The sequence below is a fragment of the Henckelia pumila genome, chromosome 4, assembly GCF_033568475.1.
Source record: "Henckelia pumila isolate YLH828 chromosome 4, ASM3356847v2, whole genome shotgun sequence".
Taxonomy (NCBI): domain Eukaryota; kingdom Viridiplantae; phylum Streptophyta; class Magnoliopsida; order Lamiales; family Gesneriaceae; genus Henckelia; species Henckelia pumila.
Genome location: NC_133123.1, coordinates 40,473,706 through 40,545,086, shown reverse-complemented (window position 1 = coordinate 40,545,086; position 71,381 = coordinate 40,473,706). Strand labels below are relative to the sequence as shown.

The window sequence follows — 71,381 nt, the reverse complement described above, 5'->3', positions numbered from 1 at the left end:
AAACTGTCGAGGGAAGATGTTGTCGAAGGTGTTGACAACACCCTCTACAGAAGCATAATTGGAAGTATCTTGTTTTTTTGTGCTACTGGGCTAGATATCATGCTTAGTTGTTTGTGTACTGTGATAATTCAAGCATCATTGATATATGCAAAAATCCAGTACAACACTCTCGAACCAAACACATAGACATTTGACATCACTTCATTAGAGATTTGGTCGAGAAAGGCATGATCTGTATTGAGTTTATTAGAATGGATAACCAATTAGCTGATATTTTCACCAAAGCATTGGATTTCGAGAGATTTTCCAATCTAAGGAAGTCTCTCAGTTTGTGTGCTTTATAGACATAACTAAGATGTTGTCTGGAGTGTTGCCAATACCCTGCGACAACACCTTTTCATGCATGTGCATCTTTAGGATCATTAGGCATGTTGCATTCATGCATACATTCTGTTTTGTGATGTGTTGGATACTTTGTAACCATTGACCAGTTTTCACTCAGGATTCTCTGCAAAAATATTTTTACAGTCGAATGAAGCTTAATGGATAAAGAGTTCTGACAAAATTACTGAGTAATGGAGGGATGTTCGTGTATTCCATGATCTTGTCCCAAGTGAAAAGTAATTTTTCAAAATTGCAAAGTAGTGGAGGGATGTTCATGTATTTCATGATCTTATCCCAAGTGAAAAGTGATTTTGCAAAGTCAGAAACTTTAAATAACAAAATGGTAAAAATGCAATCATCTCAATCATCAAATTTGATTGAAGATCAGAATGGAAAAAGCTACCTAAAGGAGTCCAATGAAGACCGTTCCTTTAGTGTGCAGGCTACCACTTCTGCAATAATGAATTTAATGGCTGTCTGGTAATAAAATTTTTGAGAATCTTAGGGTGTTGCTGGAAGATGTTGCCAACATCGTGGATAACACCTCATTTGTCAACATATTTGTTTTTGCATGTGATTGCATTTTATTGCATTGTTACACTCTGTTTTAAACATAATTAAGACATGCATATTTATTTTATGGTGAATATATCTTGCTGAGAAGTTTGAAGTTCAAAATAAGCAAAATTTAGTGATTTTCCCAATCCACAAATATTTCGAATTGTTTTGTGATTGAAAGTGTTTTTAGTGGAGTTTATTTCGATGTGGAGTTTCTTTATGGAAATTTTGTGAAAATCAATTGGCTTGATTTATTGCCTTAATTCGGAAATTTGTTGCCATAATGATTTCAAACTCTATTTTACCGTTGGCAATTGTTACTGTTAGGGAACATTAACTGTGATCGAGTGATCAAGAGGTGAAGGTTTTGTTGTTTAGATTTGATCTTATCATCAGAATATTTTGTGGTCTGTTTTCTCTTTGCTCACCCTCACCACATTATCACTTCTACATACTTTCGTCGGTCCTTGCATTATTGTCTAATTCTTCTCTTCTTATTATAACTGTTCAAAATTTTATGGCAGAGAAGAATTTTGATTCACTAATATTCAAACAGAGATGAGCTACAAAGCAGATGTTGAGCCAGATGTTGACAACACCTCTGACAACACCTTAGAGGATGATTTTTTTTTTTTTTAAATTGAGATATTTGATGGTCATTGTTACTACTGCTGATCCATCCCTTGCATTCTCTGATGAAGGATTTGAGGAATCTGCCTCAAAAGCAAATGTTGCATCAAATGCTGTTGACATTCCTGCTGACATCTTAGATGAGGAGTATTTGAATATGGTAGAATTTTTCAAAATTTGGAATTTACTGGCTACTGTTACTGTTGTTGCACCCTTTCTGTAGGAAGTCGGTGTTGCTGTTTCTGTGGAAGATGTTTTTGCAGGTGTTGCTGACACCCTGGACAACACCTTGGATGAAGACTACCGAGTAAGCCAATTCTATTCCTCTGTTTTTTTTTTTGAGAATGCTGCAAACGATTGGCAACACTATGCCAATTGTAACTTCTTTGAGGACCACATCATTGAAGCATATGGCGCACAAAATCTGGTAAGAATTTTCCTACTCAGAAATATGTTCGCTATTGTGACATATGCTACTCTTTACTGTAGACCTATGGTCTTGGAATTATACTGCAATTTGACTAAAGTTGTGCCGAACCCTCTTTCGCAAAATTTGGGAAAATTCATGTGAGGGTTCAGATTTTTGAGTTTAGTCCTACTGTGATTAATGGATTTTTTAACTCACCCGAGGTGGATGAAGATGTGCAGCTGCTCTGATAAGATAGCTTATGTTCTTCGCAAGACTGCAATAAAGACTTGGACTCCGTCCACAAATTCCATCTTTGTCACAAAACAACAAGCTGGTGTGTTGTTTACTATAGGAACTGGAGCAGCTTTGAACTTTGGAAAGCTTATGTTTTACTACAGTTATGCAATATGAAAATTGTGGGTTGGTATCTTACATGCTCATATTTCCTTCTTTGATATATGTTGTGCTAATATCTGCTGTTGTTGAGGTTCTAAAGCTTGCACCTGCATTACTTAAAGGTAACATGAAATTGGACCTACCTTGGTCAGAAACAGGTGCTGCTGCAGATGTTGTGGCAGATGTTGCCAACACCTCCCCTGCCACTGCCATATTTGTCCCTCCTACTTCAACAGCTGGATTTTATCTTTATTCAATCCAGATGTTTCATGTTGAATAGAAGATTTTACAACCATAGCAGACACTATTTACTATGAAGCTCTTATATCTTAATATCGAATTTTTCTTGGTGTAGGTACCTCTTCTGGACAAAAAAGGGGAGAAGATGTTGAATCTGGTGGCTCTAGCTCTGATGGAAAAGATAGTGACTCTGGTTCTGAAGGAGAAGAAGCTGGTTCTGGCGAAGCAAATGATATATCGTCACAGAGCATTAAGTTTAATTTTTTTGTGGTTTATTTTGCTCTGCTCTGATTTGTCTTATGTTTTTGCTCTGATATGGTTCTAATCAATTGTTAGCTTGTTTGATTATGACTCTCTGATTTGTTCTAAGTTTTTTTTGCTCTGACTTAAGTGTTGTGAGGAGGTGTTGGGAACATCCTCGACAATATCCATGCTTATACTAAGAGGGAGAATGTTTTTTCGTATTAAGGGAGAGAATTGATATTCAGAGGAGTTGTGAAGTGTGCTGAATTGATTAAATATGTTTTGTGATTCACTTCTGAACATGTATTAAGTATTTTCTGATCTCGCCAAGTGTTGTGTGCAGGTGTTGCCAACATTCTTGACAATACTCAGAATTGAAAGATCAAATTCAGGGGGAGAACTTATTTGAGAAGTTTGAACTCAGAGGGAGTTTTAAGAATTAATATTCAGGGGGAGTTGCTGAATTGTTTTTAGATTTCTTGTCCAGAAAGGCAAAAAGGGGGAGATTGAAAGGATAATTATTCCTTGATATATTTCCATGTTTTGAAAGATTGTATTAATGTGTTTTGTCTTTCTAGGATTGATAGTTAATATTGTGTTTCTTATTTATATGCTTGATATATTTTAAACTAAGAATAGTTTTGATTTGAATTGAGATAATATAATATTCCTAGATTTAAAATATGGTTTCTTGGATTGATAGTTTATTTTAAATTAGGAATTGTTTTGAATTGAAGTGATATAATATAATTTTCCTATATTTAAAATAAGATTGATGTGTTTAATTGTGATAGGAATTATCTTATATTAATTATCTAGATTTAGTCTTTTGATATTTTTGGTAGGAGATATATTTGGACTTAACATAATATATATCTATCTCCTAACTTATCTTTATTTCCTTATCATTGTAGATTCAAGTCTGAATTAAGGAAACAAGATCAAGACTATTTTTGGAGATAAGAATTGAAGATCGAGAGTGTTGCTCTCGAGTGTTCGGCATCAAGGATTCATCTCCGTGTTTCTGTTTATTTATTCTATTTCGTATAAAATTTTAGGAGATGCTTTTATTTGTTTATTTTCTCACTCGTTCTTGAGAAAATTGAGTTTTGAAATAATTCACTAGTTTTAGGGTTTGTAAAACTCTTTGATTATTTTCTAGTGAAAGTTTTGCCCTGAGGCGCTGCAAGAGTATTTTATACTCTTGCTTAAATATTTGAGTTGATTCATTTGGTTGCTTATCTATTTTATTCATGCTTTCAAAAATTCTGATGCATGTTAATCAAGGTGTTATTGAAGATGTTGTCAACACCTTGTGACAACATCTGAATCTGTTTTATGTGCAACCTTTTATTACTTTAGTACTTGTGCATATTTACTCTTGAGTATTTTTATTGTTGGTTTACTATTGGTTTGCTGTTACTATTCACGTTTTAATATTTCCGCTGCGTGTTGTGTAGTATGTTTTCAACACCTAGTGACAACATCTGATTCTGATAATTTTTATGAACCATGATATCCCTTACAACATTCAAGAAACATCATGTGATAATATAATCAGCACTATTACACTAGCAAGTATTACAATTAAGATTTGTATATATTATATAAGGAGGCACGATCATTTTCTTGCATGCCAATCTGTCATCTGTTCCAGCTATCATAATCTGATAAAAACGAGCATTATCCTGATGTCCGTTTCATGCTACTTTTGTGCAAAAGAACCCAAATGTAAGCGAAGAAATTTGAATCCGATTTTCAAAATTTTTTATATTTACATTACAGTTGAACAAAAATTTTCTTGCAAGTATGATAGTTGTGTTTCTTTCTCGATCTGATTCAAAAATCATGGGCAACAATTAAAGTGATATTTATTATTCAGGTATGTAAATACCTTTCGCTGACACTAAAGAAACCGAGCTTCCCTACGTAAAACTAATATTTTCACTTATTATTCAAAGAACAATTTCATTGAGGCAGAAATGCCACGACTCAAACATGTACATGGACACTACTAGCTATAATCTTTAGAGCAACACCAACAAAGTATCCCATCAAATGAATTCAAACTATTTCTTGGTAGAGTAACCCTTATTAAAGCAATCAACCCCGACTGCCAGAACTTTACTACAAATTCAGCTAAAATATCATTTGAGATATAGCAAAAATAACCTAAATAAAACACTACCATTTCAAGCATGATAAATCAATGAAGCACTTCGATAGACCTCTATTTAGTACATAAATGCAACTGTATGATTAAAAGTGTTAACAAGAAATTGCGGCTATTCATAGTTGTAGATGTTTACATAGATTTTTAGATTGTCACATAATATTCTTAACGAAACACACAAGTTTTTTTCAAAAAACTCATTCCATCGTCCACAATATATATATATAGAGGAATTTTTAGCTACCCAACCATGTTTTCCCACTTGATCAGCGACTACTAAAACCCGGTAAAACCCACTACCGGGTTTTAGTGGTCGTGGACCAAGTGGAAAAACATGGTTGGACAACTGAAAATTTCTCTCTATAATATATATATATATATATTTACATAATGATGATCCTTTGCACACCAGTGTGCAGGGATTTGTGTGCACCGCGTGATGTTCGCGCGAACATATGAGATGTTCACGCGAACATTTGGTTTTTATTTTTAGATGTTCGCGTGAACATTTCAGATGTTCGCGCGAACATCACGAGGTGCACACAAAGTCTCTGCACACTAGTGTGCAGTGGATTATTACTATATATATACATATATTAATTTCAATCATTTATGTTGTCTGTAGCACACAAGCATTAGGCGTTTTGGTTCATTATGCTTGTGTTTTAAAATTAAATTATATAATGTATGACTCAGTAAAATCATTGTCTTGTACACTATTTAAATAACAAGTAACAGTCCTATGAGACGATTTCATCCGTGAGATGAGTCAAGTCTACCTATATTTATAATAATAAGTAATACTTTTGATATACAATGTAATATTTTTTTAATGAAGAACTCATATAAGAAACCCGTCTCAAAAAAATTACAACTGAAACCGTCTCATAGAAATTTTTGTTTTAAATAACATAGGGTTTCACATTTAAATATTTAAAACAATGCACGTAATGTCTAGATAAGCGAAGATATATAAAATATAAGGAAATCAGTTACCATACTGATAATCTTGTATTTCCTAATTTTGATTTCCCATACTAAAACGATTTCAAAATTTCATTAGATAAATTATGAAACAAAGATAAATATATATATATTTTTTGAATCTTGGAAGGCAAGATAACAATTTCCCTTGGTGACATAAATATAATCTTCCATTTAATAATTTCTTTCCTAGCATCAAACGAACCCACAAACACATTTATAAATCGATACGAGAAGCAGAAAGAAACCAGCGTTGCAATTGTGTGAAGAATACCATGTTTCAGTATTCCTCCGCAAAAATCTTTTCGAGTTGCGAAACAATGATGAAGATGGAAAAGAAGCACTGGATCAGATGTTTCACACCATCAACTTTTGTAATCTCGTGTACATCTATATGTACCGAGATATGCGTACTGGCCATTCCGAGTTCTTGAACCACGACGTCGAGCCGACCGTCAAAATACCGATCTGTGTGGAGTTGCGAGATCTCAACAACTTTGGAAGAATCACGTGAAAAACTGGACGGGATGTTGGAAGATTTCCCCATGTCTTACGAGGTGCGCGACGAATTGACGAGCTTCGTGGTCGACACGCCAAGGATATCCTCCTGATCTCCTTCGACGGCCACCGTGCATGAGCATATTTTTCACGATAATGATGATGTGAGTTGTGTTAAGTTCTGTTAAAAGATTATTAGGTATCGTTTGAAGGAGAATATTTTGGAATGTTGTACATACATGTATTGAATAGAGTTACGATAATTGAATTGTTTTGAACCATATAATAATTTTTTCCAATATTGTATCGTATATGATTTTATACTTGATCGAATTCGGATTTTTCGCTTGAATCGTTTGCATATATATACCAGTCTAAAATTAAAATTGGATTTGCTCTCTGTGTTCTTAATTTATGAGAGCCAACACAGATTCCGTGACTGTACGGATATTAAAATTCTCGGAATTTAACAAACATTTTAATTAGTCTAAATTAATGACTTAGAAAACGATTCATGTATTTATTTTAATGTAACAAACATATTAATAGGACATAGGTTGTCATCGTCAATTAAATATGCTTCTAAATAAAATAAATATTTAAAATATACCATTGATATAACAGTTAATTGTTAAAAAATCCACTGATCACATGTTTTATTATAATTCACTTTCTGTCAGGTTTTTTCTTTTTCTGCACTCCCCGATCCATTAAAAATTTGTTTCTACTCCCTAGGCCCACAAATCAGTCACTGTGTCATGATTTTGTACTCAATTTGAGATAATTAAAGCCAAAAATATATAAATCAATACGTAAATTAAATTTTTTTGTACTCAAATATCTTAAATTAATACCAAAAAAAATTGTTAATTTTTGTGATTTTCAAAATACTAATATATGTCAAAAAAATGATGAACAAATATTTTAATATAAATATTTTGTACATAAACATGTATGTATAATAAGTTTTGGTAGTAATAAAGTAATTCAAATATTATACTCAAAATCTTGATTTTTGTACTAGATCTGAAACTATGAGTACTCAAATATTATATATTAGTACGGTATATTTAACTTTTTGTACCGTTATTTATCCATGAAAAAAAGTGAGATCGGGGAGTGCAGATCAACTCATGCCTTCTCGTTTAAAATTGAAAATCTCATGAAAATTTTCATAAATATTATACATGATAACATACCAATTTTTTATTCTATATATAAAATTAAAGCACGTAAATTCATTTTAAATTTTACTTTTTTAGATTGATTCACATTTTCAAGCGCGCGCACACATACACACACACATATATATATATATATATATCGTACAAAAATAATGGGTTCAAATTTACTTGCTTAAGAGAAATTTGAGTTGCCAAAAATTTAATAATAACAAATATATAATAATTAATATTGTAAATATAATATATAGAAATTTTTGATTAAAAATTTGTTGTGGAGTTGACATACATTTGTTTAAAAAATAATCATGTTATAAAAGGAAAAGAGATAAATATCAACTCTATACACATTTTTTAAGGAGCAATAAACGTCTGAAATTTTGTTTCTATTCAAATTTTATAGATTTACCATATATGCAAAATATATATTGTTAAGAATTCAAGATCTAAGTTTCGATGTTTGACAAATTATTTAAGTCATCAACTGAGCAGAACAAAAGAAGCAGATAGCAGATCAATTGAAGAAGCAGAAGAAGCAGATCTATGCACAAGCAAAACAGATCAATTAGCTAAAGCAGGTTAGTGACCAGAAGAGAACAAAGAAGAAAGCAGATCAGTTAGCGAGCAGATTAGTTAGCTAAAGCATATCAAAGAAAAGCAATAAAGTAAGAAGATCAACAGAAGACAATAGAAGTCAGAACAACATTACAGTGACATGTGATCAGATTAATTATGCAACAAATTGATCCGATCATGTTTCTAGATCAACTCACGATACAGATCAAAAGTCACCTTCAGACCGAATGCTTCCCAGATCAATCAAGCAAGATCAAATGACTACTGAAAATCTTGGAAGATCAGTTCGAATGTTAAATAGTCGTTGTGCTAAAAGACAAAGATAATAATTGAAGACTTTAACATTAGAGACAAAGAAACAGAAAGTCAAGATCTGATAGCAAATTAAGGAGACTTGTCGAACTCCTTAACGGCTACTTTCTGAAGACTATAAATACAAAAGACAAAAGAAAAGACACAGAGCTACAAAAAGAAAAGAGAAACACACGAAAGGAAAGAATAGATCGAAAAGCTCACTCACAATCAAGAAAGATAAGATCTTCAAGAACAGTTGAAGCAGATCGATCAAGCACACACTCAGTGTCATATCAGATCAAGTGTGTATCATTTGTGCTGAGTTTATCAAGTTGTATACTTGTACCAGATCAGTTGAGTGTTCTGTCAAAACACTATCTTTGTAACAAGAATCAGTCGAGGGCTGAGTTCTTGAAAGTCTAGAAGTTCTAAGAAAGGCAGCAGTGTAAGTCCAGTCTTGGATCGGGTCTGTGCAAATTGCTTGTATAGATCAAAACCTTCTAGAAGAGAGTGAATTCTTCCGAGGTGGAAGAAGAGGTGACGTAGGAAATTGAGCTCCGAACATCCAGAAACAAGTCACTGTGTTATTTCTTATCTGTCAAACATATTCACTCACCTCACGAATTCAACCAAGCCATTTGATCTGTGTTCGATCTATTAGTCAACCTCTTCCGCACTGATTTAAGTTGGTTGATTAACATAAACATACGAGAAAAATAAGAGTTCGTTTACTAACACATCCGAACTCACAGTTAAAAAGGTGAAGCGGACTGCATTCATCCAGATCAAAGTAAAACTACTCATCCAGATCAGTCCATATTTCGATCCTAACATATATATATACATACATATATATATATATGTATGTATGAGTTTTGATCACATGGGCAACCATCATGAGCAACTACGTGAGCAACATCTGACGTGACACCTTGTACATCCAATGAGTGATTGTCACGTCAGCTGTTGCTCACATGGTTTCCCATGTGATCGAAACTATATATATATATATATATATATATATATATATATATATATATATATATATATATATATATATATATATCAATCTACCAGCTCATATTTGATGTATTTACCATATGAAAAGTACTATTTTAACTTGAACACAATTAAAATATATAAACAATGCTTAAAATACAAAACTATAAAATAATAATTCAAACTATTTTAAAAAATTTCTTCGTTTAGAATTGGTTCACAATTCGAAATATGAATATATATATATATATATATATATATATATATCTATAATAATGTACAAAAACAAATGTTTCAAATTTAATTTTTTTTACATAAACTTAATTAGCCAAAAATTAATAATAAAATTTAGATAATGATGAATATTGTAAATAAATTAGTACATCTCTTGTGAGACGTTTTCACTGATCTTTATCCGTAAGATGGGTCAACCCTACCCATATTTACAATAAAAATTAATATTTTTGTCATAAAATGTAATATTTTTTCATGGTTAATCCAAATGAAAGACCCGTCTCACAAGTTTTTGTGTAAATAAATATTATAAAAAATTTCAATACAAAATTTGCTATTTTGTTTTCATAATTTAGAATGTTGAATTTGCTTCAAAATATACTTATGTTATAAAAAATAAAGAGATAAATATTAACACTAGACATTTTTTATGGAACAAAATACGTTTGAAAACTTTCTTTCATTCAAATTTTGATATATTTAGGCACCGTTTTGTTCACCATATTACTAATATATGTATAGCTTATCTCATCGCATCTCATGTTCTTCTTATTATATTATTTATCCATATATTAACTATTTATTTTGCATCAATCAAATAATTAATTATTTATTTTACATCAATCAAATCATTGAATTTAAATAAATATATTACCCCTTATAAATAATATAATTTTTATTTTATTTATTGTTAAAAGAACAAAATATTCATTTAACATTTTTATATAAAATTTAATCAGTCAAATCAAATAAATTACAATATATCAATCAAATCCAATACTATTTTAACTATCATTTCTTATTTATTTTTTATTACATTATATTACTTATTTACTATTACTTATATCATGCCTCAAACCAAACGGTGCCTAATATAATATAAAATATGCAAAATATTCCATAAATGAGGTATGTATATATATATACATATATATAATATAACAATCTAACGAATCAAATTTTGGTAGTTACCATATATATATGTGTTCAATAATTTTTATGTGTGTGTATCATATTACAATTTATCGTTTTTACTGATGAAAATTTGAAAGTCTACCATATATACAAGAAAATTACCATTTTTATTTGAACACGCACTTTGATTAACCTCTATTTAGTACATAAATGTAACTGTACGATCAAAAGTGTTAAGAAGAAATTGTGGCTTTTTATCATAATCATGATTAATCTAGTTGTATGCATAATGGATCTTCATAACAGAACAATAGAAACATAAGGCTATCTCCCCCATGAAGAATAATTACACCATAAAGATTACTAATGAGCTAACCATATCCTGCATCTAAAACCCACAAAAAACAAATACATGATCAAATTCACGTGTTAACATAACAACAATATTCACTAACAAAAAGCATAAAATCCAATATGTAAAGCACAACCTTCAAGTGAACGGTGGAAAACCCTATAAAATACTCTAAATGTCAAGCATTAATGATCACTAGAACATTATGAATGGTTAAGTGTTCATCTACTTCACTAAAATCGTATGTGCATGTGTATGAATGATGCCTTTTTATTTCAAGAAAACTCTGTCGCAGTTGCCGCCCATCCCTCAATTGCGTATGTTGCCACCACCTCGAAGACGTCGCAGCTGCTGCCCACCCCTACCCTTTCCCAAGCACCACTGCAGTCGCCAACGCCGTTGCCTCTTGCGGCAAAGTCCATCTCCAAACCTCAGATCTGCACTGCCTTGGTCAGAGGGTCGTCGATGAGTGAAGAGTGTGATGGTGTGTTGGATACGAGATATGGGGGTGGCGGTGATGGTTGGCCGGTGTAACACCCCGATTTTATCTTAATTGACTTTATTTGAGATAATCGGAGATTCCAGAGTTCAAGAGCCAACTTGATTTTGATCAGGGTCCTTTTTGCAAATTTTGGATTTTCAAGGACTAAAGTGCAAATATTGAGATTGTTAGATATTTAAGCTTGAGTTGACTTACCTTTTCACTTCATCCCCTTCCCCAACACGCCTCCTCCCTCTCTAGACGCCATGGACGTCTCCTTGATCTTCCAGATTTCCTCCCGAGCTCGATCCGTCCGTTAGAATTTATTTCTGAAGGCAGATTAGTGATCACGGCTGCGAGAGCTTCGTTCTATCGTAAGTTTTTCTACGATTAGATACATTCTAGTTTTGGGATGTTGTTAGAATCGATTGAGTTTGGAGTATGTTGATCTTGGCAGAGTTCTGATCGTTTATTCTCTATCGGTTTTGAAATAGAGCGTCGTTCGGATTTGTTATGATTTTTAGAAGCCTTTTTCGAAAATGAGGATTTTTAGATTTGTTGAGTTTGAGCTTTTGTTGTTTGTTTGGGCATTTTTTTGAGTTGATATCGTTGTTATGATGTTGTCTGCGTTTCCGGTTTATCAGATTATAGCCGTTATGCCGCCGGTTTGAATTTTAAGAATTTTGGAAGTTTTGTTGAGTCTTGGGATTAATTTGGTTTGGATGGATTGTTATTGGAATGTGTTTGTATCCGTACAGATTGATTGAAGATAGCGGAGTTCAGAATTGACAGCTTTCGAATCGTTGAAGAATTGATCGAGGTTTGGTATCGAGTTGATCTCATCCTCGAAAGTTGACTTGAATTATCTTCATTGTTGAACTTTGTTTGGAATGGAATTTTGATTTGGAATTCTTGTATTGTTGTTGTTTCCAGGTTTGGAGCATCGACGTTTGAGAAAAGGTAAAAGATGACTTAGAATGGAATGGAACGAATAACTCGAATCCGACTTGATTCGAGTGTTCCGAAGAATCACATACTTGCATGTTATTTGCTTTTACTTGAATTTAGTTGATTGAGTTATTGTTAGAACCTAATGGGGGGGGGGGGGGGGATTTAGGTTCTATTGGCAACTTTAGCAATTTAAAGTGATTATGCAAGTACGCAAGCGGAAGACTTAAGCAATCAAATAAATAAGTGCGGTAAATAAATACGTAATGTAAATAAAGCAGTAAAAGGGATTAGAGATGTTTATGGAAGTTTGACGATAAATCGTCTACGTCTCCCCTTCTTGGTTAAGTCGATTAACCAAGGATCCACTAGCACTTCGAACGTCTTGGCCTTGATGGCTCCAAGGATAGCCTTACAACTTGACACGATCACCGCGCCGATACAACTCAACACTCTTGGCCTTAAGGGCTCCAAGGATAGCCTCAACACAACACTTGGCTTCACACTCAAGTGCTTACAATGATAGCACAACACACTTGGCTTCACACTCAAGTGTTTACAACAATAGCACAACCAACTCACAAATTATTTTTTACAAACACTCTCAAATATATCACACAAACACTTTGATAGTGAGAAATTGCTTGCAAAGGAGAGAAGAGATGAGTTGGGATGTCTATAAATGGTCTTGGCAAGCCTCTATTTATAGTTGGCAAAGATTTGAATTTGAATTTGTGTGCTTGGAGCGTTTATTGGGAAGCCAAGGAGTAGAGACAAAGTGTAGGCGCCGCTGCCTTCTTTTTCCAGCACTAAGCAGCTTTTGTGGAAAAATCATATCTTCTAATCTAACCGTTGGATTGATCTGAAATTTAAACTAAAGCTTTAAAACATCTGGATCTTCAATCTGAACGGTGGAGATTTGATTCTAACGATTCAAACATTTCCAGTAAATCTCGGAAGTCGCAAAATCACGTTCTCGCTTTTGTTCTGAGCATTACTTTTCAAAAATTCGAATCTCACAATCCATCCGTTGGATTGGCCTGAAATTAACACACAATCTTTGTAACATCCTGATATTGATCGTGATTGGTGGAGATTGGATTTTGATGCCTTCATCGATTCCAGTAGTCTTCTGAATCCGATACTTCAGCAGTTAGCTCCTTGCAGAAATAGCTACTGTTCAACATATTTGCAAAAATCATAACTCCATATCCAGCCGTTGGATTGATTTGAAATTTGGATACAAACTTTAAAACATCATAGAAATCCATGTGATCGGTAGAGATCGGATTTTAATAACCGAAGCATTCCCAGTTATTTTCTGAAGTTGAGTCTTCATAGTTCATTCCTTGCAGAAGTAAGTACTGTGCAGCTTTGTTAAAAAACTCATATCTCCATATCCAGCCGTTGGATTGCTATGAAATTTGGAGAGAAGCTTGAGAACATCCTGATCTTGATTTTCATTGTTGGAGATCTGATTTGGATGACCGGAAAGTGCCCGGTGAATTTTGCAAGTTTCTGCTTTATAATATTGGCTTGTCCTTGTCCATTTCTTTTACAACTTCAAAGTAACTTCCAAGAATTTGATTGTTAATATGATCTAATCTGCAAAGTCTCACTTTAAATGGTTAGTAACAATTAACCGAGTTTTGTAATCATCAAAACATAATAATATGAGATTTGTTAATGCATTAAAAACATTAATCTCATAACACGAGATTTGTATGCGTTTAAGGCGTAACAATCTTCCCCTTTTTGATGATCACAAAACTTGGTTAAATAGGAGAAATAAATGTACAATATTAAATAAATAATTTAAATTTGCACAATATAATTGCATGAATAAAACTCCTCCTAATTTAAACAATTAGTTAAGAAGAGTTTGTTTATCAAATAACCAATTTTTTTATTCTCTATGCATTTAAGCAAACTAACTCTCCCCCTTAGTTAAAGTATTTAACCAAACTAATTCTCCCCCTTTTTGTGATAATCAAAAAGACTGGAAAAATAAATGCAAAACATGATAATTAAATATGATTTCTAAAAAGCAACACATAAATTTCACATAAAATGTGAGCTTTATAACTTTGAATAAATACAATTAATTTGTATTATCCAAAATTAAGTTGCTCAAATTTTATATTAAGCTCCTCCTTAATATGACATTAAATTTATTTATGTCCACAAGTGATTACAACTCAATCATGCCAAGTTCACCACGCAAACGAATAAAAGTATTTTCATCTAGTGGTTTTGTAAAAATATCGGCAATTTGATTTTTAGTGTCAACATATTGAAGTTCAACTTCATTTCGTTCGATGTGGTTACGAATAAAATGATGACAAATGTCAATATGTTTGGTGCGCGAATGTTGAATCGGATTCTTTGTAAGACATATGGCGCTAGTGTTGTCACAGAAAATAGGGATTTTTGTAAAAGAGACGCCATAGTCGAGCAATTGATGCTTCATCCAAAGAATTTGCGCACAACAACTACCGGCAGCCATATATTCGGCTTCGGTCGTTGATAACGCAACACAGTTTTGCTTTTTGGAAAACCAAGAAACCAAACAGTTTCCTAAAAAGAAACAGGTTCCACTAGTGCTTTTCCGGTCCACCTTATATCCACCAAAGTCGGCATCGCAATAAGCTTTTAAATCAAAGAAAGAATTTTTCGAATACCACAAGCCGAGATTTGGAGTATTTGAAAGATATTTGAAAATGCGTTTTAAGGCGAACAAATGTGATTCCTTTGGACATGATTGAAATCGTGCACACAAGCAAACACTAAACATAATGTCCGGTCTACTAGCAGTAGCATATAATAAGGAGCCAATCATACTACGAAAGGAAGATTGATCTACAGTTTTACCATTTTCATCCTTGTCGAGTCTGATTGCTGTGCTCATCGGTGTGGATGATGATTTTGTGTTCTCCATTCCAAACTTCTTTAGAATCTCCTTGATGTATTTGCTTTGGTTCACAAAGAACCCATCCTTGCACTGTTTGATTTGTAATCCGAGGAAATAGTTAAGTTCCCCCATCATACTCATCTCGAAGTGTTCCTGCATCAACTTAGAGAATTCTTGACAAAGAGTTTCATTAGTAGAACCAAAAATTATGTCATCAACATAAATTTGCACAATTAATAAATCATCTTTGTCATGTTTGGTAAACAAAGTAATATCAACAATTCCTCTAGTAAAGCCATTGGTAATAAGGAAAGAAGAGAGTTTTTCATACCAAGCTCGAGGAGCTTGTTTCAATCCATACAAAGCTTTGTTGAGTCTATATACGTGATCAGATAACAAATTATCAACAAAGCCATCAGGTTGTTCAATATAGACCTCTTCTTTCAAATCACCATTCAAGAAAGCACTTTTAACATCCATCTGAAATAATTTAAAATTTCTAGAGCATGCAAAAGCAAGTAACATACGAATGGATTCAAGACGGGCAACAGGAGCATAAGTCTCATCATAATCAATGTCTTCTTCTTGACTATATCCTTTAGCTACGAGCCTAGCCTTGTTTCTAGTGATGGTGCCATGCTCATCAAGTTTATTTTTAAACACCCATTTAGTACCTATCACAGGTCTATCATGCGGCCTAGAAACAAGATCCCAAACATTATTGCGTTTAAATTCATTTAACTCATCTTGCATAGCAATAATCCAGGAATCATCAAGTAAAGCATCATCAACACATTTTGGCTCAACATGAGAAACAAAAGCAAGATGATTACAAATATTATTGAGAGAAGAGCGAGTAGATACTCCCTTTGATGGACTTCCAATTATCAGATCTTTAGGATGATCTTTGTGATGTGTCCATTCCTTAGGAAGTGGTGTTTCCTCAACTGTAGCATCTATATCATTTAAGCTTGAGGAAACCATCTCTTCTTCAAGTATTTCTATATCATCATTGTTAGTGCGAGAAATATTTAACAAAGATTCATCAAATATAACATGCATTGATTCTTCAACAAGTAAGGTGCGCTTATTGAATACTCTATAAGCCTTACTTGTAGTAGAATACCCAAGAAAAATACCTTTATCGGATTTGGCATCAAATTTGCCAAGGTTGTCCTTACCATTGTTGTGAATGAAGCACTTAGAACCAAAAGCCCGAAAGAATGAAATGTTAGGCTTTCTCTCCCTCCATAACTCGTATGGAGTTTTCTTGAGAATTGGCCTTATTGATACGCGATTGATGATGTAACAGGCAGTGTTCATTGCTTCAGCCCAAAAATATTTTGGTAGAGAATGCTCACATAACATGGTCCTTGCAATCTCTACTAGTGTCCTATTTTTCCTCTCAACGACCCCGTTTTGTTGAGGAGTCCTAGGAAAAGAAAAATTGTGACCGATGCCTTTTTCTATACAAAAGTTTGAAAAATTCTCATTTTGAAATTCAGTTCCGTGGTCACTACGGATCTGTTTTATTGAAAGATTTTTCTCATTCTCAACTCGTTTAGCAAAAGTTTTAAAATACTCAAAGGCATCATTTTTGTGAGCTAAAAACAATGTCCACGTGTAACGTGAAAAATCATCTACAATGACAAACGCATAAAGCTTTCCTCCTAAATTAGCGTTCCTCGAGGGACCACATAGATCTAGGTGGAGAAGTTCAAGGGGCATAGAAGTGGATACAAAATTTTTGCTTTTAAAAGATTCCCTTGTATGTTTGCCAAATTGACACGCATCACAAACATAATCAAGTTTCAAATCAAGTTTTGGCATACCAACGACTAAGTCAAGTTTTAAAAGTTTTTCGATGGTACTAGGACCAACATGACCCAATCGTCTATGCCAAAGAATGTTGTCATCAACATTCACGGATACAAGGCTTTTTATATTTGATAAAGATAAATTATTTAAAGAGACCTTGTAAACGTTCTCACTTCTATATCCTTTGAAATTTATGGATTTGTCACTAATAAATGATACATTGCAGTGTTGGGGAGTGAATTTGACTTCATAACCTCTATCGCACAATTGACTTATGCTTAGTAGATTATGCTTAAGTCCTTTCACTAGGAGTACATCATCAATTAGACAAGAATTAGATATACATATTGAGCTGATGCCTTCAATTACTCCTTTGCTGTTGTCTCCAAAGGTGACAGTCCCCTTCTCCTTTGGTTTGATTGATTGAAGAAGATCCTTGTTCCCCGTCATATGTCTAGAACATCCACTGTCTAGATACCATATGCTAGGGAGAGCATTTTTCTTGTTTTCCTGAAAATAATTGATTTTGGTACCCTTTAGTTCTTTTGGGTCCACAATGTTAGAAAAGAGAGATACAAAATAGACTTCTAAGAGTTCAGTCTCTCATAGCAACATCATCGCCACTTTTCAAGAGTGCTCCCAGTAGTAGGTAGGGCATATGGCCACTTTAAAAACCTATTTCCTTGGACAGAGCAACGTTCAACAGGGAGACCAGCCGCAAGTCAAGGCATTTTTAAGCCGGTCTATATTGAAATCCCTTAGATTTTGATCTCATAATGCCGACTAATGAGTTGTTAAGTACTCTTAGGCCTCCATTTCATATAGCTCTTTTGAACATATTGATATTTCAATGATCTGCATTTATGTCTAACATGACCAGATTTGCAACAATAAGAACAAGTAGGGGTTGATCTCATTTTAGCTTTAGCTATTAGACTAGCAAAGTCTATAGACTTTTTACCATAGCCTATTCCTCCCTTATCAAAGCTACATTTCTGCATGCTAAGTAGGTTGTTCAATTTATTGCTACTCACATTGAATTTATCGAAAGATTTTTCTAAGTGATCTAAGTCATCCTTAAGTCTAAGGTTATCATGCTCCTTAGTTTCTAATTCCTTTTTAAGATTTCTATTCTCTTTTCTAAGAACCTTAACCATATCAAACATATCTTTATAAGCATGTAAGAGTTCATCGTAAGTAGGTACCTCGTCATCGTCGTCAGAGACGATGTCATCACTTTTAGCCATTAAGCAGAAGTTTGCTTCCTCGTCGTCGTCGTCGCTATCACTCCAGGTAGCTAGTAGGGCTTTCTTCTTTCCTTTGTCCACTTTCTTCTTGAGTGGGCATTCATTGGCGTAGTGACCTTGTTGTTGACAGTTGTAGCAGGTCACTTCTTTCTCAGGTTTCTTGTCCTTTTTGAATTTGTTTCCTCGCATGAATTTCTTGAATTTTCTTGCGAAGAGAGCCATGTCATCATCGTCATCTTCTTCGACTTGTGTAGTCAAGGCTATCCCTTTGTGCTTGACATCTTCTTTCTTTGATTCTTTTCTTGTGGACACTTCTAACTCATGGGTTTTTAGGGTCCCATGTAGTTGATCAAGATCATAGGCGGCAGTGTCCCTTTGTTGGATTCGATGATGGCGGTTCTCTTTGCATCCCATTCTTTTGGTAGGGCACGAAGAGCTCTCCTCCAAACTTGCTTGGTAGGATATTGTTCTCCCAATTGTGCTAACTCATTGATGATTTGAGTAAGCCTTCGGAACATGGTGTCAACATCTTCGTTGGATTCCATCTCAAATGTTTCGTATTTGAGTTGGAGTAAGTCGATCTTTGTTTCTTTCACTTGGTTGGTGCCTTCGTGACATATCTCTAGCTTGTCCCATATCTCTTTAGCAGATGAGCACATCGATATCCGGTTGTACTCGTTCATATCTAAGGAACAATGCAAGATATTCATAGCTTTAGCATTTTGCGAAATTAATTTCATGTCCTCTTTTGAAAAGTCATCCATTTCCTTAGGAATTTCAACCCCATCAACTATTTTCATAGGTGTATAGGGACCTTTCACCGTCACTTTCCATAGGTCATAGTCTACGGATTGGATATATAGGGACATACGATTTTTCCAATACCCGTAGTTTATGCCATTAAAAAGAGGAGGACGATTAGTAGATTGCCCTTGAGCATAATCACTTGCTAGGTTTGCCATAAAAAGGATTTGAAAAGTATTTTCAAATGGCTCTGATACCACTTGTTAGAACCTAATGGGGGGGGATTTAGGTTCTATTGGCAACTTTAGCAATTTAAAGTGATTATGCAAGTACGCAAGCGGAAGACTTAAGCAATCAAATAAATAAGTGCGGTAAATAAATACGTAATGTAAATAAAGCAGTAAAAGGGATTAGAGATGTTTATGGAAGTTCGACGATAAATCGTCTACGTCTCCCCTTCTTGGTTAAGTCGATTAACCAAGGATCCACTAGCACTTCGAACGTCTTGGCCTTGATGGCTCCAAGGATAGCCTTACAACTTGACACGATCACCGCGCCGATACAACTCAACACTCTTGGCCTTAAGGGCTCCAAGGATAGCCTCAACACAACACTTGGCTTCACACTCAAGTGCTTACAACGATAGCACAACACACTTGGCTTCACACTCAAGTGTTTACAACAATAGCACAACCAACTCACAAACTATTTTTTACAAACACTCTCAAATATATCACACAAACACTTTGATAGTGAGAAATTGCTTGCAAAGGAGAGAAGAGATGAGTTGGGATGTCTCTAAATGGTCTTGGCAAGCCTCTATTTATAGTTGGCAAAGATTTGAATTTGAATTTGTGTGCTTGGAGCGTTTATTGGGAAGCCAAGGAGTAGAGACAAAGTGTAGGCGCCGCTGCCTTCTTTTTCCAGCACTAAGCAGCTTTTGTGGAAAAATCATATCTTCTAATCTAACCGTTGGATTGATCTGAAATTTAAACTGAAGCTTTACAACATCTGGATCTTCAATCTGAACGGTGGAGATTTGATTCTAACGATTCAAACATTTCCAGTAAATCTCGGAAGTCGCAAAATCACGTTCTCGCTTTTGTTCTGAGCATTACTTTTCAAAAATTCGAATCTCACAATCCATCCGTTGGATTGGCCTGAAATTAACACACAATATTTGTAACATCCTGATATTGATCGTGATTGGTGGAGATTGGATTTTGATGCCTTCATCGATTCCAGTAGTCTTCTGAATCCGATACTTCAGCAGTTAGCTCCTTGCAGAAATAGCTACTGTTCAACATATTTGCAAAAATCATAACTCCATATCCAGCCGTTGGATTGATTTGAAATTTGGATACAAACTTTAAAACATCATAGAAATCCATGTGATCGGTAGAGATCGGATTTTAATAACCGAAGCATTCCCAGTTATTTTCTGAAGTTGAGTCTTCATAGTTCATTCCTTGCAGAAGTAAGTACTGTGCAGCTTTGTTAAAAAACTCATATCTCCATATCCAGCCGTTGGATTGCTATGAAATTTGGAGAGAAGCTTGAGAACATCCTGATCTTGATTTTCATTGTTGGAGATCTGATTTGGATGACCGGAAAGTGCCCGGTGAATTTTGCAAGTTTCTGCTTTATAATATTGGCTTGTCCTTGTCCATTTCTTTTACAACTTCAAAGTAACTTCCAAGAATTTGATTGTTAATATGATCTAATCTGCAAAGTCTCACTTTAAATGGTTAGTAACAATTAACCGAGTTTTGTAATCATCAAAACATAATAATATGAGATTTGTTAATGCATTAAAAACATTAATCTCATAACACGAGATTTGTATGCGTTTAAGGCGTAACAGTTATGTTTGCACTGCATTCATCTTGAGCTAAGAATCCTTGATTTCAGTGGGCAGGATGGCCCTTTTATGATAGACTTTTTGGGGATTATATTGTGAGTGGCCTGGGTATAGCCGTTTCACCTAGTGCTAGCATACTCCTTATAGTCGCACCAAAGTCTAGAGGATGGAGATACGTAGCACCACCTCGATCGGGAGAGTCGGTGAGTCGTTTACGTGATCTCGTTCTCGGGATCCCAAAAGCAAAAGCAGCAACTCTTTTGATTATCCAACTTGATAATCCCAGATTTTAAAGACATGCATTGCATTTATGCATATGAATTGAGTTTTAGAAATGTTTGTGAAATTGCATGGTGGTTATTTGAATATCTGGAAGTTGATGTATTTCGATTTGAAATGCTTATTTGATATTGCATGCTAGTCTCTTTTACTGAGAATAGTATTCTCACCGGATTATCCGGCTGTTGTCTTGTCTTGGTATGTGTGCTTGGCAACAGGTGGGGCAGGACCGAGTCAGAGATCGCATGGCTAGGTGGATGAGTTGATAGAGTGAGACCTTGTTATTGTAGAAGTCGAATTTGTAATCGAACTTAGATTGTATTCGAACTCGATTTGTATTTTGGATTTTGGAACTTAGAATTGATGCATGTTCTACTCTTTCTTCTAATTGAATACTTTGTTGTTGGAAAAGTGTTAGTTGGATCATGTCGGAGCCTTTCCGGGTGTTGGATTGCACTTTTGGAGCCTTTTTTGAGCTGAATCAGCAGGCCATGCGCGCCCGCGCCTGGTGTGGCACGCCCGCGCGTCCTGCTCTGTATTTCGAAGGCCCGGACAGGGCGTCATGCGCGCCCGCGCCTCAGGTGGTGCGCCCGCGCCTCACCTTTTTTAAAAAAAATAAAAAATTTCCTTTGCTTTTAATCTTAGATCTTGTATGCTTAATTATTGTTTATTCCGAGATTAGATGATTAGAATCGAGATCTCACATTAAGTGGTATCAGAGAGATAAGATTCTTGGACTGAATTAGAGTGAGCGGGGTAGATCGAGTCCGCATGAATTGAATTCTTGCATGTGTTTGAATTATTTAATTGAGTTATTAAAAACCATGCGAGCATGATTTATTGATTGAGAATTAATTGAATTCCATGATTATGTGATTAAATTCTAAAGCATGATTTACTTGAGATATGAATTGCTTGGATTTCTGGTTCGAATTCGAATTTTCTCGGGATGGTTGAATTATTCGAGAAAGAGGTTTTGGACACTGAATGTTGGAAGATCGAGGCAATTGTGTTCTAACTCGCTTGAGTATGAGATATATGTTCTTGATGTATATTGAACAGGAATCGAACTGCATAGAATCCAGACAGGATAGAGTTATACTGCGTCTGATCAGATGGATATCTATTCGGCATTGATTGAAGAGTTATTGATGAGATTTCTGTCGTTTTAATCACCGACTCTGAAGAGTAATGAGAATACCGCGGGATGTGAAAGCTGGTTAGTAGAGATCGATCAGATATGAGATTCTCTAGACTACACTTATGACTGATGGATTTTGGGTGAGTTCCCTTATTTCTTTTGAGGAATCTAGATGATGAATCCCCTTCTTTTTGAGCTTTTGGGTTCTTTAGTCGCAACTCTGGATTTTGATTGGGAATAAGATTGAACTAGGCATTATAGTACTTAGGCTTTTGGATTTGGATTTTTATTATCCGTTGAATTGTTCCTCTGGTAAGAATTTTTATTCAAGGATTTCTGTGATATTATTCTATAGATGAACCGTTTATTTCAGAATTGTGCAGAGGAATTCTCTTTGTTTGTAGTTGATGTTATAATCTAGCCCGAATTGGCTGATTAACCAGTGGTTAGAGAGTTTGCTGACGTATTCCAGATGAGATTTCTGGATTTCCTTCGAGTCACGAGGTTAGATTCAGCATCAACTTAAGATCAGACATCATCAGCTGAGAGTTAGTAAGAAAGAGGTTTGGAAAACTGGATTTGGAACAAGATTCTTTGAGGAATTCTTATCGTTTGTGAAGCCGATTACTCTGCAGATTATGTTCTTCTGTTTGGACTTCATTTTATGAGACCAGTTCTTATTGATTGAAGAAGAGTTTGATCAGCGCTTCTTTGTTCTTTATTTCTTCTGTATTGATGACCTTACGGTGCATTGAACTTCTTCTTATTGAGACTGGAGGTATATTATTGTTCAGAAGAATCACTTATTAGCTTGATGCATCGAGACAGCTGAAGACGCTCGAGACTCAATGTCTGAATCTGGACTTTGAGCTCGCAGCGATCTTATTGATTTGAAGATCTGTTTTCTATTGTCTTATGAGGAAATTCACGCGATCTGTTCTAATCTTTGGAGTTGGAGTAATTGTTTTCACAGATGGAACTGATTTGGAGGCAGAAAAGAGGATTAGATTGTTTGAGATTCTGACTGCGAATTTTGATATTAGGAATTGTATGCAACAACTGATGTTTTGAGCTGTTCTTATTTTATCTACTATCTGACTTCGATTGACCGATTGTTGGAATCTGCTACCGTTCTCTGTACAGAATGACTTTCAGTCAAGATTAGAGGATTGATATCTTGTCAGAGGTCGTCAGATGTCTTGTTTTTGCCGAAGTCCGTCAGTTTAGACAGAGATCTTTGATGCACTCGTTCTTTCGGCATAGATTTCGATGAGGTTTTGTTGTCTGATTTCAATTTTTTTTTTCAGTTCGATACCCTCAGAACGATGGACAGCCAGAGCAGATGAGTTGAACTTTTGAATTTATGCCATGAGTTGTAGTGCTCGATTTAGCACTAGTTGGTAGAACTTCGAATTCTTGTGGAGACTTCGTACAACGACAGTTTTTTTGGTAAATTCTTGAATGCACTTTTCAAGAGTTGTACGAAAAGAAAAGAAGATTCCCGTTGATTGGAGGTGATTTTCTGTGTCACTTGTTTTGGAACCAGAGATAAGTCGAATTGTGACTGAGCATAGAAGGATTTTCCAACGAATAGGAGTCGACTTTTGATTGACGGACTTGAAGGAGTAGTTTTGAGAGACACAGTTCGCGTTGGAACCATGTTTGATTTCGAGAACGAAATCTTTTCTTAGAGGGGGAGAATTGTAACGCCCCGATTTTATCTTAATTGACTTTATTTGAGATAATCGGAGATTCCAGAGTTCAAGAGCCGACTTGATTTTGATCAGGGTCCTTTTTGCAAATTTTGGATTTTCAGGGACTAAAGTGCAAATATTGAGATTGTTAGATATTTAAGCTTGAGTTGACTTACATTTTCACTTCATCCCCTTCCCCAACCCGCCTCCTCCCTCTCTAGATGCCATGGACGTCTCCTTGAGCTTCCAGATTTCCTCCCGAGCTCGATCCGTCCGTTAGAATTTATTTCTGAAGGCAGATTAGTGATCACGGCTGTGAGAGTTTCGTTCTATCGTAAGTTTTTCTACGATCAGATACATTCTAGTTTTGGGATGTTGTTAGAATCGATTGAGTTTGGAGTATGTTGATCTTGGCAGAGTTCTGATCGTTTATTCTCTGTCGGTTTTGAAATAGAGCGTCGTTCGGATTTGTTATGATTTTTGGAAGCCTTTTTCGAAAATGAGGATTTTTAGATTTGTTGAGTTTGAGCTTTTGTTGTTTGTTTGGGCATTGTTTTGAGTTGATATCGTTGTTATGATGCTGTATGCGTTTCTGGTTTATCATATTATAGCCGTTATGCCGCCGGTTTGAATTTTAAGAATTTTGGAAGTTTTGTTGAGTCTTGGGATTAATTTGGTTTGGATGGATTGTTATTGGACTGTGTTTGTATCCGTACAGATTGATTGAAGATAGCGGAGTTCAGAATTGACAGCTTTCGAATCGTTGAAGAGTTGATCGAGGTTTGGTATCGAGTTGATCTCATCCTCGAAAGTTGACTTGAATTATCTTCATTGTTGAACTTTGTTTGGAATGGAATTTTGATTTGGAATTCTTGTATTGTTGTTGTTTCCAGGTTTGGAGCATCGACGTTTGAGAAAAGGTAAAAGATGACTTAAAATGGAATGGAACGAATAACTCGAATCCGACTTGATTCGAGTGTTCCGAAGAATCACATACTTGCATGTTATTTGCTTTTACTTGAATTTAGTTGATTGAGTTATGCTTGCACTGCATTCATCTTGAGCTAAGAATCCTTGATTTCAGCGGGCAGGATGGCCCTTTTATGATAGACGTTTTGGGGATTATATTGTAAGTGGCCTGGGTGGAGCCGTTTCACCTAGTGCTAGCATACTCCTTATAGTCGCACCAAAGTCTAGATGATGGAGATATGTAGCACCACCTCGATCGGAATAGTCGGTGAGTCGTTTACGTGATCTCGTCCTCGGGATCCCAAAAGCAAAAGCAGCAACTCTTTTGATTATCCGACTTGATAATCCCAGATTTTAAAGACATGCATTGCATTTATGCATATGAATTGAGTTTTAGAAATGTTTGTGAAATTGCATGGTGGTTATTTGAATATCTGGAAGTTGATGTATTTCGATTTGAAATGCTTATTTGATATTGCATGCTAGTCTCTTTTACTGGGAATATTATTCTCATCGGATTATCCGGCTGTTGTCTTGTCTTTGTATGTGTGCTTGGCAACAGGTGGGGCAGGACCGAGTCCGAGATCGCATGGCTAGGTGGATGAGTTGATAGAGTGAGACCTTGTTATTGTAGAAGTCGAATTTGTAATCGAACTTAGATTGTATTCGAACTCAATTTGTATTTTGGATTTTGGAATTTAGAATTGATGCATGTTCTACTCTTTCTTCTAATTGAATACTTCGTTGTTGGAAAAGTGTTAGTTGGATCATGTCGGAGCCTTTCCGGGTGTTGGATTGCACTTTTGGAGCCTTTTTTGAGCTGAATCAGCAGGCCATGCGCGCCCGCGCCTGGTGTGGCACGCCCGCGCGTCCTGCTCTGTATTTCGGAGGCCCGGACAGGGCGTCATGTGCGCCCGCGCCTCAGGTGGTGCGCCCGCGCGTCACCTTTTAAAAAAAAAAATTCCTTTGCTTTTAATCTTAGATTTTGTATGCTTAATTATTATTTATTCCGAGATTAGATGATTAGAATCGAGGTCTCACATTATGTAATGGACTGGGCCTCTGCGCTCTGCAAACCCTCTCTGGGCCGGCCCAGCCATACTCATGGCCTCTTCCCCTCCTGGTGGGGAATTTCATGCCCTTCCCAAGACTTGAACCTTGCACTCCAGGATAAGTACAAAGTCCACTCAGTCTTGGTACCATTGAGCTAGTGTAGTAGCCCGTACCCGAAATCAGTGATTGAGTGTTAATCAATTCATTAATCCTTTTAGTTAAGAGTAAACGTGATTAAGGGAACTCTTAATGGGTTAACGGAGTCCGGAATTGGATTCAGAACAATTGAAAATGGTACGAGGGTCGTCGGGTTCGGACGCTCCGAACGTGCTGCCGACAGTCGTCATGGATGACGTCATTATGCTGACGTAAGCAATGACGTAATATTGGGTTCGGATGATCCAAAGTCCAGTTCGGACGATCCGAACGTGTTCGGAGGCTCCGAAGTCAGTTCGGAGGGCCCGAACTTGGTCTATAAATAGGGGGTGACGAGCTCATTTTTTAGTGCACCGATCCCTCTCTTCTCTCTCGATTCCTTAGCCTTCCAGCTCAGATCTAGGGAATTCTAGGCGTCCCGTTGGGAATCCGGAAGTGGCATAACAGTCCAGGCGTCGTAGCGGAGCTTTGGCCTAGTTTTGAGGCACTCGACAGCAAAGGGCTAACGACGGACGAAGGTATAGCTTTTGCTTCCTATAAATATTTAGGAGTATGCAATAGCTTAGTTAAGGCTTTTAGAGCACTTTAATGATAGTAGTATCATTTGGCAGTGTAGAGCAGACTATAGGCATGGACCTAGAGTTGGTAGAGCTTGCACTGATTTGAGGTACGAAAGTACTGTTCGAGATATCCTGACTGAGTATGCATGTATTATGTGACTGCATGGTTTATATATCATTGATTTATGCTGCATTCATTTGCATACTGAGCTATCTCCTTCGAGATGTCTGTTAGTAGGGATTTTCCCTATCCTGTTAGTGGTTGGACTTCCATCGATTTGGGTCCGGCATATCCACTGGTATTATGGTATGGGAGCCACCTCCTGAAGCGACGGCACAGCGTGCTACATACCAGGGCCCGGTCTGTCTCTGTTATCTGATCCTTGACCTTGAGTTTATAGGGAGTTCACTTTGCATGCATGTATACTCATACTCTCGTGCTGAGAGTTTTATGCTCACGTCTCGTACTCTGTGTTTCTGGACACCCTATTCCATGGGACAGGTTTGCGATTGGATGAGGCGGGTGGTTCCAAGAGGGGCTAGGCAGTGGTTGGCCAGCTGGAGCTTCGTCTAGGTTTATTTTCTGCTGTTTTGGGTTGATATAGCTTATCGATTTGGTTGTATAAACTATTTTGGATATTTACAAATTCCTTGCCTTGGGATTGTAATTTTTAGTAATGTTTCCGCAGTTTATTCTGATATCTGTTTATTAAGTTAATTGCATGCCTAAGTTCTGTTTAGTAGGTGATTCGGGTAAGGGTCACTACATTTATGGTATCAGAGCATGCAAAGTATTCTTGGGATTTAGTTTCTACATTAATTTTGTAGATGGCAGATCATGACGACCAGAGTTCTCATGGCAGTATTGGTGGGCGTTGGGGTGATGCCGACCGGGAGACTCGTCGGGAACGCCGTCATCGTCATCGAGATAAGGACCGTTTCAGTATAGATCGATTCTTGCAGACAGGGCCTAAGCCCTTGGTTGGAGGTGAGTCTCCGGAGGATGCGGAGAACTGGTTAGACCACATGGAGATGACTTTTCAGACTTTCCAGTGCACCGAGGAGCAGAAGATGGAGACACTGGGTTATCTTCTGGATGGACGTGTGCGCAGGTGGTGGAGGTTTACTTCTGCACCTTTTGTTGCGGCGAGAGGAGTGGCCACCTGGGCCGAGTTCCGCACAGCTTTTCAGAAGCTGTATTTTCCTCCTGCACTCCGTCAGTCAAAGGCATGCGAGCTACTGAGTCTGCGACAGGGAGCCATGTCTATTGGTGAGTATCAGCAGAAGTTCTTTGATCTGCTATCCTATTGCCCCGAGATTGCTGACAGCTCTGGGATGAAGTATAATCTGTTCCTTCAGGGCCTTAACCCTGAGATCCATGACCGTGTGGCGGTTGGCGACGACATGTTCTACGAGGGTTTGGTGAGCCATTGTCACCAGGTGGAGGACAGCATTCGACGGAACAGGTCTTTCTCTCAGTCGAGACCTGCTAGTTCTTTGGGTCCCCTTGCCCAATCTTTCAAGAAGTCTGGATCTACTTCTTCTTCCTCTGGCTCTACTGGTGTTGTCCGTTTCGGTAAGAAGGACAAGTGTGATCACTGTGGGAAGAACCATCCATCCGACAAGTGCCGTAGAGCTTCTGGAGCTTGTTTCCGTTGTGGAGAGACTTTTCATATCCGGAGGGATTGTCCACTATCTGAGGGAGACGGTTCTGGTTCTGGTTCAGGATCTGATTCTCAGGCCACCGTTCAGCAGAGGTCGCAGGGACAGCCTGCTGGGAGTTCTCATTTGAGGCCACGAGCTTCTGTCCAGGTGTTTGTCCTGAGACATGATCAGGCAGTGGAGGAGAATGAGAAAGTCATCGCAGGTACATTTCTGCTTTATGGTATACCAGATCTTATACTTATTGACACTGGTGCATCTCATTCCTTCATTTCTGCACGTTTTGTTAAGAGGCATAAGTTACCATGCATTGCACTAGACGTAGTGATGTCTGTTTCTACTCCGACGGGCCAATCTGCTTTGGCTAAGCGTCTAGTGATAGGTTGCCCTTTAGAGTTCGAGGGTAACATTCTGTTAGCGAATCTCATGGTCCTGGCGATGGACGACTTTGATTGCATTTTGGGAATAGATATGTTGACTACCTATCGAGCTTCAGTGGACTGTTATCAGAGATTAGTACGCTTTCATCCGGAAGGGAGTGAGAGCTGGTTTTTCTATGGAGAGGGAGCGCGACCCCCGATGCCCTTAGTATCAGCTTTGAGAGCCTGTCGAGCTCTAGAGTCTGGCGGGAAAGGCTACCTTATCTATGCAGTTGATTTTTCCGCTGAGAGTATTGGGATAGAGAGTATTCCTGTTGTGGATGAATTTCCAGATATATTTCCTGATGAGATTCCGGGTTTTCCTCCTGTTAGGGAAGTCGAGTTTGGCATAGAGTTGATGCCGGGTACTTCATCTATTTATCGAGCACCGTATCGTCTGGCTCTGCCAGAGATGTGTGAGTTGAAGAATCAGCTACAGGATCTTTTGGACAAGGGGTACATTCGTCCTAGTGTATCTCCTTGGGGAGCTCCTGTTCTCTTCGTGAAGAAGAAGGATGGGTCTATGCGGACTATCGGCAGCTGAATCGAGTCACTGTGAAGAACAAGTATCCGTTGCCTCGTATTGATGACTTGTTTGATCAACTGCAGGGCACTTCAGTTTACTCCAAGATTGACTTGAGATCTGGGTATCATCAGTTGAGAGTCTGTGATCAGGACGTAGCCAAGACTGCATTCCGTACTCGCTATGGGCATTACGAGTTTCTAGTGATGCCTTTTGGTTTGACTAATGCGCCGGCTATATTCATGGATCTGATGAACCGTGTCTTCAGGGAGTATTTGGACAAGTTTGTCGTGGTCTTCATTGACGACATCTTGGTGTATTCGCGTAATACGGAAGAGCATGTTTCTCACTTGCGGTTGGTACTGCAGACTCTTCAGGATGAGCAGTTGCACGCCAAGCTGAGCAAGTGTGAGTTCTGAATGGATCGAGTGGTCTTTCTTGGCCATATCATATCCAGGGAGGGGATTTCTGTTGATCCAAGCAAGATTGAGGTGGTGCTTAATTGGTCGCGTCCGACGACGGTTGCTGAGATCCGTAGCTTTCTGGGTCTAGCAGGATATTATCTCGCTTTATTTTGAATTTCTCTCAACTAGCTCGACCTTTGACACAGCTTACCCGCAAGGGTGTGGATTTCGAATGGTCCTTCGAGTGTGAGGAGAATTTCTGTGAGCTTCGACGGCGGTTGACTTCTGCGCCAGTGTTGGCATTACCGTCAGGATCTAGAGGGTATGTGGTGTACACTGATGCTTCTATTCAAGGGTTAGGTTGTGTCCTGACTCAGAATGGGCATGTGATCGCATACGCTTCTAGACAGCTGAAGCTTCACGAGGACAACTACCCAGTCCATGATTTGGAGTTAGCAGCCATTGTGTTGGCTTTGAAGATCTGGCGTCATTATCTGTATGACGAGAAATTTGAGATCTTCACCGACCATAAGAGTCTCAAGTATTTGTTCACTCAGGCGGAGTTGAACATGAGGCAGAGACGTTGGATGGACTTGCTTAAGGACTATGATTGCGAGATTAAGTACCATCCGGGAGCCGCTAATCTCACCGCTGATGCCTTGAGTCGCAAGGTGCGACTATCCGCACTTCAGACTTGTTCGATGTCTAGTGCGATCAGTGACTGTTGTACTTTGGGATATACCTTCAAGCATAAGAAAGATATGCAGAGTATCCAGATGTTTGCGATATTATCTGAGCCAGCTTTGTATTCGCGGATTCGAGATGCTCAGATGTCTGATTCAAAGACCCAGCGTTTAGCTCGTCTAGCTAACGAGGGTAGCTCGTCTGGATTTCATTATCAGTCAGATGGCTTTCTGTGTTTGTCTGGTAGGCTTGTGATTCCGCAGGATGTAGAGTTGCGAGAGGAAATTTTGTCTCAAGCGCATCGCACTAAGTTGAGTATTCATCCTGGGAGCAACAAGATGTACAAAGATCTACGTACTCGTTTCTGGTGGAAGGGAATGAAACGCAGTGTTTATCAGTTTGTTTCGAGATGTTTGGTGTGTCAACAGGTCAAGACAGAGCACCGACGACCTGGAAGATTTCTTCACAGTCTGCCTATTCCTGAATGGAAATGGGAGTTTATCACAATGGACTTTGTGACCCATTTGCCGGTATCCCCGAGGAACTGTGATGCTATCTGGGTTGTGGTGGACCGACTCACCAAGTCAGCGCATTTCATTTCCTATAGCCAGGAGTACAATGTGGATCGTATGGCTCGGTTGTACATTCAGGAGATCGTTCGACTTCATGGAGTGCCTGTGAGCATTGTCAGCGATCGAGACCCCAGGTTTACTTCTAGATTTTGGGGGAGTGTTTAGCGTGTGATGGGTACTACTCTCAGTTTGAGTACTGCCTATCATCCGGAGACTGATGGTCAGTCAGAGCGCACTATCTGTACTTTGGAGGATATGCTTAGAGCGTGCGTCATGGATTTTGGTTCAGCCTGGCAGGATCATTTGCCATTGATCGAGTTCGCGTACAACAACAGCTATCATACTAGTATTGGGATGGCACCTTTTGAGGCGTTGTACGGGCGACGTTGTCGTACTCCACTCTTCTGGGAAGAAGTGGGGGAGAGACAGGCTGAGGGACCAGAGTTTATCCAGCAGGCAATAGACATTGTTGATCAGATCAAGAAATGGATTAAGACTGTACAGGATCGTCAGGCCAGCTATGCTAATACCAAGCGTAGGCCTTTGCAGTTCGATGTCGGGAAGAAAGTGTTTCTGAGAGTGTCACCTTTCCGCAAAATTTTCAGATTTGGACTTAAGGGCAAGTTGTCTCTCAGGTTTATCGGTCCGTTTGAGATCTTGGAGAGCATTGACGATTTGGCTTATCGACTAGCTTTGCCACCGCATCTTTCCAGTATTCACAACGTGTTCCACGTATCACTGTTGCGACGGTATGTGGCGGATGAGTCACATATTCTGCAGTGGTCTGAGGTTCAAATGAGCAAGGATTTGACCTATGTTGAGAAACCTATTCGTATCCTGGATTATAAGGATAAGGTTTTGCAGAACAAAGTCATTCCTCTGGTTTTAGTTCAGTGGCAGCGCCGAGGCACTGAGGAAGCTACTTGGGAACTTGAGGACAGGATGCGTGAAGACCATCCTGAGTTGTTTTGATTTCATTCTTGAGTTGTATTCAGTTGCAAACTCTGTAAACGTTTGATTTGAATAAAGAATGTTTCTGATTTCTATTTTACATTCAGTACTTAAGATCTGTTTTCGAGGACGAAATATCTTAAGTGGGGGAGAATGTAGTAGCCCGTACCCGAAATCAGTGATTGAGTGTTAATCAATTCATTAATCCTTCTAGTTAAGAGTAAACGTGATTAAGGGAACTCTTAATGGGTTAACGGAGTCCGAAATTGAATTCAGAACACTTGAAAATGGTACGAGGATCGTCGGGTTCGGACGATCCGAAGAGTGGTTCGGACGCTCCGAACGTGCTGCCGACAGTCGTCATGGATGACGTCATTATGCTGACGTAAGCAATGACGTAATATTGGGTTCGGATGATCCGAAGTCCAGTTCGGACGATCCGAACGTGTTCGGAGGCTCCGAAGTCAGTTCGGAGGGCCCGAACTCCGTCTATAAATAAGGGGTGCCGAGCTCATTTTTTAGTGCACCGATCCCTCTCTTCTCTCTCGATTCCTTAGCCTTCCAGCTCAGATCTAGGGAATTCTAGGCGTCCCGTTGGGAATCCGGAAGTGGCATAACAGTCCAGGCGTCGTAGCGGAGCTGTGGCCTAGTTTTGAGGCACTCGACAGCAAAGGGCTAACGACAGACGAAGGTATAGCTTTTGCTTCCTATAAATATTTAGGAGTATGCAATAGCTTAGTTAAGGCTTTTAGAGCACTTTAATGATAGTAGTATCATTTGGCAGTGTAGAGCAGACTATAGGCGTGGACCTAGAGTTGGTAGAGCTTGCACTGATTTGAGGTACGAAAGTACTGTTCGAGATATCCTGACTGAGTATGCATGTATTATGTGACTGCATGGTTTATATGTCATTGATTTATGCTGCATTCATTTGCATACTGAGCTATCTCCTTCGAGATGTCTGTTAATAGGGATTTTCCCTATCCTGTTAGTGGTTGGATTTCCATCGATTTGGGTCCGGCATATCCACTGGTATTATGGTATGGGAGCCACCTCCTGAAGCGACGGCACATCGTGCTACATACCAGGGCCTGGTCTGTCTCTGTTATCTGATCCTTGACCTCGAGTTTATAGGGAGTTCACTTTGCATGCATGTATACTCATACTCTCGTGCTGAGCGTTTTATGCTCATGTCTCGTACTCTGTGTTTCTGGACACCCTATTCCATGGGGTAGGTTTGCGATTAGATGAGGCGGGTGGTTCCAAGAGGGGCTAGGCAGTGGTTGGCCAGCTGGAGCTTCGTCTAGGTTTATTTTCTGTTGTTTTGGGTTGATATAGCTTATCGATTTGGTTGTATAAACTATTTTGGATATTTACAGATTTTTTGCCTTGGGATTGTAATTTTTAGTAATGTTTCCGCAGTTTATTCTGATATCTGTTTATTAAGTTAATTGCATTTCTAAGTTCTATTTAGTAGGTGATCCGGGTAAGGGTCACTACAGCTAGTCTAGCTCAATGGTACCAAGACTGAGTGGACTTTGTACTTATCCTGGAGTGCAAGGTTCAAGTCTTGGGGAGGGCATGAAATTTCCCACCAGGAGGGGAAGAGGCCATGAGTATGGCTGGGCCGGCCCAGAGAGGGTTTGCAGAGCGCAGAGGCCCAGTCCATTACAGCCGGGGTGACAGTGGGCTGAGGTGATGGTTGCCCGGGTGGGGTGGTGCTTGGGGGAGGAAGATGATGGGTAAGTATTGGGTGATGGGTGGTGGGCCCTAATTTCACTTAAAAAAATTAAAAGCCTAGGTTTTCTCTTTTTGCTACTAGCTACAAAGGCATGAAATCTCCATTATTCCGGGGCGAAGCATAGGCGGGAGGAATTCTTTCGGCGACGAAGCATAGGGGGATTCCTCCCCCTACTCGAGTCTAGCATCGGCTAGGATCGTCACAACGAATGTTCTTTCACAAGGCGGGAGGAATTTTTCCTGCGCATGCAAGCCCGATGTTTCTGAGAAGTATCCGGCAGAAGCTTCTCCCTGAGCCGGCTGAGAATAGGCGACCCCGAGGCTCTACTCTCACCGGAGAGGCTGAGCAGATGGTGAGGATGGGGGACACGTGGACGGTTGGAGATAAAGGATGGCAACCCGATGTTCATGAGATCCTCTGGCCGAGCCTTCTCCCGGATCCGGCTGAGGAGCGATGATCTCGAGGTGCTGCTCTCACCAAAGTGGCTGAGCTCGAAGAAGGGTGAATAATTATGGTGACGATCGTGAATGGAAGCTCGCAGGAAGAATATGCTTCATAAATTGGGCCCAATTTTTTTAAAGATAATTTTTTTAAAAAATAAAAGAAAGTCACACGAGGCGCCAGCCCAGTTGGCGCCCCAAGTTCCTCTGCACCATAGGATACAAGGGAACAAACCTATATATATATAAATATATATATGTATATATATATATGTATATATATATATATGTATGTATGAATGATGCCCTTTTATTTCGAGGCAACTCTATATGCTAAAACTTCTTATAATAATGGGAAGATGCTTTCACTTAATCTAAAATTCAAAACCACACAATATCTTAGTTGAATTACAATGTTTTAAACCTCGAATGTCGGCTCAACTATCAAGCTTCAATCAACAAATATCGAAACATTTCTTTTGTTAGGATGATATGGATGGGGAGTGCCATATTCATCCTACAAAAGAAATTATGCATTGCTCAAGAGTCGAATTATAACAGAGAAAATGACTGAAGGATAAGATCTTACTTTCCCAAACCATGAGAAATTCAATACCTTAAGACTTGCAATAACAATTGTTGTACCTATCATCACTCTTGCTGAGCCACTGACCTTTTCATGTCCATGAGAAGAAATAAGCAAACATGACAATATATTCCGACATACAAAAAGATTTCAAATCTGGATAACTGAGGAATCACACCAGTTTCCACATGGATGGTTGGTAAGCTAATATTTTCCTTCCATTTGTCCGTAGGTCCTGAGCTATCCCGCCCTTTATGAAATTTTTCTCTCAAAGATGAAGACCCACCCACCATAGTTGTGAAGATATCAATGGAAATACATGAATTCACTTTTCATGCAATCACCATAAAATTGTTTTAAAAAAATATATTCACAATAAATACATATCATAAAGCAAAGGTAAGAAGACAGTTGAGCGATTGAGTGAACCGAGAAGGTCGATTGAGCAATCGAGAGAAGTGAGTGAAGGTGAGAAGATCGATTGAGTGATTGGGAGAAGAATTGAGAAAACTGAGCGACTGAGAGAACGGAGCGGAGAATAGATAATGAGTCAATTACCAATTGAGCCGGATAATTTTTTTTTAGGTTGACTTGTCTCACGAATCTTGCCCATAAGACGGTTTCACAGGAGTCTTACGTACTCGCTCACAAATTAAGTTAGAAACGGTTTATTTTGGTCATGGACACGGAGACGATCACAGACACATCCGTTTCACGATCTCATAAAAGTTTGTTTTTTTTAATATGCCAATAATGTCTTAATTAATTATTTTCCCCATACTTTGATTTATTTTTTTTACTTTGTTTACAAATCTTATTTATTTTATAATTTAGTTACAAACATTTAGGAAACAAAAATAAATAAAAAACAAAATCATGATTGTACGAACACGCAACGCGTGTTCCGAGGCGCTAATATAAAATAATATTCGAGTTGGTCTCTACGACGTCAAAATATTATCTGAAAAAGAATTAGAATGTAAATTTGAGCTCGAATTAAAAAGTTTTGACATGATAAACTGTACTATCTTTTTGAAGTCAGGAACTCTGGATGATTTTGAAGTGTTAGACGAAATAACAAAGCAGTGCTACTTTTATTGTGAAGACACTGTTTGGTTTGAGTGATGAGATAAGTAATACATAGATAAGTAATATAATGTAATAAAAATCAAATAATAAATGATAGTTAATATATTATTTGATTTGATTTATAGATTATAGTTTATTTGATTTGATTGATTAAATTCTATATAAAAATGATAAATTACCATTTTGTCTTTTTAATAATAGATAAAATATGAATAATATTATCTATAAGGGATAATATAGTAATTTATATTAAATGATTTGATTGATGCAAGATAAATTATTAATGATTTGATTAATGTAAAATTAATAATTAATAGATAAATAAATAATACGACGAAAAAAATAAGATTGAATAAGATAAATTATACATAGATTTATAATACACCAAACCAAACGGTGACTCAATCTATAGTTACAAAGAAAAAAAGGGGCTAATTGCATTCACACCCCCTGTGAAAAGTCTAAAAGACATAAAACCCTATGAGAAATATTAATAGACTAATGCATCCCTCAGTTTTTTAAAATGTAGCACATTTTACCCCTATGTTATACAAACTCGGGCACATTTATACCCTCTCATAGGGGTTTTTATACTAATTTTTTTAAAAATATAGGGTCTAACATGCTATTAATTTTATACAAGGAGTTTTATGTCTTTTAGACTTTTCACAGGGGGTGTGAATGCAATTAACCCGAAAAAAGACGAGAAATGAATATTTTCATTGTATAGCGCCAATTGGTACCAGAGCACAAAAGTTCAGGGGCTAAATTGTAGTTTCCTCAAACATCAGCCTCCCAAGAAATTATTAAATTAATTCATTCAAACAACCAAACCCTAACAGGCTAATCCACGGTCCACCTCTGTTGAAGTAGTTCTGGGCGAGTGAAATTAGGTCAAAGGAGAAGCCATGGATGCGCTGAGGAAACAGCTGGACGTGCTGATGGGAGCGAATCGGAATGGCGACTCGAAAGAGGTGACGCGAAAATACTACGATCGAGATGTTTGCCGCCTCTTCCTCGCCGGAATCTGCCCTCACGAGCTTTTCCAGCTTACGGTGATGTTGCTATTGATTTATACCCCTTTTGTGTTATGAATAATGTGCGTGACCTTATTTTGCTTCTGAAAGTAGCGAAGTTAGTTTGTTTAGCGTTGCTGCTACTGCCTTTTATTTGTGTTTTTTTTTTGGCGGCTATATATTTGTAGTTCTGCGCCTGAAAATCGATCCAAGATTCGAAGAAAATTAAGTAAATGACTTGTCTGATATTTGAACTTCCTACTTTTACTTTTTTGTTTGAATTATTTGAATTCGATGCAGAAAATGGACAAAGGACCATGCCCCAAGATACATTCTTTACCTCTGAGAAAAGAGTATCCTTTTTCTTCCCCGGTACTTGTAATCTGTTGTGCATCAGTTAGAATGCTGTTATTGTCTTGTGCTACCTATAGTTTGGATGCCATTTTGTTACTTTGACTCGTGTTCAGATACGAGGAAGCTAAAGCAAAAGGTCTTGACAATTATGACAAGGACTTGGAGGATACCATAGACAGACTTATTGTTGAGTGCGATCGTAAAATTTCCAGGGCTTTGAGGAGACTTGATGAAGAGGATGCTAAAGCAGCTATTGCAATCTCTGTAACAGAGGTCACCCAGGTATGTATTTTTTTGCAATGTTTTTCTATATCCGGCCCAGTCCTCTCGTACCTTGTAATTGTTGAATCTTTTGTCATCTCAGACACCAGAGAATATTGAGTTGTCAAAGCAAATCAAAGCGAAACTAAAGGAGGCAGATCAATTTGGTAAGTCTAATTGTGTTCTCAATTGGTTTTCAGTGTTATTCGCTGACCTTAGTGGGGGCAGTGATTCCCAGTCTTCATCTTGTCATCTGCATTTAAGTGGGAAGACCTTGAAGGATTTCCCAGTAACTCAGTAACGCCTGTATGGAATCTTTTGCATTTGAGTGACTTTCATAGGCATGAAATATTGATGTGTATTTGTTTCTTGCTCCCCCTTGGCCTTGTGAAACAAGTCTTATGTCTCCCTTTAGAATTTAGTGTGTTCACCTTGTCTGTTTAACGGAAACTGACGGAAGCTACTTTCTCATGTACATGTGAAAGATCTGTTCATATCTTTTCTTCATGAATCATGACCTCTAAAAGTCTTAGTCTGCATCAATTTTTGAAAGATTATTTGATAATTTGAACCAGAACATCTAGGAAACTTCAGATCCGTGCCAAAATTGGTGCTGCTTGGATAGGGCAGTATCTTTATGATTATTTGCTAAATGCTTCCTAGTGGTTTCATTAATTGTAGTTTTGACTGTAGAAACTTACAATGTTTATTTATCTGGGTTGAGAGATATATGGATGCTTTTATTCTTGGGAATTGGATAAGACTATGATTTCATAATGTCTTTTGTTGTGTATTTTAGTCTATTTCTGCAAGGCTCTGTTTTGTAGTAATTGATTTTCTGCAAGATTATGTGCAGTCCAACTCAACATTATAAAGATGCTTTTTATATTTGCGATTAGACTTGGTTTGAGTTCTTTTAGTATGGCCCACTTGCAAAATATGGAGATGTTGTCAAAATATATTTTCAGGCATTTGATTCGTGACTTTAGAGTGGATTATTGATCTTTTATTTTTACATTTGAGTCCTGCCTATGTTCTGATGCCTTATAGGATGTCTGACAAAAAAGAAATGACAAATTTTGTGGAGTCTAATCGTGAAGAAACAGCTATGTATGTAACTTTGTACTACTTCTAATCTTTTTCCTTTTGAAACTAGTAATATGATCTTTTATTACTTGTGATTGTAACCATGGGGTAGAAGTATAGTTATTTAGCTGAATTTAATCTTGTTACTTAATCGTGTAAAAAAGAGTGCGGATAATTCCACCATGGTTTTTTTCCTGGTCTAAATTATTTCTTACTAACTTTATCGGTTGGATAAGTGACTCAAAAAATTTCAAAGAATCCTATGAAGAATATCTGAATCACAAGGAAGCTCCCATTTTTTGTCTGTTTAAGTTGGTAGTCCATACAATATTTATCTGATGATATTGACCCGATTTTATAGATCTTGAAGGCAAGACAGACATGAAGATTCGAGCTCTAGAAGAGGTTGAAGAATTAAGAATTAAAAGAGCGGACAACCAGGTTTGTATGATTTTAATATAATCCTTTTTTCATGTTTACTAGTAACGGTAAAAATGGTTAGGGTAAAGTATATGTATTCTATGATGACAGTCGATGCTTCTTTTGGATGCATTCAACAAAGATCGTGCATCCCTTCCTCAGCCCCCCACGAACACTGCAGCTTCCTTGCCTGCAGCTGTCTCAGATCCCCGCATACAAGAAATGATTAATGAGAAGCTAAAGAAAGCTGAAGATCTTGGTAAGATTTTTTTGTCAATCAAAACGTAAGTACATTGTAGGTTGGCTTTGGAGAATGGGCAAGCTATAAAAAATGAGGAAATATATTTGATGCTTATACTTCTAGGATTTTTCGAGCATTTCCGAATTCAGTATTCTTATAGTTAACTATACTTCAAAGAGCAGAAGCCTTTTTCTCATTTAGAATAAAGATATGACAGATTTCCTTGGCACTATTGATTTCTGTTTTTTTTCCTTGATGTTAGGTGGAATTTTACTTATCTTTGTGGGGATACAAAATCTATACTTTATTCTTTTCTTGAATGGACTTGTGTAGACTTAACAGATCCTTTAAGTTATACACATTGTAAAGAATTATGCAAAATGATAGTCATGCTGAGAAATGCCACCTTTTTTTTGGTCCTATTTTCGCTATAGGTTGTCTGCACGCATTATAGACTATATTGAATACCAATTTATTTGGTGCATTGCTCAGGTGAACAAGGAATGGTAGATGAAGCACAGAAAGCTCTGGAAGAGGCTGAAGCACTCAAAAAGGTTTACTTGTACTTCATTGAATATTTTGTGGCATGTAGCTCCCATATGAAGATATGTTTGTGCTGTCACGTTTTCTATTACTCTATTATGTTTTTACATGCCTCTAATGTTTGCCTTTCTATTTTCATTTCCATTTCCCCAGATACAATTTTTCTATTTTTATGTGTACTCGAATTTGATCATTATTAATTTTTAATTGCTGTTCGACTAGCTTCCAGCACGTCAGGAACCTGTGACAGATCCTTCAAAGTACACAGCTGCAGATGTGAGAATTGTAAGTTTGTTGTGTCCCTGCTCTTAATAATTTGTTTCCTTAGTATGTTGATGGCCTCCTAATTCTTCTTTGCTTTTCTTCAACTTTATTTGAACCAGATGTTAACTGATATTACTTAGGAGAAAGTTAATGGAACATTCTGGACAAAAGATTCCTCCCATGATTACAAGCTTGTTTGTTTGTTAAAACCTGCAAAAGTTTTCAGTTGTGTTTTCACTTTCTAACGAAGCAGTTCAAACTTTTTGCATGTTTTCATGTTAGGGTTGCTGTTTCGATTTTGGAAATAAAAAACAGAATTGATCCTTAAAAAAAACTGTGATTCTTATGAATTATTCTTGTTTTACAGACTGATCAGAAGCTTCGTGTCTGTGACATTTGCGGAGCATTCTTGAGTGTTTATGACAGGTATGTTTGTTTGTCAAACTTCTTTGCTGTAGAATGCGTTTTGTAGCTTTTAGGAGGAATAAGTAGTTATAAGACTTTTGGGTGCTTCAGTGTTTGACCTGGAAATTATAACTCCTTGTCACCAGCAGGCTTATGGGCCCAGTTTTACGCGGATAAACTTTTGCAGCTACAGAATGTGCGTTATTTTCTGTTTCATGTTTGTTGATCATGCTATTGTAGATAAAGATTGACCGGCTTCTGTTTGCAATTCTCCATGATATTGTTGCTTAATATTGTGACAACAAATGGTGGCTCTTCCTTGTCTTTCAGTGATCGCCGTTTAGCAGATCATTTTGGTGGAAAGCTTCACTTAGGTTACATGCAAATTCGGGAAAAGTTGGCAGAACTCCAGGTATTACTTCACAAGTTCCTACTTGAATTAATGTGATTTGGTGTATAATAAACAAAATTCGACGTCTTAAAGTAAAAGCGAGGGGTAAATAAAATAGTTATGAATGAAATGAATGCTGGAAAAAGCAAAGAAGTTGTCATTGATTGAGCAAGCCCGGTCTTGTTTTTTTTTCTTCTTTAGCTATGTGCCACTTGTGAACTTGTTTATTGTTTGTCAAGTTTACTTGAAGGCCTGTTGAAGAGCAAGTCCTACTTGAGAAAAGAACATGATTTATGATGGAAATTGGCTTATGTTGAGGAAGGTGGAAGGAACTATGCAAGGACCGAGGTTATGGAAAAGTGTCCCAATTTTCTGATACCAACATCAGAACATCTACAATTTTCAATTTTCTGACTCTCTGCCATCAAGTCATACACACTATTGCAGTGTTGCTACTTATGGTCTCAGTTTTGGTCATGTATTGCATCATAGTTGCATGTTAATCAAATCATTCTAGTCCCCCTTTTGGTATGTATGCATTAGTCGCCGATGTCCTTTATCTTCTGCTTGGGAGTTTGTATGGTTCCTTATTATCGCTCGTGAGTCAAGACTCGTGATTATAACTTTTTGCTATTTGGTACAATTCAAACCGTTTACAAAAGAAAAATACTTGTGATATGTGTTAGTTTGTGATTTTATCACACGTGTGGAATTTAAATTTTATGAAATTGTTTTCCTTGTGATCAATTACCAGGAAGAGAGAGACAAGAAACAAAAAGCATATGAAGAAGAGAGAAGGTTGACTTCAATATGATCTCAGGTGTTTCAATACTTTGCACATGTTTCTTGGCTCTCTGGTTGAGTAATATTTTTCTTACTGATTCAGATCCAGAGATCGGAGAAGCAAGGATCGTGAAAGAGAATCTAGCAGGGATCTTGATAGAGCTGATAGCCGTGATCGTGGAAGGGATTATGACCGCAGAGATCGTGATAGGCACCAAGATCGTGACCGTGAGCGCGAGCGCGAGCGTGAAAGGGATAGAAATGCTTCTCGCAGCTATGATTCCAGGAGTCGCCGAAGGTCTCGTTCTCGATCAAAAGAACGATCAAGGGATTATGACCGCAGCAGGTTCTCTATTTGTGCCTTATCTTCCCTTGTTGCTTCTATTTGCTTCATTACCAAATATGCCTCTTCTGTGGATTAGCCTGTCGTTACATTCTCCATTCCTATTATGCTTATGAACTGTCTGGAGGTAGCTTAGCTTGTTTATTTATGAATCTACGGTTTACATCAATGAAGCATTTTTTACAAATGCTACTATATCTTGGAGGCTGCGAAGTTAAATTTTCTCGTGGAAATTTGCTTTTTGGCCAGCGAGGCAGTGAGTTTGCTAGCATATTAATTATATATGGTGCTCGGTTTTCCTACTAATTTTTTTTCTCTAAGTCAGTTTCAACCCAGTGTATTAGCATTAGCATAACAAGGTAGCTTCTAGAAAATGGTATTCTTGTGAAAAAATCTCCCTGCGATCTCGAGGAAATGGCTACAACATTAAACTTCAGGTCCCGAGAAGCACTGATTTGAGCTGGCCATCGTAGTTTTTTTTTGTATTTGTTAATTTTTGCATCTAAAGCAAGACAGTAGCTTGTACAAAAACCTAGGTGTCTGTAAGGCTCCCTCAACTTTTTGATTCCTCTGTAGTGATTTAGGTAGTGTTTGCAACCTCTAAAAATAAGTGATTATGGAGATGCTAGGTTGCTAACACTAGCTTATTTCCCTTATGTGACTTGCATGATTTTGCCCAAGAAAGGTAATTTTTGCTATATGTTGCTTTATTTTTGGTTTAATCTTATTTACCTTCACTCTGTTTCACATCCCTTCCGTATGTATGCCTCGTCACCCTAGCTAGATCTATATCAATTGCTCCTCTTCCGTGTCTATTGATATTTTTTTGGGGTTTTATTTTTTCATTTTGTTTTATTTATTTATTTATTTTTGCCTACATGTGCCATTTTCGGTTTGCTTTGCAGGCGTCATGACCGGTACTAGATACTAGGCAGACAAGCGAACCTGGATTTCGTGTAGGGAAGGGATGTGTAGTTTAAAGTTTTAGGTTACTGGACAAGATGGTTATTATGCGAAGATAGTGTTCTATTTTTCCCGTTTGAGGTGTATAACGCACTGAGATTTGGTTTCGTGCGTATTGTTGGATTGACTTGCATTGTGATTACTATGATGATTGTAATTTATTCTTACCTGGGAATTTTCATGTTTGGAAAATTGCTTCATCGGTATATGGAGATCGCACGTAATGGACATGTTGAGGAGTTTCAAAAATTTAGGATTAGGACACGGCACTAGATAAATGAGGATAACTTATTTTGGCACACGACATTACAATTGTGAAATTATTACATATTGAGAATAACATAATTGGTAAACGGCATTACAACTGTGAAATTGGTAACAAATTATTGAAAATAATATAATTGGTGCATGACAATAATATAAGATAATTTTGCTTTTACTTGAATTGTTTTTAAATTCATATTGTTATTATCCAATCGGATCCACATTTTACCTTTTAATATTATTTTATCAACTAAAATTGTACAAATAAATTTGTATTTAGGCACCGTTTGGTTTGAGTTATGGTATAAGTAATATATAGATAAGTAATATAATGTAATAAAAAATAAATAAGAAATAATAATTAAAATAGTATTGGATTTGATTGATAGATTATGGTTTATTTGATTTGATTGATTAAGTTTTATATAAAAATATTAAATGACTATTTTGTCCTTTTAACAATAAATAAAATAAAAATTATATTATTTATAAGGGGTAATATAATAATTTGAATTCAATGATTTAATTGATGTGAGATAAATAATTAATGATGGCAAACACTTGTATGCAACCGTTGCACGGGTCATATTCGTGTGACGGGTCTCTTATATGGGTTATCCATTAAAAAGTATTACATTTTATGTCAAAAGTATTACTTATTATTATAAATATGGATAGGGTTGACCCGTCTCACGAATGAGACCGTTGCACAGGAGTGTTACTCATTAATGATTTGATTGATGTAAAATAAATAGTTAATATATGGATAAATAATATGATGAGAAGAATGTGAGATGTGATGTGATAAATTATATGTATATTAGTAATATGGTAAACAGAACGATGACTTAGTATATTATAATAAATAAATAAATTATATATCATGAATACGAAAAATGTCAAACACGAAAGTTGTATATTATGAATGAAAAAAGTGGTAGCGCATGCATGGATGTCGGAACACTGACACGACGTCACGTGATTCCACTTATTATTTCGATTCATATGATTTTGATTTTTGAAAATTTTTATGTTTGGTTTGGATATTTCTGATTCATTTCATTGACATTTTTTATTGTATTTGCATTAAATATATATTTTTATCTATATATTAACAAATATTTTATTGTGCATATTTTGATTTATTTATGAGTTGTAATTTTATTGAAATATAATTATTTTATTAATATATATAAATATATTACTATAATATAGATAGAGAAAACTACCATGTTTTATATATTATTATTATTAATACTTTTTAATATATATATATATATATATATATATTTATATTTATATTTAGTATATATAATTATGAATTTATCAGTTGTTATATAAATATACTAATTAATGTTTTTAACATTTTTATATAATGAGCATGATTTTTTTTTTGACAAGTATAATGAGCGGATTTTAATCGATAAAGTAATTTCAAAAAGTAAATTATGTATCTAGTTGAATTGATAATAATATTAAATTTAAAAATAGTTTTAAATAGAATATAATTAATTTAATTATGTATCTTAACAATTTTGAATAGTTCATCTATCAGTTTCGTATAGATAAATAAAATTTACTCCTAAATAAATATGTATTATTTCAAAAATTCTTTAAAAATCAGTAATATCATGAAGTAAATTTGTCAAAATGAAAGAAACTGTTGAATGAATTTCAATTTATTTATTTCAAATAATTTGTCAACATTGTGCATTTACAAAATAATCTTACATCTAAAATAGTCTGAATAAATAAAAGAAACCAATTTTAATTTTTTAATAACATTTTATTTTTTTAACAAAAAATATCACCAAAAAATTTTCCCCAACCGTTTTAAAACTGTTTCCGGAGAAAGGGAACCTCTAATTTGTCTCGCCATTTGTGGAGTCTAAACCCTAGCCTCAAATCGAATCCTCTTCCCCCAATGCCTAAATTTCCCCCCTTTTCCACGAACAATTCAAAAATGTCTACGCTTCATCACCCGTTTTTCATCGCATTGTCGATGATCCTCGCGTTAACTCCAGCCATGGCTGGTGAAATGCTTTCTCCCGGCGATCCCCACTCCTCGCCGGCGAGATCTTTCTACGACGTTCTTAAGTCGAACGGCTTGCCGATGGGCATCTTCCCAAAGGGTATCTCTGATTTTTCTCTGGACCCCGATTCCGGCCGGTTCGAGCTACATTTGCTGCCTCCGTCACCCTGCGACGCCAAATTCGAGACGCGTGTTAGGTACACGTTCAACATTAGCGGCTTCGTCAATTACGGGAAGATCGCTAATTTGTCAGGGGTTGCAGCTCAGGAGCTGTTTTTATGGTTGCCTGTGAAGGGTATCCAGGTTGATGTTCCGAGCTCTGGTTTGATTTACTTTGACGTTGGGGTGGTATTTAAGCAATTTTCGCTGTCGTTTTTTGAGGAGCCTAAGGATTGTAATGCTGTTGAGGAGGGGGACGCACACGGAAATGATGTCTTTTTCTTTAATGATCATGGGAGGATTGCTGAGGTTTGTTGCTCTGTAGATCAGATGTTCTCGACGTCTGCAAATTATCCTTTCATATTTTTAACTTTCTGGATTAGGATTTTCAGGTTTTATGCAAATTGTGTCATTCAATTTAATTGCTTAGTTGTTAGTGGTTTATTTATTAATCAGCACATGCAATTAATTTGGTCAATCAAAAAGAAAATGCAGTGTTTTGTTGGAGTTAATGAATTGCGCAACCCCTGAAAGTTGCTCTCAACTTTCCATTTTTGCTGAGGAGATCATAGATTGAGGAATAATATTTCGGGCTCATCATCAATTTCTAAGCTTGATAGTCTAGTGGAATCCCATTTCATTGTCAATCTAGAATAGTGGGATTTTGATGACCATTTGTGGCATTTAACAGGAAAGGGTTGGCTGTTTTGCGGGTGAATGCACTAGTTTTGAATAATTTTTTTTGTAAGAAGCTGGTTTCTTGAAATAGGTTCATAATCTCTATGGCGTAGACAAATCCTTTCAAAAAAATGGAGTAAAAGAATCTACAAGCCCCCAAATCCTTGGAAAGGAGTCTCTTTCAGAGGCTTGCGATTTATTTCTTGGAGGTGTCAGTTAGCCAGCTAGTGAATTTCCATAGAAATATCTTCATTTTGATTGCCCTTGGGTAGGGTGTATAAGCTATAGTTATTAGTATTATGTTTCTAAAGTAATTTATTTCTTACCGCAGCATGAATCTGGGAATTCGTGGAGAAAACGTTTTGCAGATGAGGAGCGGATAGCTGATTCATAAGGCAAACGTTTTCGACCGTAATTGAATTTTAACTTGATCTTTATGCTATACTTGAAGAGTTCTGGTGATTCGCAGTTGCATCATAACATATGAGATTGAAGGACATGGAGTTGATGCTGATGACATGGTTTGTGTGGTTTTGATGGCTTGAGTTGTATAGTAGCACAAGATAAATGTTTGTTGTTGCCCTTTTCTTTTTCTTACTTTCTTGTGTATAGGTGTGTGCCCTTATGTCCAAGTTGATGCGCTATGAAAAGGTGGATTATGCTTTTGAACTGCAAGCTAGTATCTTCATTTTTCTATAAACGGGGACAGTTCATGTTTCTTGCACTTGCGTTTTTGAATGTCTTCTTGCCCTTAATCAGTAGGGCTTCATAGCTCTCTCTCATTAAACAAATATATTGTGTTATGTCGTTAGATGGTTGGGATTCTTTGATGGGAAGAAATAATCGTGGCTATTATTTTATTGCTGTTGCATGCAATCTGGCATTAATTGAGGTTGACATTGGTCTGAAATATAACGACACGTGTGTGCATACATACATATATGTAAAGTGGTTCTTGTGGAAGGTTCTTGTGGAAGGAACCAGATTTGGATGGATTGGTGAAGCAGCCTTCAAAAATATTTAGTTAAGCATTTGTTTTAACTCTATGTTAATATATATATATTAGAAATGCAGAGATGCTGCTTTGGTATCATGATATATTACCAATATGACCATATTCCACCTAATCTAAAAAAATAATAATTTATGAACGTAAAATTTTAAAATAACAAAAAAATATCATGCTCAAATAATTAGGATGTTAATTACGAAAAAATCATCCTAAATTTTTTAGTTTTATTATAATATCTGAATTTTTTAGATAGAAATCACTTCATATAAAAAACATTGTCCACGACAAAACTAATTATATGCACGTCTCCATTTATTGGTAATAAACAAGAAAGAATATGGGCCAGTCAAATAATATTAGGATCAAATTTGTGATAGCTCCCATACATTAATAAAGCACAGTTAAAAAATTTAATGTTATTTTCAGCTCATGAATTGAATAGAAAACTATAGAGTGAATGGAAATAGCAAAAGATCGAATACGTCCAATTCGGCCGTGCTTTGAATAGGGCAGCAAGATGCTTCTCGCCACGAATTAAAGCTTGAGAACTCTAATGCTCGATGAATATTCAGGATTTTTTGCTTTCTTTCCAAAATTAGCAATGGACAATATAAATACTCACAAATTCTTATTCATGGATTTTTATTTTTTTTTATTATAAAAAAAGTGTCTTCTCTGAAAACATTATCGATTGAACTCAGAGTAGCTTAACTGATGGTGTTCTTGTCATATGTCAGTTGTAAGACTTGAGCAAGATAGAGCAGCACCGGAGTATATCATAAGCAGATTTAAAATCGAGAAAGATCAACTCAACTAACTTGATAAATATTATTCAAGAGAAAGTCCATCAAGTTACTCTAGGGGTACCGTTTGGTACATGAGATGAAACACAAATTTTTACTCATCTCATGTTTCTCTCATTTTTTTGTTAACTCAATGATATTTCATGTCCCGATATAACATTAGATGTAAGCTTGATGACAAATACCTCTCAACCCATGGTATTAGTGAAGTATGAGTGTCATATAAGTTAAATTGTGTGAAATTGACAATGGTAATTAAGAAAATAAACACAATAATCCTACAAAATCAAAAACATATAAAACAATATATTATTCATATATATGTATCGCTTATCCACATCTCATCATGTTTTTATTCATCTATTGTACATCTCATCCATGATACCAAACGATATCCTACCATCTACATAATTTATCTCGATAGATGATCCTGCAACCTACAGTTAAATAATTTAATTTTAGCATTGTGAAAGGTAGATAAATTTTAGTTATAACAAATAATAATTAATGATATAATAAGCAAAAAATATGACATGAGTTTTTAGAACAATTAAATAAATTTATTTTTATGTCACGAAACACAATTTAATGGTTGATAAGATTTCCCCCTTCTTATTATAGCCAAATTAATAAACATTCTAAACCAAAAAAGAAAAAGAAAAAGAAAAAGAAGCACAATGTCATGTATCAGATTACAGATAAATAAGAGGTCTTAAATTAATTAATTAAATATGGAAAATGGGTCAGCCCAATATCATCGGACCAAGTTTGTGATAGGCCCAATACATTAATAAATCACAAAAACAAAGGTGGAAAGAAAAAAATAAATGAAGAACACCAATTAAAATTGAAAATCTCATCCATCTGTCCTTCCTTACATGCCTTCTCGTTTAACCACAAACAGAGAAACAAACTAACAATCACAGAACAATGGCAGCAAGAGCGCCAATCACAGGGATGAACATGGCTACTTCTACTGCTACTCCCACTTCCAACAGAGGTGTAACTATTGTAAAGCTACAATCTTTCAGTTCCAGACATGCTTTCTTTGGCCGTGGAGGTAACTCTTCTGCATTCCGGTTGTATGGTTATTTTCTTTGGCAGTTAACCGTGGAATTGTAGTGGTTTGTTTTGAAGTTATGGAGATTTTGACTTGTGGGTACTTTCGATCTTGTTGATGGGATTAGGGGGGAATTGATGAAGCCTACTTTTGAAATGGTTTTGTAGCTAATCACATGCTCTAGCCTTTTCTTCTGGAATTTTCTTTCAAAACTTTGATTTTGCGTAAATTGCGTTTGCTGGGAGGTTTACTTTGTATAATATAATATGTTAATGGGTTTTGGGTTGATTTTTTTGTTTGTTTGTTTAAGATTGGATGTTTATGTAGAGTACTATGACTTGAATTTTTGTGGGTTTCCCACGTGGTATATTGGTTTTATTTGTATATCTGACTGAGTAATGGTGCAAGAGTTCTAAATTTTCTGATCTTCTGAGGAATACTGCACTCGCTCATTGAGTCACGTTTCCCCAATCTTGTAGTCTTTAGTCTATGATTTTCCGTTGTATCCGCATGAATGTGGATTAAGTTTGAAAGAAATGTGCGGCAACAGTTTTACTCTGGTTTGAGTTTCTAGGGTCTGTCATGAATGAATAATTCTTGAATGTTGTATTTGATGCACTTTTAACTTGACTAAAAAGCTTTTACGAAATGCATACATTTTTGCTCAATGTTTGCATGCATAACTTCCTTTTGTCATGAATGTATAATTTACATTATTATGAAAAGTGTTCCCTCTTGCTTCAATAATTATGTTTGTATTTGACTCTAATTGAGTTTTAAGGTGTTACTCATACAATTTAAAACTATCATGGAGCTAATTCTTTTTTTCTTTCCCTTTGTGCAGTGGGCACTCCAAAATATTCTGGAATACGTCTACGTAGTTCAAGTAGATCTAGATGTAGGACTGGTAGAGTGGGTGCTCTTGGTACTCAAATGAACCTTTTTGATCGGTTTACTAGAGTTGTCAAGGTTGTTTGGCATCCTGTAAATCTAACCAGTACTTTACCTTCGTGTTTATGTTTCTATTATGTTATTGACTGTATTTTGTCTATTTCAATCGTAGTCATATGCAAATGCTGTCATAAGCACCTTTGAGGACCCGGAGAAAATATTGGAGCAAACTGTAATTGAAATGAATGATGATTTGGTCAAGTTGCGTCAAGCTACAGCACAAGTATGTCGCAGTTCAAAATTACATTTTACATTTTCAATGTTTTTTCCTCAAAGCAGAAGTAATTCGTTTTGATAGTTTCTGAACATCACCTTTGGTTCTCTTTTTTTCTTTTTTTCTTTTCTGCAATGTGAGGGAGATTTTGCTTAAGTATCCAATTTTTATATAAAGCTGAAACTTTGACCTTGTGTTACAGCAAGTCAACCATTAATTGTACATATTGAACTATTTTGGGTAAATAAAATAACTTATCATTTTCTTATCGATGCATTTATTTACAAGATATAACATATTTATAGGTGAGGGATAACTATACTGTCTCTAGAAAGTAGGAAAACTGGAAACAAAAAAAAAAGAAGTGTTTAGTATTTTATTCTTATTGTGGGAAATTAGGAATTTACCATTAACAAATGGTTTTCTAGTCCATAATTTTCTGACACACCAACTTAATTAGGAATTTACTTAAAAAATGATTTTCTAATCCATAACTTTCTGATGCACCCCCTTAAGTCGGTGCTTAGATATTGTTAATGCCCAACTTGCCAAGTAAATGTTTAAAGTCAGGTATTGCAAGCCCTTTCGGTCAGAATATATGCTGTTTGTTGTTTTGTTAGTACGAATGGCAAGCATATTGATCTAGTTTCAATTTTCTCCCTTATATGTATATTTTATTTAATCATGTTGGACTGGATCGTGAGTGATATTTATTGCTGTTTGTGGCCACAATATAATCTCAAGGGACGCTTCACTGTTTTCTTTAACATTTCTAGAACTGGTTTCAAGCTAAGAATTATGCAGACTCCTTGTACTGTACCCTGAAGCCAGCGCTTAGAATTGCTTCTAGCAACAAGATTCTGTATCTTATCTCTCCAAGTTCATTTCCACAAAAAAGATCTCCTATCGGTGACAGAGCCGACCAAAACCGTGTCTGTAAAACTCACTTTTTATGATCAGCCTTTTTGAAAATAGATCTTTCCCCTGAGTAGCCTTTGAATACCTCAAGTTACAATAGATAGCTTCAAGATGTTTCTCATTAGAAGCATGTATAAATTGACTTACAACAATCACCAAAAAAACAATCAGGATGGGTACGAGAGAATTAGATTAGTTTACATACAGCATACTAATCTTGCCTTCAGAAGAAAACTTGCAGAATAAGGTATGATTGATCTATCGTAGATGATATCCTTGTTCTTCATAAATCGGGTGAATTTTTCGAACCAGGGTCTTGGAGATTGCTCGAGTCTCTGTAGAAATTTCTTCAGTATGCATACCTTAGAACCAAATTTTTCATCGAAGCCAAGTGGACTGTCCATATATACTTCTTCAAGGTTGCTGCTAAGAAAAACATTCTTGACATCAAATTGCTGAAAAGGAAAATCCAAATTGGTTACTATTGACGAAAGAACTCAAATTGTATTTAGTTTTGGAATTGAAGTAATCAACACCATAGGTTTGAATTAAATCTTTGGCCACAAGTCTCGCCTTGTATCTTTACAATGATCCACCAATCTTTGTATTTTACGTGAAAATCCATGTACAACCTACATTATTTCTAGTCAGCAGCATCGCTACACTCCAACTGTTGTTATTCCTAAGAGCTCTCATCTTTCGAGAACTACTTCCTTTCATTTTGGAATTTTAAGAGCTTCCAATACATTATCAGGAAATTCTTCATCAGACAGTTGTGAGGAAAGATACCTTTTCATAGGGGACAAATTTAGACATGGGATGTTTGGCATAGGGTCTAATACCCTTTCTGGGAACAATTGGAATTCCAAGATCATGAGATTTACTGATTTAGACTAAACATGTGAAGGAGACGAATAAGTATAGAATTCAATTGTTGATTTAATCTGGGTTAAAAATCATGAACAAGTGACAGAGTAGAATTTTCCCAATCTCTCTATCTCTAATGCTATTCCTCTATGGTTAAACAAAGGCATCGTATTAGATTATCCAAAATTCTCTATTTTTTAAAATTAAGAATGTTGTTTATCTGATTTAGACCTAGGATATCGAGCAAGCATCAACCGCTACTTGATGTCGTGTCTCGCTATCTATCCTTAGGTCATCAGTTGCAAACAAAAAGAAAAACTTCAAAATCAGTAGCATTAAAGAACAAAAATTTCCTTTCACTCTTCCACCAAGAATGAGTATCGTATGGTTGTTTTTAAAAAAGGATCACATCCATGACTTCTGACGCTTTTTTTTTTTTGGTGTTTGGGTCAAAGCATTTGTAACTTTTTTGAGTTGGAGAATATCAAATAAAAACACCTTTTTTTGCTCGAGGTTCCAGCTTTCTCTTGTTTTATGATTATGAACCAACGCTATCAGCAAAAAATTCTAGGAGGTAATTTTAATCTTTCCGCAGGAAGCCACCTTACCCTGGTCTGATAGGTTATCCTCTTTGTTTTGCTTATTTCTAGACCATGCATTTCTTTGTGATTACATAATGAATCTAAAAGTTCACAGGAAAGAGTTTAACAACAAGCGAAAACTTATCAGTGCATGTATTTGCTGTAGGTTTTGGCTTCTCAAAAGCAGTTGGAGAACAAATATAAAGCTGCCCAACAAGCTTCTGAAGATTGGTAAATGTCAATGAGCGTTTCATTTTTACTTCTCGCATCTCCTTGAAGCGGTTACTTCACGGTCTGAACACAGGTATCGTAGAGCGCAACTTGCTCTTGGGAAGGGTGATGAGGATCTTGCTCGTGAAGCTCTTAAGCGGAGAAAATCTTATGCTGTAAGGGCAACCTATCTATCCATAAGAACATTTTTTATGATTTCTTGGTTGGTTAAAAATCTGGAAACAACTTATTTTGAGATGTTGAACAATTTATGTTATTGTATTTCTGTGTTTATTGAACCATCTACCATTTTAATTGCTAAGATCAATTTAAGTTCATTAGCAAAAGCTGGTTAATTTTTTTAGTTCACGAACCATGCAAACCAACTGTTATTCACGAATCCAAGGTACAAAATATATTTCAAGATCCCATTAACTAATTCTAGCTGGTTTGCTTTCTTCTCTTGCTAAGTTTTTTTACTGTGGAGATAAGATTTAATCTAGCTCCAGTGAAACAAGAGGATCAATATAACTTACACCATAATAGCCTTGACCACCAAGTGCTTTGTGTTCTTAGTTGCTTTTTTTTCACTTCTTAGTTTATGCAGCTGATGAATGATTCAATTTTTTGCATCCGTGATAAGAAAATTTGCATTAACACATAAATAACCTCAAAATAACGATGAGAAAATCTATATGTTTCCTTAAAAGACAACATTGGTGGCATGGGTAAAACATGACCATGACTGAGAACTTTTGTTGGGGAGAATATACATTCAAATTGAAATTTGAAAATTTATGATTAAAAACCCAGCCGCCCATAACCTTAATTTTAATACTGTGATTGAGTGGGACGAATCGGACCGTGTGATACTAGACAGGAACCCCCCTTCCCCCCCACCCCTAATTTTCCCTGTTTTTCTATTTTGGTTTATTGCATGTGTTGGGTGGGTGTAGGGGCGAGGGTTCTGATATTTTAGCTTATATAAACTTTTAATTATCCGGCTGGAGTTGAGTGTTGAAGAGAATGTGTGGGGCATCTGTCATATCTGTTTATGGTAATCGTATAGTATATATCGTGCTTATTATTTTCTTTTTAATTCTGAAATCATCTTATTCTATGTTTTTAGTGGGAAGTGAGATTGTGTCTACAGATTATGTTTGCTTGAATTTCTGTCTGACGTGTTACTTAAAATAAGGTTCTAGTTGTAGTCTTAGTCCCTTTGCAGATGCCATCATCATGCATGCGAGGGATTAATATCGTTAAGCATTTGGTCCCTTTGATCTTTGGGCTGGGTTCGACGACATAAGACAGCAATTTAAATCTCTTTATTTTTTTCTAGTTCGATAGTATGTACATTGTCTTTGTACCGAATCGGAGCTAAATGTTATGCAACTGCAATATGTAAGTTCTTTTTGGACTCACTTTGTTGTGACTAATCCTGCAGGATAATGCAACTGCATTGAAGACTCAGCTTGATCAGCAGAAAGGTGTAGTTGATAACCTTGTCTCCAACACAAGGGTGGGTGACTATCTATTATTGTGCTACAATGATGTTTGATTGAATGAATATATCTCTTACAAATGGTTGTTCCTTATTTAAGTTAGTGACAAGTTGTATAACCGTTTTCTTGTAATCATGATAATCGCACATGAGATGTTATTTTCTATCCATGAATGCACCCACGCTTAGATCTTGATAGGTATAATTCTTGTTTGCCAGCTGCTGGAAAGCAAAATACAAGAAGCGAAGTCTAAAAAAGATACGCTTAAAGCAAGAGCTCAATCTGCGAAGTTTGTTCCTACACTTTGTTGCTGTTGTGTGTCCATTTTTTTCCCGCAATTTACCATGATTGACTGTAGCTGGCTACCTTCTCTGTAGGACTGCAACAAAAGTGAGTGAGATGTTGGGGAATGTAAATACAAGCAGTGCTTTGTCAGCTTTCGAAAGGATGGAGGAAAAAGGTTAAGTGATCTTCATACTTTTGTTCCAAGAGATTTAGGCTTCTATTATTCTTTCCAAATGTTCGTTCTTGCACTAAAAGCTAGGTTCTAAAAATAGTCTTACTCATTAAAAACAATGAATTAGGGTTGGTCCAGAACTGCAATAATTTTGCCACAAACACCTCCTTCAATAGGTTTATGGGACAATAATTTACCATAAGGGTGCAATGGGCTGGGAGGATTCCAAATCCAAGATTTAAATCCATCCCACTCGTTTGAGCACTCTTGTAATACTTGAATTTGAAATGCCTCCCTTTACATTTTTAACTTGTTTGTTAATTCAAACCCAAATAATTCCATCCAAATGCAACCTAAGTTTTCCTTCATCAGGTTTGAGATACACGTTCTTATCGATGTCACTAGCTGACTATCTTCTCAAAAACTCAGGAGATTTTCTTGGATCAGTTATAATTGAATCTTGTTTACTGGAATGATAATTTACACATAAACCTTCATGGTAGCTTTTCAATAGTATACCAATGCAGACAAATGAAAATTGAAAGATGTGGTGTTGGTACCTGAAAAGAATCTTTTTTTTCCCTCTCAACAGTTTTGGCAATGGAATCTAAGTCGGAAGCGCTTAACCAGCTTACTAGTGACGAACTTGAAGGAAAGGTAGCTATCTTCTCTATAGTTCAACTCTCAAAGTTCCATGGCCTCATTCTCTTATCATCATAGTGAATTTATCATACTCTTAACGTTCCATGTCAAACAATAACATGTTCCCCCGTAGTTCTGTGCTTGTCGTGCACTGACTCGTGCTTGGTTTGGCCAGTCGTGTGATGATGATTATAGGCTATATACAGACCCAAAAATGTTTTATCCATATGGCTCCGAACTTTGCTCAACTTTTTATCAACCATATTTGAATTTCATCTATTTAAATCATCATTTTGCAGTTTGCCATGTTAGAAACTTCTTCGGTTGATGACGACCTTGCTGCCTTGAAGAAACAATTATCTGGGAGCACAAAGGTATCTCAAATTCTCAGCCAGCTTATTTTTCCTCCTGGTGATAAATTATTTGTCAGAAATCAAATAAATATTTCAAGATATGCTTATATGACTCATATATGTTGTTACGAAAGATTTAACATGTTGATCCCACATAATTTTAGCTACATAAATTGGCGACGATTATATCTTAATTTAAAAGATATTGATAGAGTCAGTCTTCTAGGCACTCTATCATGTTTACCGAGTGTTCGTGACCAAACCACGTAGATTTTGTGAATAAATATTTGAATGATTGAAATTTTGTGTAATTTTTCGTGTTGAACAGAAAGGAGAGCTTCCGGAAGGGAGAACGCCGGTGAGCACAAGCTCCGCATTAAAGTTTCAAGATCCGGAAGTTGAAAAGGAACTGAATGAACTAAGGCGAAAGGCCAAAGAATACTAGTAGCTTACATATGGTGTCTCATTGTTTCATGCATTGTCTATATTTTATGCATTGCTTATGTTTTATAATATATCTTTTTATATCTAATAAATATTTGCCAGATTTCTTCTTTAATTTTCAGAGTATTTGTGAATATGTATTACTTTTTTTTAAAATTATATTATATATCATGTACAAAATCCCTCTTTATTGCAAATTTTAGTCCTAGATTCTCGACCTTGTATATATTTGTAAATAGTATAGATAAATTCATAAGGAAAAAAAGTTTACCTTGTCTGGCTATCTTGTATTTTCACAAGGATTTAAAAAAATCATTATTAGCACATTTTTGTCATTTTATCTTTCTGTAATTCATTCGAAAGTGATTATACATTTCTAAAACTCAGTTAATAAAACAATATTAGTAATCAATAAAGAAAATTACTGCTAAAATTTAGAAATTGAAGTATTGAACCATGTTCTTTTGAGACACTAATTTTTTTTCTTAAAAAAGAGTATTATTATTAATTTTTTTAATAAAAATAAACAAATTAGTCAGGTGGAGTGGATCCTTCGACCCTCTGTATTTGGATGGCTCGGATTGGCCAATTTCCATCCGGGCCCCACAATTTTCATGTGGGGCCCGAATGGAAATTGTGTTTGGGCCAATCCGGGCCATCCATTTGTAGAGTGGCGATACCCGGGTCCTTCGATCTTACATAGGTATATTACTCCTCTGTATTTTAATGATTCGGATTGGCCAATTTCCATCCGGGCCCACGCTTTTCATGTGAAGCCCGAATGGAAATTGGCTTTTGGCCAATCCGGGCCATCCATTTGCGCATGGTCGAATGACCCGAGTTAAGTCTCAAACAATGTGAGAAATTGAAATCAATAAGCATAATCCGCACACCCATTTCCAAACCCAAACATGGCGTCCCTCCCAACCCTCCGCCTCGCTCACTCCCCCCACACCCTCCTCAAACCCACCGTCCGGAGTTTCCCGCCGCCGTCGAACCTCCGCCACCATACCAAGAAATCCTCCACCACCACGAAGTGCTCCTACACTCCCACCCCGGCCACCGACCGCCTAATCTCCGCCGCCTCATACTTCCTCCCCTTCTTCAACGGCCTCCAGTACGGGCGCTTCCTCTTCAGCAAATACCCCTTCCTCGCCGCCCCCATGGAGCCCCTCATCCCTCTCCTCTCCCTCTACCACTCCGTCCCCTACGCCAGCTTCGTCACCTTCTTCGGCCTGTACCTCGGCGTCGTCAGGAACCCTAATCTGAGCCGGTACGCCCGGTTCAACGCGCTGCAGGCGCTGGTTCTGGATGTGATGCTGGCCGTGCCGGTGCTGCTACAGAGGATATTTTCTCCCGGGAGGAGCGGCATCGCGCTGAAGGTGACCGCGTGGGCCCACAGCGGGCTCTTCGTGTTCGTCACGTGCTGTTTCGTGTACGGGCTGGTGTACAGCATAATCGGGAAGACTCCATATTTGCCGTTTGTGGCGGAGGCGGCGGGGCGGCAGCTGGACTGACCGAGGGCACCCAATCCGCGCCGGTGTACTGTTTGTAGTTTTGTTTAACAGGAAATTGAGTTTACATTTTTGTACTTCGATGCTATTGAAAAGAGAAATGCTATTGCTATGTCTTAATAAATTTATTCCTTGTATTTTTTTTAATGATAAATTTATTCCATACTATTAATTTCAAATATTTCATCAAATCACCATATTTAATTTGTTTTCTATTAAGAATAATTATTAAAAAAAGTTAATATGTGATTGGTTTCCAAAGACAGCTAAATTTGTAAAGGGTTTTTTTCTTCCTTACACGTCGGAAATGGAGATAGACCAAAATAGAGGTAGGTTCAAATTCACCCCAAGTTCGAATTTACCTTAATTTTTAAATGACAAAAACTCCTATGAGACGATTATGAGACGGATCTTTTGTATGGGTTATTCATTAAAAAATATTACAATTTATGCCAAAAGTATTATTTACTATTATAAATATGAATATGGTTAACCCGTCTAACGGATGAGACCGTCTCACAGGATTGTTAATCTTTTTAAATATATAGACGAAATCAAAGGTTGAGCGACATTTTTGTTGTATTAAATGGACCAAAATCTTTTGTGCTTGCAAAATAATACGGTGAAAAACGTAAGTTGCGTTTGAATGGCGAATGAGGGAATTTAATTTTAATTTAGGAAAGCATTTTGATGAATGAATTTCAAACTAGGACTATTTCGAGAGCATTTGGAATTTATTATAGTTATATTAAAAAGATTATTACAATTATTATTGAATTATTTAACTTTAAGTAAAGTGAATTTGTCCATCCAAACAAGTTACAATCCTAATTCTAAATCCATCATTAAGCACAATCTCAATGAATCCGAATTTTATATTTCCTATCCCAAGCAAAAATACCATTGTTCATTTAATTTTTTAATCTATCAAATATTTTTGAGTATGCATGCATATGGTATTTAGTACTATGAAATATTCTTCTACTCTCTTTTCCCCACCCAACAGTCTCAACAACATGGCTCATGATAAGGATGTAAAGAATTTAATATGGAAAACTAAGAATGTGAAAAGTTTTCAAGTTAAAACAAAAACAAAAAACACAAGTAGTTTGAGCTCACCCCTAAATCAGGGGATTTCTCAAATGAAAAGAATCCCACAAGGTGCCTTTAGATAGAGAATCTTGTTACTCGGAGTATACAATAGCCAAACTATAATAATCATCAGAAGAAACAAATAATACACTCATAGATGATAAATTTCTAAATTTGATATTACAAAATAATTAACCAACGCTCGGTTTAGTTCAACTTTCTAACAAAAAGTTCCACTCTTGCAAATATAAGCCAATGTGCGCAATTTTTTAAAAAATAAATTTGGCCGTGATCCCACGTTGTACACGCTCATATTGCACCTGTGTTGTACGTACATCTACTGCTTCTGCTCTAGGGTTCAATCACAAATAGGGGCTGTAGCAAGTATATAAAGGCAATTAGATCATGCATAACAAGAGTGAAATAGTTGGTTTTATTATTAAATGATGTCGTTCGATCACTCACGGTGTCAACACTGACTGGCTTGCCATCTTCTGCAAGGATCTCGACTATGGTTCCAGACTGATCAGCCTGCAGATATGCGTTTCAGGCGATTGTGAGACATATAAGAGAAGTATGATAAATATACCACAGAATGATGCGAATGCAGACACAAAACCTAAATCCATAGTAGCATAGAAAGAGTGCATCAAAGGTATGAACACAGTATGCTCGACTTAAGAACTGGCGTAGGTGGCTTGGGGATTAATAAAGGGAAATACAAGAAATATAATGAGAGCAGTGTTTTTGTTTGTTGCTGGGTTAGCAACTTGCATAAGATCCAAGTTGATTGGAAAAGGTAACCTTTCACAAAAGCTACTGTTACGAATTTAAACAAGCACTAAACCACATTATGTAACAAAGTCTTTACAAAGTTTTTACTATGAGGTACTGAAATTAGATATTCTTTGGAAAGACGATGAATGGAGGAAATGGACCATGTTATATGAGAGTCAGAGATCAGGCTGTGCAAAGATTGATAACTATGTATTCAAGGAAATTCACTATAAGAAACAAAGGAAACATAATACTCCAATGTCCGAGTAAGTCAAAGTAATCAATCCTTTTTTAATTTTTAATTTTTTTGGTAATTGAGAAGTTCAGGAAGTCGAAACTACAGTTTGATTTTGCTTGGTTAATTCAAAGTGAAAAGTAGAAACATCAATAGCAGTCGAGACAATATCATATTATTTGCAAAAACAAAAGCTTACTTCTATTTCATTCATCAATTTCATGGCCTCGATGATGCACAGAACCTGTCCCTTCTGTACCTTAGACCCAACCTGTAAAAGGCGGCTTATGTAATGAAGATAATATGATCATAGCAGCAGGAAATGAATTGAGTACTTTATCTACTTGTGTTGTCATGTACACACATAACGGTTTTTAGTTAATTAAATCTATGTTAAGATAAAATTAGAAGATACTTTTGAAGAATGCGGTCTCGCATTTCTCACAGTAAAGACAAAAACCACAAACTTTGTGTATTTTGTATTTTAAGATCTGATGTCATCATTTAAATTAGTTACCTGAACAAATGGTGGTTCACCAGGTGCTGGACTTCGGTAGAGGGTTCCAGCCATGGGAGATTTAAGAGGTGGATGAGATGACTTGGATGGTTGAATTTTAGGTGGAGTAGGTACTATTGCTGTTGCTGGTGTTGGTACTGGTACTGGTACTGGTGCTGGTGAAGGAGAGGCTGCAGCTGGGATGGGAAGCGGTACAGAAGGCTGAGGTAGTGATTGAATGTATGTGACAGGAGCAGAAGGAGGTGGAGCCAAGGCCTCCTTTTTACGTATTAAAAGTTCACAATCAAGTTGTTTCAACTGCAGTTCCACAATATCCTTAGAATCAACCAACCTGCATGAGAAAAAATCACACTCAATAAAAAGTTGAAAGAGGCACCCACAGGCATTGGGAACTGAGAATCCGTACTTGACAAGATTTGAAACTTGATTCATAAATTCAGATATTGATTCTTCTGATGCCAATGAGACAGATGGAGCTTCCTTTGATAAATTGACATCCTTGACTTCGGCAGGTGAAGCCTCCGGCTTGACAGGATTTGAGGATGCACCTTTTGAGGATTCATCCACGGCAACCTTGAAGCAACAGATGGCCCCAAAAGTGTTTCCATGAATGACCAAAAATTTGAAAAGAGTTCCTCATATGAATCCGTGAGGGAAACCTTACCTCGTTCAATTGGGCTCTCACTACAGTAGAGCAATTCCAAGCAGACCGCAAACCCTAGAAATCGTAAATCAACATCAGAATCAGAATTAAGGCGAGTCGAATGAGAAATAGGAACACTGTTTTACACCAGGAATGTGAAAATAGCAATAACAAGGTAACAGGAACTTATTTTCCTCCGGATGAAAGACTGGATTGAGTTAGTCTAAATAAAGCAAGTGCGATAACCAAGGTAAGCTTAATGTTTCTTGAGTTTCTAAATTGAAGCAGAACTAACTTGTTGGCTCCTTAAATGCCAGTACACAGACCAACCGTTTTTATCAAAATTTCCTTTCTTGATATGCTTTACTCACCAGAATTGTGATGGTAATACCAGGTTGATTACGCGTTGTGATTGGAATCACGATGTCCAACACTGAAGAGTTCTTCCCTACATTACCTCAGATACCACATATAAAGACGCACGCCAGTTATTGCATTTTTTGTTATTTTTTCAAAGATCAAATCCACACTTGGAAGCCCGCAATTATCATATTACACTGGTTTGATAACATCCCTCTTTTCACCCAGTGTCGATAAATATGGAGATTTTTTTGGCTAAGTTAATTCACCAACCCGCCACTTGGCCACGTCTCCAAGGAATGAGGCTTTTTGTGTTTATTTGGTATATTTTCAAAGACTTCTATTTAAAAAGCAAACATTCAACTCAGCGAGGTTTCGATCGTTGGACAAAATCCAACCATTTCATTATGGGTTATTGTGCATTCATGAGCCACAATCACATTGAGATTCATCCTTCTCCTAGCTTAATCTCCATAACAGACATGATTCGCTTTTCCACTCAAGACAAATCTGATGCAGAACAGATCACACAATTAATAGAAAAATATGTCATTCAGCTGACACTCACAGATCAGAGGAGAATATCAGTTTCTCTCGCAAAGCAAATCACGCAATTTCGTGTGATACAACAATATTTCAGAAAAAAAGGATAAAACACCATGAACTACTACTCGAACATTATCTAACCGGAAAGACTAAGCATCTGTACCTTGGAAGAGAGACGGAGCTTAGGCTTGGCAGGGAAGCAGAAGGAAATCTTGTCGGAGGACGCACTGCGGCACAAATGGCGGCGGCATAGCGGCAGATAAGGTGAGGATTTACGCGCATTCTCCGCCACGGAGGCCGCCGTCGCATTCGCTGCTCCAAACGAAGTCGCCATTGCTCTCCACGACCCAAAAAAACACAGAGTAAAACACAGATTCAACACGAGATAACAAACTAACCAAAACCAGACACACACAGTGCTTCGCTGTGCGAATCCGCCGCCAGGAGAAGAGTGGCTCAGCCGCGTCGATGATGCCGAGGGAAGGAAGCTGGAGATTAAGGATAATACCTGCACGTGACAATACGGTGTCGTTTCCGCTGGAGCTAGGTCCCGGAGATCCGAACGAATAATCAGGTGGGACCAGAGCTGCAAGGGGTTGTACTTCGTGCTGCGGACCAAGTACGTTCCCTGGTAACCAGGAAGGAGTTTAAAGTTAGGTTTAGGCGTGATTAAGGTGGCGGTGGGAGGTTCAACTATAATCGCCAGCTCAGCATCAGCTTTTGTCATGCCTATCTCTACTATTGGTCTTCTTCAAAGTAACGCGTGTACCGCAAAATTGTATATTAAATGCGTTACATTAAATCTTAGCATATGGGTAATACCTAAACCATGTATCCAACAATTTGTATTTTTACATGTAAACGTAATTAATTATATATTGTTGACGTGGCAAATCATGAGACATTAGATTTATCATTGTGGTATTACTCATATGCTAGATTGAAATCTACCATTAAATGTCATCCAAGTTCCCAACCCATGGATTTGTTGAAGTTGCCTCCTTTTTTCCTTTCTTAATTGAAATCATTTTCATTAACTTAAAGATAATAAATCCTTAGTTACAAGCTCAAATAACCATATTAAAAAAAAACTACTAAGAATCCATTCTAAATTTGACGAGGAAGAGAGAATTCTACACTCCAAATTGTGCGCTGACTGTATTAGCCGATCTTCTCGTGTGATTTAAGAATTAAAAAAACCCAGAATTTCAAGGATGACTTGACTTTCCAAAGCCAATGCACCATTAGGTCAATATCATCTCTCGTTTTTTTTAATGCTTCAACTGCATGTAGCTAATGAGTCCGAGTAAATGAAAACATTAGAGAGACGAAATTGTATGCATATCCGTACCGAAACGCACAGCTACCAGCTCTGCTCCTTCACTGCTCTTGGTTGCCTTATAGAATAAACCTTTTGCACCCACAATAGTTCCTAAGTGATCTCGAATAGTGGCTTCAACACTAAACAAATTCCTGGAGACATCAAACCTCACATATAGGGTGGACATAATTTGGTTAAAATCGAAAAAACCGGTCGAACCAAAATATTTGGTTTTTTTGGTTTGGTTTTTTGGTTTTTCGATCGGTTTTGGTTTTAAAGTTTATGAAAACCGGTTATTCGGTTCAGTTTACGGTTTTATACATTGAAAAAACCGAAAAAATCGAACCGGCCGTATTTTAATTAAAATGGGCCTTTATTCTTATTTATATGATTTCTTCCATGTAAGATATGAGCCTATTTTAATTAAATATATATGATTTTATTGGAATTCAATAGTCTCTTTCTTGTTTTAAATGAAGTTTATATTGTTAATTCTAATGGAATAATTTATGTTTTATTGTTTTTAGTTATCTATTATGTATCACATGCATCAAGTGAGATTAGGGGTGGGAGTTGGGTCGGATAGCATCGGATTCGGGTAGTTCGGATCGCCGCAGGGACGGAATGATTTAAGGGGCTATAGTGGGCTATAGCTCAGCCCAAGAAATTGCTTTTTAGTACCTATATAAAATATAAATAATATACCAATAGCCTACTCCAAAAGCCCACCCTTTTGAGCAACCCACATTCACCGCTTCACCATTTTTTTTTTTTTTTAAATCTTGTATCACATTTTGAATGATAATTGTTTATGGATACAAAATTAACTAAGCAAGAAATAAATTCCTCGTTCACCTCTTTTAAATCGTATCCAAGCGTAATATTTGAAAGCTATAAATTTATCTATTTTCGTGAATAAAAAAGCATGTGCACCATGTAATTCACCCATTTACTAATTAACCTGGATGCCTACAGCCTCCAACCCACAAATTGTTTATTCCAAGAAAAAAAAAAAAAAAAAAAAAAACTTTAAATCAACAATATGACACACCTTAACCTCAAGGAAAAAATATATATATGACACTCCTTGCACAATCCAAGTACGGTGTTCTTTTAATTTTTTTTTTTATCATTCAATTTCATTCTATTTGTTTTATACAAAATTAATCACTTATGTTTATAATAACTAATATTTAATTGATAAATATTTTTTTAAATTCGGAGAAATGGAAAAACAAAATATTCGTATAACTTTTTTTATTGTATTCTATATTTGATGTCTTTGAATTTGGAGTGTAAGTGTGTAAACTCAATTTTAGTGGTATATAGAATCTCATAGTATAAGTATGTTATGTGTAACACTCAATTTTATGTTTCAAAATCTCGTAGACATAAATTCGTTGAACTATATAATATAATGACGTTATATGTATATATATAAGTACTTTGTTACATTTTTTGTTAATAGTATTTAATTTATTATATTAAGTTTAAGCCCACCCAAACTCTCGATCCTGGATCCGTGCCTACGGGTCGGGTAGCAAATTTTACTACCCGAACCCGATCCAAAATTGTCAGGTACCCGAAAAAGTCGGGTAGTTTCGGGTACCCGCTGGCCGGTTATCCGAAAACTGCAGCCTATTTTTTTTTAAAAAAAAATCTCATACATATAAATCTAAACACATCAAAAATATGTTTTTTCTACATGTAAATTATAAAATAAAGCATGAATAATATGTAGCAAACAAGCCACAAAAGAGATTGAAAATGATAGGAATATCACTGCAAATTCATTGTCCATAAACTTTAATTATTCAATAATAGTATCACTAAATAAACACAATAAATAAAGTAATAAACCAATAAATTGAGAGATAGCAATATCAAGGAACCAAATGAGATTAAAACAAAATTTCTTAAGGTTTGTGGGCAGTGGGTTAGTTAAGTGGCCTTTCGGATGTCAAATATTGTGGGCTATAGACTATTAGTCATATTAATTTTATTTTAGAAACTCATATTATAACTAAAAAACAAAAACAAAAACAAAAACAAAAACAAAAATATAGTCGGGTACGAAATAACTACCCGACACCAACCCGACATTCGATAAGTTCGAACACCCGTACCCGACATTTTAAAAACTACCCGGTCCGATCGGGTTGGGTATCCGAAACCCGACACTAAACGTCCACCCCTAAGTGAGATATCACTTTAGTTTTTTTTTAAAAAAAATTATATTTTGGTTTTCATTTTAGTTTTAAAGCAAAAGGGAGGAAAAAGATCCCCGGCGCATTCTCGTACAATATATTCCGCGATCTGAGCATCATCACCATTCAAAAAACTTTTCTTTATCGTTCTGGGCGACAGGCCAAGAACGCAACAACATATGATTTCTTGGTCCCCTCCGGAGGCTCCGGTTCCCGCGCCGATGAGCCGCCAAGTTGATGAAGGTCACGCTTAGGGTTTTCGCCAAGATGAGTGCATATGAAATACATTTTAATTCTTTTCAAATAAAAAAATGAAATACATCTTAATTAGTATTCAAATCATCAACTGATAGTGGATAAAGCAAAAAATCCACTTGATCAAAATTTATTACTATTTTACTCCACATATTATATATTGCTAACGTCTACATTCTATATATGCAAGCTTACATAAATAAATAAATAAATAAATATATATATATATATATATATAAGAGTATAAATATAAAAGTTAAATTTTAGGAATTGGATCCTCTGCAGTGGGGACTCCCACATCACCATATGTTGTGGTATTAATTTTGGTAACAAAATTAATTTATGGTGAAAATTTTAATGATTTGTTTTTATAAATTTAAAATTTGTTTTACTTTATTACTTTGTATTATTATGTAGATTGATACATAATTTTTATTTCTTAGAATAATAATTAATGATGATAAAATTACAATTAAAAAGTAGTATTATTATTTTTTTGCTAATGTAAAATAATAGTGATTTGATGAAATTGAAAACTAAAAAACGTGTACTTTTGGGAAAAAAACTTATAACAATAATTTTATAAATTTAACCGGAATTCAATATCTCAAAAATTTGTTCTTCAACTATTTTTTTTGTTTATTTAATTTTTTTAAGTCAAAATAATTAGAAATTGTTAAATAATAAATTTTATGAGGATCAAATTAAAGCTTATAATATTTAAATTTTAAATCATTAATTTAACGTAATAGAACTAAATTATATATATTAATATAAATATATATTAGTTCATATAAAATAAATTTTAAAAAAATTAATATTAAATTTACCCGTAAATTAATTTTTTAATGTCATGCTAATCATTAATTTATCAATTGTAATATTCTATCAACTTAGTAATATAATTTTTGTTACTAATCTCCATATACTAAATTTAAAATTTGAATAATAAATCATTTAAATTATCAGATGTGGAAACATAAAAAATGTTAATAAAACCAAATTTTAAACATTTGTCATAAATTAATTTTGTTATCAAAATTATTGTACCACAGCATATGGTAGCCCCACTGTAGAGGATCTAAGTCCTAAATTTTAGTGTTTTTTTAACCTAAGTTAAATTTTAGTTAAGACATATGAGTAAATATATATACAACGTTTATGGCTTTAAATCCAATTAATGGATGGTTTAATCCCATTACACAATTATTAATACTAGATAATTGCCCCATCGCGATCTCCAATTCAACCCTTCCTCCAGCTTAATTGGGATGGAGCGTTTTCTACTTTTCTGTGGGAATTTTAAATAGATAAATAAAATGTCTAGTTAAAAATTTATTATTAATATATGAGATAAAATATGCATAAATATTATAAAAAAAATATTTTGAACATTAGATAGTAATTAGAAACTACAAATATATATGATATCATATTACGATACCCTGGGTGGATTGGACCCGGAAAGATGGTATTAGCGTCTCGGGACAGCGGAGCAGGTTCTAGCCCGACTATCTTTAGGAAGTGTGATGATATCACATACCCGGAATGACGATACCCCGGGTGGATTGGACTCGAGAGGATGGTATAACCGCAACATATTAAAGAACCCGGGACTGGGGGGCAGTAACCTGGGATCTGCAAGAAAGGCTTAACCTGGGAGGCCTTAGCACCCGGACCGATACAGGAGATTGAAAGGAACCCGGGTAAGGGGCCTGGGAGCTAGAACCTCCCGGAGTAAGCCTTCGGAAGTTAGGAAAGGAAAGGAAAACCAGTGGGGCCCCGGCCTTTCTATTTTTAGGGCCAGAAAACGGCCACATTTATTTGAAGTATGTCAGGTTCAAATCACAAATCCAATCATTACTAAACACGATCCAAAGGAGTGGGCTCTGTTCAGAAATTATGGGGGTCTAAATCACACGTGATAACCATCTTATCACCCTAAAAGTTGTCAGTAAGGCCATACCCAGTAATCATTGAGGACCCGGGTGGGCGAGTATAAAAGCCCATCCTGGGGGGCAAGGTAGGGCATGGACTGGCTCTCTAAAAAAATATTGGTATAACTTCGTCTCCAAACGAATAAGATACTCATATATTTTGTATCTTCGCCTACCTTTTCCGCTCGGGAATTTACCCATCCCCGGGTAGTCATTTTGTGATAATCGCATCATTGGCGCCGTTTGTGGGAAATTGAGTCTAAGGCGTAGATATGACCATCATCGATGATCCTGAAAGCTCTCGTCGAGCAGTGGCCGCAATCCAGGAGCAAGTGGATGCTATGGTGGACGCGGCTCTACAAAGAATCATGGCGATACAACAAGGAGAAAAGGAGGGCCAAAGGAAGGATAATGAAAAAGAAGTAGAAAGGGAAGGAGAGCCAGGACCGAGGCCCGAGAAAGAGAAGAGTAAAGGCATACACGTGGAGGATGAGGGAAATTCACATGCAGGATCGGCAAATGTCACCATGGCAGGGGAGCTGGAAATGTTGAAGCAAAAAATACAAAAACTGGAGAATACTGACCCGCGGGAATCCGCGCGGGTCAAAAGTTTGGGCTGTCCCTTCTCTCCGGAAATCATTGGGGAGCCATTGCCAGTCTATTTCAAGTCCGCCAAAATCAAAGAGTATGATGGCAGCGCTGATCCCGAGGAGCATGTAACCCGGTTTGAGAACGTGGCAATGTTGCATTGTTATGGTGATCAAATCAAGTGCAAGGTATTTCTAACTACCTTGGTGGACTCCGCCCAGAGATGGTTCGAAAATCTGGAAGAAGGAAGCATTAAGACTTTCAAAAAAATCCAGGATGTCTTTTTGCAACACTTCAGCAGCAGCAAGCAATACAAGAAAACCACTCTCAGCCTCTTTGAGATGAAGCAGCTAAACGAGGAGTTTCTAAGAGCTTATATTAAAAATTTCAATAGAGTGGCCTTGGAAGTGCCTGCATGTGCACCTGAAACCAAAATCACTGCTTTCACGCAAGGGCTTAGAGAAGGAGAATTCTTCCGGTCTCTGGTCAAGAGGGCCCCCCGGTACTTCAAGGACCTCTTGGCTCGAGCCGAGAAATATATCAATATGGAGGAGGCCCAGCGACAAAAGAGGGAGAAGGACAGGAGGGAAGAGCAAAAGGAGAGAGGAAACCAAGGTAGTCAAGGAAGAACAAGGCAGGATCAACCAGGGAGGCTTGCTGCTTTTGCTCCTCACAGGGTAGCCCGGGATCGGGAAATCCACCTGTGTGAGGAGAATGTCCAGCCGTTGCCTCCAAAAAGGCCGGAAAAATACTGTTCGATACACTGGGTTAACACACATGACACTAGCGAGTGTCGGAGGCTCGTCATGGAGCCAGGACAGCCTGTGCTCGAGGAAACAAAGCATGTGGAGAAAAAGCAGAGGGGACGCCCCTGGGTACCCCGGTTTGACATCTCGCGAGACAATAGGCCTGACCCCTCGAAAGCCGGGAGGTGATACAACAGTCCGGGTCGGTGATGGCCATTGAAGGAAGGGAAGAAGAGGCCTCGGAAAGATCCTGGATGGCTCCCCTTGTAGAGTACTTGCAGACAGGAATCCTTCCTGGGGAGGAGGCACATGCCCGGAAGCTCAGAAGGCAGGTAGCTTGATTCACCTTGATTAATGAAAAGTTATACCGGCGATCTTTTCAGGGTCCCTTGCTAAGGTGCCTAGCCCAAGGAGAAGTGAGGTATGTACTTCAGGAAATACACGAAGGCTGTTGCGGAGATCACGGAGGAGCTCTGAACTTGGTTTGGCGTACCCTATTGGCGGGATATTGGTGGCCCACCCTGCAGCAGGATGCCCGGCAGGTAGTCAAGACGTGTGAAGGATGCCAAAGGTTTGGGAACTTTTCTCACAAGCCAGCGGCGGAGTTACAACCGATGTGGGCATCCTGCCCTTTTGATCAGTGGGACATGGATATCGTGGGACCATTTCCTGTGGGCCCCAGACAGAGAAAGTTCTTACTGGTGGCAGTGGATTATTTCTCTAAATGGGTGGAGGCTGAGCCATTAGCGAGAATCACTGAAGAGGCGGTGTTGGGATTTATTTGGAAGAACATTGTCTGCCAATTTGGTTTACCTCGGAAGTTTGTCTCGGATAATGGGAGGCAGTTCCAGGGAAAGAAAATAAAGGATTGGTGCACATATATGATGGTAAAGCAGGTATTCACTTCCGTGGCGTACCCCCAAAGCAACGGACAAACGAAAGTAACTAACAGGACTATCATCCAAACTTTACAAACCCGACTCTTTGGTGCTGGTAAAAGTTGGGTGGAGGAGGTTCCCGGTGTGCTATGGTCTTACCGCACTACCCCCCAGGACGGCCACAGGAGAAACACCCTTCACCTTGGTGTATGGGTCCGAGGCCGTGATCCCAGTGGAAATCGGACAGAACTCCCCCCGGGTGAGAGCTCACCAAGAGGGAGAAACCATGGACAGGACGCAAGAGTTAGACCTGATTGAATAAAAAAGAGAACGGGCCGCTATTCGAATGGAAGCCTACCGAAGCAGGATAATCAAGGCGTTCAATCAAAAGGTCAAAACCCGGGAATTCCAGATAGGAGATTTGGTACTGAAGAAAGTTAACCCGGCAGGAGGGGTAAAGAAGCTAGAAGCAAAGTGGGAAGGACCTTACAAAGTAATTCGGAGGATAGGAAGGAGCGCCTGGTATTTGGAGGATAGCCGGGGCAAAGTCCTACAGAGGCCCTGGAATACTCTGCATCTTAAGTCTTATTATCCTTAAAAGTACATATGCGCCTGTAAATTATGTTTCTGCCGTTTGTATAAATAAAAGGTATGTTTTGATCTATTGTAATCGCAAAAGTACTCAAAGGCCCGTGGTAATTCACGAGCCATGTAAGTCCAGGTGATCTGCCACCCTGGCACCAAAAAACCCAGGTGATCCGCCACCCTGGTACTCAAAGGCCCGTGGTAATTCACGAGCCATGTAAGTCCAGGTGATCTGCCACCCTGGCACCAAAAAACCCAGGTGATCCGCCACCCTGGTACTCAAAGGCCCGTGGTAATTCACGAGCCATGTAAGTCCAGGTGATCTGCCACCCTGGCACCAAAAAACCCAGGTGATCCGCCAACCTGGTACTCAAAGGCCCGTGGTAATTCACGAGCCATGTAAGTCCATGTGATCTGCCAACCTGGCACCAAAAAACCCAGGTGATCCCCCACCCTGGTACTCAAAGGCCCGTGGTAATTCACGAGCCATGTAAGTCCAGGTGATCTGCCACCCTGGCACCAAAAAACCCAGGTGATCCCCCACCCTGGTACTCAAAGGCCCGTGGTAATTCACGAGCCATGTAAGTCCAGGTGATCTGCCACCCTGGCACCAAAAAAAACCCAGGTGATCCACTACCCTGGTACTCAAAGGCCCGTGGTAATTCACGAGCCATGTAAGTCCAGGTGATCTGCCACCCTGGCACCAAAAAACCCAGGTGATCCACCACCCTGGTACTCAAAGGCCCGTGGTAATTCACGAGCCATGTAAGTCCAGGTGATCTGCCACCCTGGCACCAAAAAACCCAGGTGATCCACCACTCTGGTACTCAAAGACCCGTGGTAATTCACGAGCCATGTAAGTCAAGGCGATCTGCCACCCTGGCACCAAAAAACTAAGGTGATCCACCACCCTGGTGCTCAAAGACCCGTGGTAATGCATGAGCCATATGAGCTCAGGCGA

The 71,381-nt window shown here is 37.1% G+C and overlaps 5 protein-coding genes across 9 annotated transcripts; 4 read left to right on the top strand and 1 right to left on the bottom strand.

Moving 5' to 3' along the window:
- The first annotated feature begins 36,840 nt into the window (after positions 1-36,840).
- On the top strand, positions 36,841-43,290 carry LOC140894697 (U1 snRNP-associated protein usp106). 4 transcript variants are annotated; one of them, XM_073303271.1, is made up of 13 exons: positions 36,841-37,054; positions 37,316-37,368; positions 37,483-37,651; positions 37,734-37,797; positions 39,078-39,157; positions 39,248-39,395; positions 39,870-39,931; positions 40,143-40,205; positions 40,552-40,610; positions 40,920-41,001; positions 41,735-41,778; positions 41,867-42,109; positions 43,012-43,290. In XM_073303271.1, the coding sequence occupies exons 1-13, from the start codon at positions 36,908-36,910 to the stop codon at positions 43,028-43,030; spliced, it is 1,233 nt and encodes a 410-aa protein (XP_073159372.1). In that variant the 5' UTR covers positions 36,841-36,907; the 3' UTR covers positions 43,031-43,290. The 4 variants fall into 4 exon arrangements, 2 of the variants coding, with proteins under 2 accessions (XP_073159372.1, XP_073159373.1); XR_012153903.1 differs by lacking the exon at positions 43,012-43,290 and having other exon boundaries at positions 41,220-41,778; positions 41,867-41,971; XR_012153904.1 differs by lacking the exons at positions 41,867-42,109; positions 43,012-43,290 and adding an exon at positions 40,736-40,785.
- Positions 43,291-45,191: 1,901 nt separating this feature from the next.
- On the top strand, positions 45,192-46,920 carry LOC140866338 (uncharacterized). Its single transcript, XM_073271314.1, has 2 exons — positions 45,192-45,833; positions 46,534-46,920. Exons 1-2 carry the CDS (start codon positions 45,258-45,260, stop codon positions 46,594-46,596), a joined length of 639 nt encoding a protein of 212 aa, XP_073127415.1. The 5' UTR covers positions 45,192-45,257; the 3' UTR covers positions 46,597-46,920.
- Positions 46,921-48,864: 1,944 nt separating this feature from the next.
- LOC140865184 (membrane-associated protein VIPP1, chloroplastic-like) lies at positions 48,865-56,366 on the top strand. The gene is made up of 11 exons (XM_073269738.1): positions 48,865-49,077; positions 49,922-50,046; positions 50,141-50,251; positions 52,775-52,839; positions 52,913-52,994; positions 54,266-54,340; positions 54,542-54,612; positions 54,701-54,783; positions 55,373-55,437; positions 55,722-55,796; positions 56,104-56,366. The coding sequence occupies exons 1-11, from the start codon at positions 48,948-48,950 to the stop codon at positions 56,218-56,220; spliced, it is 999 nt and encodes a 332-aa protein (XP_073125839.1). The 5' UTR covers positions 48,865-48,947; the 3' UTR covers positions 56,221-56,366.
- A 723-nt stretch (positions 56,367-57,089) lies between these two features.
- On the top strand, positions 57,090-57,870 carry LOC140866782 (protein TIC 20-II, chloroplastic). The gene has a single exon (XM_073271827.1). It carries the CDS (start codon positions 57,131-57,133, stop codon positions 57,734-57,736), a length of 606 nt encoding a protein of 201 aa, XP_073127928.1. The 5' UTR covers positions 57,090-57,130; the 3' UTR covers positions 57,737-57,870.
- Positions 57,871-58,929: 1,059 nt separating this feature from the next.
- Positions 58,930-62,603, bottom strand: LOC140863353 (biotin carboxyl carrier protein of acetyl-CoA carboxylase 1, chloroplastic). 2 transcript variants are annotated; one of them, XM_073266716.1, is made up of 8 exons: positions 62,412-62,603; positions 62,067-62,241; positions 61,019-61,072; positions 60,761-60,927; positions 60,355-60,685; positions 60,037-60,108; positions 59,291-59,356; positions 58,930-59,200 (listed from the first exon to the last, which is right to left on the bottom strand). In XM_073266716.1, exons 2-8 carry the CDS (start codon positions 62,235-62,237, stop codon positions 59,177-59,179), a joined length of 885 nt encoding a protein of 294 aa, XP_073122817.1. In that variant the 5' UTR covers positions 62,238-62,241; positions 62,412-62,603; the 3' UTR covers positions 58,930-59,176. The 2 variants fall into 2 exon arrangements, with proteins under 2 accessions (XP_073122817.1, XP_073122818.1); XM_073266717.1 differs by lacking the exon at positions 62,412-62,603 and having other exon boundaries at positions 62,067-62,405.
- Between the last annotated feature and the right edge of the window lie 8,778 nt (positions 62,604-71,381).

Bases quoted from the DNA above. Each gene is read 5' to 3' on its own strand.
- LOC140866338 (XM_073271314.1), top strand. From the start codon at position 45,258: ATGCCTAAATTTCCCCCCTTTTCCACGAACAATTCAAAAATGTCTACG. The intron at 45,834-46,533 runs GTTTGTTGCTCT...TTCTTACCGCAG, and splicing joins ATCATGGGAGGATTGCTGAG to CATGAATCTGGGAATTCGTG.
- LOC140894697 (XM_073303271.1), top strand. From the start codon at position 36,908: ATGGATGCGCTGAGGAAACAGCTGGACGTGCTGATGGGAGCGAATCGG. The intron at 37,369-37,482 runs GTATCCTTTTTC...ACTCGTGTTCAG, and splicing joins TCTTTACCTCTGAGAAAAGA to ATACGAGGAAGCTAAAGCAA. The intron at 41,002-41,734 runs GTATTACTTCAC...ATCAATTACCAG, and splicing joins AAAAGTTGGCAGAACTCCAG to GAAGAGAGAGACAAGAAACA.
- LOC140863353 (XM_073266716.1), bottom strand. From the start codon at position 62,237: ATGGCGACTTCGTTTGGAGCAGCGAATGCGACGGCGGCCTCCGTGGCG. The intron at 61,073-62,066 runs GTACAGATGCTT...TACGATTTCTAG, and splicing joins AGCTCCGTCTCTCTTCCAAG to GGTTTGCGGTCTGCTTGGAA. The intron at 59,357-60,036 runs GTAAGCTTTTGT...GCATATCTGCAG, and splicing joins AATTGATGAATGAAATAGAA to GCTGATCAGTCTGGAACCAT.
- LOC140865184 (XM_073269738.1), top strand. From the start codon at position 48,948: ATGGCAGCAAGAGCGCCAATCACAGGGATGAACATGGCTACTTCTACT. The intron at 50,047-50,140 runs GTTGTTTGGCAT...TTTCAATCGTAG, and splicing joins GGTTTACTAGAGTTGTCAAG to TCATATGCAAATGCTGTCAT. The intron at 52,995-54,265 runs GTAAGGGCAACC...CTAATCCTGCAG, and splicing joins AGCGGAGAAAATCTTATGCT to GATAATGCAACTGCATTGAA.
- LOC140866782 (XM_073271827.1), top strand. From the start codon at position 57,131: ATGGCGTCCCTCCCAACCCTCCGCCTCGCTCACTCCCCCCACACCCTC.